The sequence below is a fragment of the Rutidosis leptorrhynchoides genome, chromosome 2, assembly GCF_046630445.1.
Source record: "Rutidosis leptorrhynchoides isolate AG116_Rl617_1_P2 chromosome 2, CSIRO_AGI_Rlap_v1, whole genome shotgun sequence".
NCBI classification, from domain to species: Eukaryota; Viridiplantae; Streptophyta; class Magnoliopsida; order Asterales; family Asteraceae; genus Rutidosis; species Rutidosis leptorrhynchoides.
Genome location: NC_092334.1, coordinates 614,616,637 through 614,688,725, shown reverse-complemented (window position 1 = coordinate 614,688,725; position 72,089 = coordinate 614,616,637). Strand labels below are relative to the sequence as shown.

Below are 72,089 nucleotides of genomic sequence, written 5' to 3'. Positions count from 1 at the left end.
GCCTTGCTTACCCTCTCGTTGTTTATCTTTTTATAGGCTCCGGTGGAGACAAGGGTAAGGGCGTTCGTTTGGACTAGAGATCCCGCTTTGTTTGATAGGGGACGCTTTTGGGATGATAGCTTTTGGAGTTTGACCGAGAATTGGGTAGTTTAACCCCCAAACACCATGCTCATGTTGTCGTTTGGAATTTAAACTAATGTGGTCGAAACTCATGTTTTGTATGAAACTCGTAAAATGGCAGATGTGGGCCCCGTTTTGTAAAACTTGTTTAATGATTGAATCGTGTTATTTTTACATATAAGAACATGTTGTGAAAAGCGTTTCATCTAAATATGTCGGGGAGTGGGTGATCTTTATTTGAAAATTGACCGATTCGGACAGAAGCTGAAAGAGCCTGTAACCCATGGTGCTGCGCGCTGTGCACTATACTGTATAAAAAAAAAATATTTCGCGTATTCAGTAGGATATTGGGTTGGGTTGTTACAAAAAAACAACAAACGATGAAGTATTGATTCATAACTTCATCGGAGAGATATTCTACGGTGATAATGTAATCTCTAAAGTTTTAGAGATTATTTATTCAAATCATAGCCGTAAACCAAGATGAATGAATGGTTAGAAATGATACAGGGAAGAATAGAAACCCTGACAAGGATAGTGCACGAATTACAAGCTAGACTTGTTTACCAGCAGCATCAACAGTACCGTCAACATCACTAACACCGCCAGTACCGCCGGAGTCACCGTCAGTATTCCCAACACCAGAAACACCTGTAACACTACAAGCTCCATCAATTACATAACCACCAACGATATCGACAACACAATCACCAGTAGGTATATCAAAATAACGAGTTATGAAGTATTAACTCATTCCCACTAAAGGATTTATATGTACATCTTTTACATATAAATTTTAAAGCATAATAAATCTTTCTGTACTAAGCTATTATGTGTGAATCTTAACTATTCGGTTAATTTATATTATTAATATGCTATGATTTACATTTTTCTTTAGCGACTTAATCATCGTTAACTACAATATCTGTCTCAATTCAATAAATTCTAATTCATAATAAATCAAGTGTATTAATCAAATATATGTTTGATTTTACACTTTCATCATCAATGTATTCGAAACTTTCAGATAACATTATTCGTACCTTGCGAAGTTCACAAGAATTCTACAAACACCAACATCATGCATCAACAATAACGAAGTATTAATTCATAATTTCAATTTCATTGAATAAATACTCCGTAAAGGTTATGTAATTTCTAAAGTCTTTGGGGATTATTCAATTCTAGTTTCAACCGTAAATCAAATGATTTTAATTTAATATTAACTCATTAATCTATGTTACATCTAAAGGAAATATACACATATATATCTTCATAAAGATTGTAATAAAAATTCTTTTATACAAAATATTAATTGTGAAATTTTTTTTAACGGGTAGGTAATACCCAAGAGATATATAAATTCACAATTAATATGTTACATTCTTCGAATCTGAGTCCGCAATCATCAACTATACTCACTACTTTCACAACAATCTACATCCTTTCATAGAAATCAAAACAACGTTTCTCATCCAAATTTGATTACATATTCTGATTTTGACAAATCAAAATCCAAGTCAAAATTTAACAGAAGACATCACTCTTAGAATTCTATATCTTTCAAAGCTATATTTTGACTTTAAAACTGTGCTAGAACATCATATATATATTAACGACTACAATCGGTGTTCAAACCCTCCAAAATTCCTGAAAACACTTCAAATAATGAACAATCGAGATGATGATCCAACCACATGTTACCCACAGTCATGCACCTGAAAAACTCTCGAAACCAAAGTAAAAGTTTAACATATACCTTTGTCAGACCCTTTGGCATTTATTAGCAAAAAATAACTTTGCGATTCCTTTTCAAATTAGCAGTTTTGTCACAGCTCCAGCAAGTCAACCTCGACTTTTCAGTTGAAACAGTCTTATTATAACCTCGATATATATGTTGCCCTTTCACCATCGCTACCAGGGAGCCGTTTATGTTCCATCACATTAGCAATAAACTTACCAACAACTTCACTGATCCTTGACTTTTCGAAAAATCATTATATTTATCAAAACCCCATCATTTACTCATCTGCATATTGTAACAAGAATTGTCTTGCCAATTACTGTGAATCAGCAATCAGTATTTTGAAATATCGCAGCATGTTTACGCCAACAGATATATGTGTACATATAACGTCTATCTCCTGGACTTACATACTTCGAATGTGAAGTTTCTGAAAAGTACCCTAAACTGCGAACTAGCTCTCGAAATTTTGAAAAATGTTGATGAAGCAGCAAAAACTGAAAATGACCTTAACAGTCAAAAGTTTAATGATAAAGAATAGTGTGTTGGCAAAGCTCAGAAAAATAGAAGGTTTGGAACTGGAAAACGGATTGAGCAAAGTATGAAGGAGGCTGTGGACAAATCACCAAGACTAAATCTGCCTACAAAGAATCTAAATGATTCAGTGTCTGCTGAAGTCTTTAGCGAATACCTTATTCCTTACTCTAAAACTCTTGCGGACAATATTCTTCATCGTCCTCTTATATTAGATATTCTAAGATATCATTATATCTTTCATTATAAATATTTTCGATGTTTCTAAAGATATCTTCATAACTATTGTTATTCGAAATCATTTATCTCTTCGCACTTTCTGTGTTACATCATAAAAGAAACTATTTTAGTTTCTAAATTCTGAAAATTCGAATGTAAAATATGAATGCTATTGAAGTAGTGTTGGGAACTGAATCATGAGGTAGTATAATATAATGTCACTTGATCAACGTGATTATATTACAGTAAGTCATGCTGAGTTTCTGAATGGAACGTGATGATTCACAGATCATAACGTCATCATGTGCCATGTTACACGACTCTGGTATTCTATTTAATCTCTAAAATATCAAGAAAATATTTCTTGATGATTCGGTCTTTTTCAGGATATTCTGGTAATTTGATAAATCAAGATCGTGCCATTACGATTTACTTCTTAGAACATTAACTATGTTCATATCGAAATCCATACCTACGAATTCTGGACCATTATTCGCTTGACTTGAAGTCGGGAAGAAGAGACAAAGGCACGGAACTCTTAAATATAAAAGAAAATATAAAGCTCGACAACAACATATAAATTACAAACCGTGCATATCAATACGTATTGCAACGTAAAGGCACGAGGGAATTAAAAACACTATAACCCCAAGGTAATAATAAAAGTAAATAAAATCCTCCGGTGGTAAATGAAAAAGAAGAATGACAGATATGAAAGTTAGGAGTATATCAAGAATTAGTACTGGATGGAGCATATTGATGAATGCTTTAAGGTATGAGTTGAGGGAGAAAGAATAGAAGATGTGAGTTGTAAGGAAAAGAAGGGGGTGGATTTATAGTAAAATATCCGACAGAGCAATCAAAACAGATGATCGCATTTAAAGCAGACCCTAATTCCCTTGATTATCAAAAATCAAATCTTATTACGAAGATTTTCTCCAATCTCTTGAACTTGGAAATCAATCCTATCTACATCAAAAGATATGACGAATCTACACTTACTCATTTCACTCTCTTGTGAAAACTTCACTCGTACGCTTCACATAAGTTTTATCCATAATACTCAATAATGATAAAATTCTATTTATCAACTCATATTCATCATGAAAACATTTTTATTGTTATCCATGACAACCTCGATCAAATTTCGGGGATGAAATTTCTTTAACGGGTAGGTACTGTGACAACCCAGAAATTTTTGACCAAATTTAAACTTGATCTTTATATGTTTCTGACACGATAAGCAAAGTCTGTAATGTTGAAATCTCAAAAACTTTGAACTATGTTCATGTATTCATTTACCCTGCTACTGCTCTCGATGATTCACGAACAATTATGTGTAAATATATATGTATAAATATATACATATGTGTGTTTATTAAATTGAGAAATATTAATTACACATTTAACGGTTTGGTTGATATGAAAATAAGTTATGAAATTGTAGCGACCCCGACAAATCGTCAAGTGACGGCGTCGGCTACGTGGGTCCCATTACCTGATTATAAGTCTTTAAGATAACGTTTGACCAAAATATGTCGCCTTCATTTCAAAATAAAGATTGTTTCAAAGTTTACAAGGATTGTTCAACCAAAAGTTAAGTTACAACGTTATAAGTACGATTGAAATCTAGGCGACACGGTTTAAAGTAAAGTCAAAAGACGCTCCATGAAATGCATGTATACTCGACATCGGATGCAAGTATCAAATAGTAAGCGGAAGCATGTTTCACATATCGTGCATGACCTGAGAAAAACATAGAAATCTGTCAACGAAAACGTTGGTGAAATCATAGGTTTAAGTAAGTAAGTACAAGTGAACCACAAGATTTGCATCAATGAAATAATAGTAATACATTCCAAAAGTTTGTTTCACGAGCACCCAATTATCAAAGCTTAACATTTCCTTCCATTGTATACCCCATCACTTAGTGCTAGAACAAACACTGATTCTCGAAAATATATTTCATCCGTAGACGGTAGCGAACCGTCAAGGATGAGGGCTGTCAAACCCATATGGCCATATAACATAAGTTCTCGCTTACACCCGGCAAGTGTAACTAATGATAATCGAATTGAGGATTTTGTTCTAAACTCGTATGTAGAATGTTTGTTTTCCCGTTCTTGTGTTCACTTAGTTCAAAAGAATCGTTTATGTTTTCTCATCCCAATATAAGTTCAAAAAGAGTAAAAGTGGGACTATGATCTCACCTTGAGTGCACGAGTAGTAAAGTACTTCAACAAGTAAACGTGTGCAAAGAACAATGCTAGTCTTGACCTAAACAATAGGTTGTATCAATAACGGTAAACACGATAGGTCAAAGATGTTCAATTAGTCCTATGGCTCGTTACGACTCGATTATTTAGCATGTGAAATCAAATTGCCAAGTTTCATGCAAGATACAAGTATATAAATAAGTTAGGAAGGTTGCATAATCATTTGGTTAAGTTTGACAAAAAGTCAAACTTTGGTCGGTCAAAGTCAACGAAAGTCAACACGTTCGGGTCGGGTTCCGAACTATTTTTCTAATCTTAGAAATCATATATGAGCATGTTGGCCAAGTTACATGTTAATCGGAGGTGCGTAGCATGCCAAACATTATTCAAAAATTGACCAAGTTGGACAGAATTCTGGCCAGGCCATTTGGCGCGCCGCGCGGGGTAGGGGCGCGCCGCGCCACCCTCTGTGCAGGGATTTCTGGTCAGTTTTCAAAGTATGCACGAACCAAAACACAAACAATCACATTTTATGATCCGCAAACAATTAGAACATGTATTTTATATCATCGGAAAGCTATTTCGACAAGGAATACAACTAACCACATATCATCAATCAAAAACATCATTTACAATAAACGAAAACTCGTCAATTGATCGAGAAAGGTTTGTTTTCAAGTTTCAAGTTCGTAAAACGTATTTTATGATTCGGGAATCCAATTTACACATACGATATGCCGTTTTGAAGGTAATGAAGCATACATTACTACTAGACACTAACAATTAACATTCCATAGCATTTAAGCTTCCAAAAGTTCATGTCAAGAACTATCAAACCCTAGTCAAACATCACAAAATCATTAATCGGGTTTTTGAAGTTTCCTTAATCAACCTACACATCCAAATGTGGCTAATGATACTAGTAACACAATTAAAACATGCACTTTAACAATCTAACAACATTAACTCATCCAAAATCAAGGATTAAGCATCCACTTTTCATTTTCAAGCTAGTTACACCAAAACATCAAGATCGAGCATACAAATCATATAATCATGCTAGACACGAGCCATAGACATTAACTAACAACATTTCAAGTCAAAAACACGAATTTAAAGAAATCTAGAGTTTTAGAAATGTTACCCAAAATCGGTGTAGTTAGTATCAAATCGTAGAGGATGAAGAGAGGATCACGAAAATGTAATTTGTTTTGTTGTAAGCCTCCTAGATCGAATTTAGATGATGATTTAGTGAAGTTGGGAGAAATGGGGTTCTTGAGCTAGAGAGAAAAGGGAGAGAGATGGAGGGATTGAATGGATGAGAATGGTGGGTTGACTAGTTGACCTAGTCAACTAGTTTGCCCACTTGACAACTTCGGTCCCTCAAGTTTCAAAGCGGGTGCGGGAATTAACCAACGAAATATTTTAAAAACGCTCGAGTAACCGAGTGATGTTATAATTAAATAGCGGAAATATAATGAACGTTACTCACGGAAACTATTACTTTAAATACGAAAGATTATGTTTTTTAAAAAAAAAAGACGGTGTTAAAATTAAATTTAACGGAAAAACGCGGGATGTTACATTATCCACACCTCAAAAGAAATTTCGTCCCGAAATTTAGTTGGAAGTAGTAGTTGTTGAATCTTACTCGAGACCTTGCGTTGTAAATTCTACGAATAAGTGAAGGTACGTCCTTGAGTATTTCCACGAATTTTGACGGTCGGGATCATATGTTGTTTTAAGGTTTGGCTTCCATGATTCATGGTTTCAACCGGTCCTCCTAGGAAGTGAGGGTTATCGTCGATAGTGAGTTCATCAAGGAGATAACAAGTTCTCGTTTCGCAAAACACGTCTTTGAGTTGATACATTGAATGTAGGATAAACGGAGACCCAAAATGAGTCGGAAAAGTCTAAACGGCTAGCTACGGGTCCAAAACACCCCAAGAATTTAAAGGATCAAAATATCGTGGATTTAGCTTCCTACGTCTTCCCGAAACGGATTGCACCCTTCCAAGGTGCGACTCTTAACGTGACGCGGTTTCCCACGTGGAATTTGAAATGTTTACGTCTAACATCGGCGCAGCTCTTGGTGATTACGAGTCGCGTAGGGTTTTGCCTGAATATGAATAAATTTTCTCGGTTGCTCATGAATAACCTCGGCCCCGGTGAATTGATCATCGTTTACTTGGTTCGACAAAGGAGAGTGACGTTTCCGGTCACACGTGGTTTCAAAAGGAGTGACGTTAAAACTCGAATGAAAATCATTGTAGTACGAGGATTCGGTTAAAGGAAAATATTTTTCTCAAGTAAATTTGAAGTTGGTAATACAAATTCGTATTATGGTTTCCAAGGTTTAAATCGCATGTTTGTTCGGTCCGTCGGGTTGTGGATGGTACGCGGTACTCATGTCTAAACGCGGTCCCGAGGCTTCTTGTAAAACTAGAAGTGAAACGAGTATTTCGATACGGGATAATTAACAAAGATACACCGTGTTGGAATAGAATCTCTTAAGATATGTTTGAACGAGTCAGTTAGGGTTCGAAAAAAAAATGTTCGTTAGGACTATTCACCCTCGTGGCGAATACTTATGTAATATGAGGAGTTTCTCTATCCATGGAGAAATGTTACAAGGAGTTTCTTTAAACGGAAATGCGAACGGTAAAGATAGTAGTGAAATGAGGACTTAGAATAGGATGAGTTTACATCTCAAGGTTGCCATAACGTGCCTCTAGTTGTCAAAAGTCGAAGTCTGAAAGAGAAACGAGATCGTACACGTAGTTGTTTAGTTCGGGGTTGAATAATAGTTGGCCGATTATTAGAAACACAATGACATTAAGTCAAAGAAGAGGGAAGTATCATTGGATCGTGTGTTATCTTAAGTTCCAGTAATATCAGACGGTAACGGTGAAATAACAGAGATATGTAGCGTGGTATGTGATGACGAGAAAATTGATCGGATCCACAATTTAGTATTAGAATTCTTCGCGCAAAATAACGAATTTCAGTTACACTGATTTTGAGTCGAGAGAGCATGCCTTCCGGCGTTCATGTAGAAATATTTTCATAATTGAGTTCCATCTGGTGCTATACGATTTTTAACTAGAAATATTGGTGTGAAGTATCACGCTCAAGGTTCGGACATGGGGGGGTTTAAATTTTTCCCTCAGTGAGTTAACGAGGTTAAAAGTCGTGTAACACGAGAAAAGGCAGAAATGAATCTTCGGTAATAACCGGCGAGATCTAAGATTTTACGAATACAAGTCTGAGTCGGGGGAGTTTCCTGATTACATGTGGCTTGATTTCGAGATTGATTGAAATGCCTAGACCATTCACATCATGGTTTAGAAAATTGTACTTCGTTCAACAGAAATTCTCACTCGGAGAATTTGGTATAGAGTTGCTCTTTTCTCAAAAGTTCGAGCGTAAGATGGTGATGTTGTTCGTTTTCCTTCTTTACTTGAATAACTCAAGATGTCATCTATAAATACGATAACCGATTTGTCTAGATAAGTTCGCATACGTGGTTTAGGAGGTTCATGAATACGGACAGAGTCCTAAATAAATCGAATGGTACTAAGAAAGATTTACAACTAACGTTGCGAGTTCGGAAGGTGGCTTAGGAGACATCGTCTCACTTAACCCCCAATTGATGATAACCGGAACGGAGGTCGATTTGGAACATACGGGATTCGTGCAAATAATCATGAGGTCATGGGTGCGAGGGAGAGGGTATCGGTTTCCAACCGAAAATTACTCAGTTCACAATAATCTATACAAGATGATGGGGAAACATTTTTTTTTTTTTTTTTTTTTTTTTTTTTTTTTTTTTTTTTTTTTTTTACGAATAGATTCCGAGCTCCCTAGTTCTATAGGTGTCAAGTCAAAAGTCTTAACGTATTTCCTCCAATAAAATTTATAGGCACACAATATTTTTCCGTCGGTCACTTAAATCGTCTAAGTAGTATCTGGGGGAAAGAGGTGGAATATAAAGAGCATGAGTCAAATCCTTGGTTATAAAACGTCTAGCGGTAATCGAATCGAACAAGTATGAAATATACGGTTTGTTGTGAAGAAACGTACCCGTTACTAGTCCATCGTCGTTCCGGGCATCATTGGTGTCGATGTCGAAGGTTCAACGGCGTGCGTTGGGGTTGATTTTCTTATTTGGGCACACATTCCTAAAATGACCCAGTTGGCCACATTCGAAGCAAGCATCCGTTCTGTGTGCGTTGGGCATCTTTCGAGCGACGGGTCCTTGGCGCCGGTGGCGAAACCTGCCACATCCTTCAAAGTGATGCTTGTGGCATTCGTCACAAAAAGGCAGCTTTCCGGCATAGCCTTTCTTGTCGTTGGAGGTAAAAGGCTTCTTGGCGGGGTTGTTGTTATTGTTGTGGTTGCTTGATTGAGAGGCTTCCCATGTTCTTTTGTTGTTACTCGGGTGGTTCTCGACCATTGGTGCCGGTGCTTCCATTTCATTCACCGTTTCTAAGGCTTGGCGGGCCATTGTTAAAGCCTCTTGTAGGTTAGTGGGTTGAGATGTCATTACCTTGTGTTGAATGCTCTTAGGGAGGCCATCCATGTAAAGTTCGATTCTTAGGGATTCGGGAGTCATGAGAATTGGACACATCGAGACTAGTTCGGTAAACCGTTGATTATAAGCTCCGAGGTCGTTCCCGACCGTTCTTAAATTCCTTAGCCCTTGCTCGAGCCTTCGAGTCTCATCGCGCGGGAAGTATTCGGTGATCATTCTTTCTCTTAATTCGGTCCAAGAGAGTGTAAGGGCTTCATCGATACCCACTGATTGTACATACGTGTTCCACCATGAGAGAGCGATACCGGTGAAAGTGAGGGTGGAAAACTTGACCTTATCTTGGTCTCGACAACCGCTTGTGTTAAAAACGGTCTCCATTTGTTCAAACCATCGGGTGAGAGTAACCGGTCCTCCGGTTCCATCGAAAGTGGGAGGATTGTACTTCATGAAGTTCTTGTAGGAGCAACCTTCGATTGAATTACCGGCTCCATGATTGTTGTTGTTAGAAAAGTGATCGGCCACGGCCGTACCCACGGCGGTGGTTATCATTCGTTGAAGAGCTTGTTCTAGGGTTTCGAGAGGAGTATTGTGTTGACCTTGGTGAGCCATTGTTCCTTCATGAGACAAGAATATCGTTGGTTAGTATTTTCAACAATACTAACCGTGGCATGGAATAAGAATATCGTTGACTCGCCTTAAATTCTCTATGTCATAATGTCGGAACGTCCATGTGAATCACCGTAATATAATCCCGGAAATTATATTACCCTGATTCTCATGTGCATTTAACATTACTTCATAAAGTCAAGGTGGCGCACCAACAAAATTTATCAACGTAAGATCAAGATCGAATACGAGTTAGATATGATAGAAGAGTTCGAGTATAAATGCACAATTAGTCAAATAATTCCTACTTCAGTCTATATGCCGGTTGTAGTCTAGATTCACCTATGTACCCTATGACTCGGGGTGAACACAAATGAACTCTAAATCCCTACAACCAAGGCTCTGATACCAACTGTAGCGACCCCGACAAATCGTCAAGTGACGGCGTCGGCTACGTGGGTCCCATTACCTGATTATAAGTCTTTAAGATAACGTTTGACCAAAATATGTCGCCTTCATTTCAAAATAAAGATTGTTTCAAAGTTTACAAGGATTGTTCAACCAAAAGTTAAGTTACAACGTTATAAGTACGATTGAAATCTAGGCGACACGGTTTAAAGTAAAGTCAAAAGACGCTCCATGAAATGCATGTATACTCGACATCGGATGCAAGTATCAAATAGTAAGCGGAAGCATGTTTCACATATCGTGCATGACCTGAGAAAAACATAGAAATCTGTCAACGAAAACGTTGGTGAAATCATAGGTTTAAGTAAGTAAGTACAAGTGAACCACAAGATTTGCATCAATGAAATAATAGTAATACATTCCAAAAGTTTGTTTCACGAGCACCCAATTATCAAAGCTTAACATTTCCTTCCATTGTATACCCCATCACTTAGTGCTAGAACAAACACTGATTCTCGAAAATATATTTCATCCGTAGACGGTAGCGAACCGTCAAGGATGAGGGCTGTCAAACCCATATGGCCATATAACATAAGTTCTCGCTTACACCCGGCAAGTGTAACTAATGATAATCGAATTGAGGATTTTGTTCTAAACTCGTATGTAGAATGTTTGTTTTCCCGTTCTTGTGTTCACTTAGTTCAAAAGAATCGTTTATGTTTTCTCATCCCAATATAAGTTCAAAAAGAGTAAAAGTGGGACTATGATCTCACCTTGAGTGCACGAGTAGTAAAGTACTTCAACAAGTAAACGTGTGCAAAGAACAATGCTAGTCTTGACCTAAACAATAGGTTGTATCAATAACGGTAAACACGATAGGTCAAAGATGTTCAATTAGTCCTATGGCTCGTTACGACTCGATTATTTAGCATGTGAAATCAAATTGCCAAGTTTCATGCAAGATACAAGTATATAAATAAGTTAGGAAGGTTGCATAATCATTTGGTTAAGTTTGACAAAAAGTCAAACTTTGGTCGGTCAAAGTCAACGAAAGTCAACACGTTCGGGTCGGGTTCCGAACTATTTTTCTAATCTTAGAAATCATATATGAGCATGTTGGCCAAGTTACATGTTAATCGGAGGTGCGTAGCATGCCAAACATTATTCAAAAATTGACCAAGTTGGACAGAATTCTGGCCAGGCCATTTGGCGCGCCGCGCGGGGTAGGGGCGCGCCGCGCCACCCTCTGTGCAGGGATTTCTGGTCAGTTTTCAAAGTATGCACGAACCAAAACACAAACAATCACATTTTATGATCCGCAAACAATTAGAACATGTATTTTATATCATCGGAAAGCTATTTCGACAAGGAATACAACTAATCACATATCATCAATCAAAAACATCATTTACAATAAACGAAAACTCGTCAATTGATCGAGAAAGGTTTGTTTTCAAGTTTCAAGTTCGTAAAACGTATTTTATGATTCGGGAATCCAATTTACACATACGATATGCCGTTTTGAAGGTAATGAAGCATACATTACTACTAGACACTAACAATTAACATTCCATAGCATTTAAGCTTCCAAAAGTTCATGTCAAGAACTATCAAACCCTAGTCAAACATCACAAAATCATTAATCGGGTTTTTGAAGTTTCCTTAATCAACCTACACATCCAAATGTGGCTAATGATACTAGTAACACAATTAAAACATGCACTTTAACAATCTAACAACATTAACTCATCCAAAATCAAGGATTAAGCATCCACTTTTCATTTTCAAGCTAGTTACACCAAAACATCAAGATCGAGCATACAAATCATATAATCATGCTAGACACGAGCCATAGACATTAACTAACAACATTTCAAGTCAAAAACACGAATTTAAAGAAATCTAGAGTTTTAGAAATGTTACCCAAAATCGGTGTAGTTAGTATCAAATCGTAGAGGATGAAGAGAGGATCACGAAAATGTAATTTGTTTTGTTGTAAGCCTCCTAGATCGAATTTAGATGATGATTTAGTGAAGTTGGGAGAAATGGGGTTCTTGAGCTAGAGAGAAAAGGGAGAGAGATGGAGGGATTGAATGGATGAGAATGGTGGGTTGACTAGTTGACCTAGTCAACTAGTTTGCCCACTTGACAACTTCGGTCCCTCAAGTTTCAAAGCGGGTGCGGGAATTAACCAACGAAATATTTTAAAAACGCTCGAGTAACCGAGTGATGTTATAATTAAATAGCGGAAATATAATGAACGTTACTCACGGAAACTATTACTTTAAATACGAAAGATTATGTTTTTTTAAAAAAAAAGACGGTGTTAAAATTAAATTTAACGGAAAAACGCGGGATGTTACAGAAATGACTTGAAAAGGTTAACAAAGTATTTGGTGAATAATACTTTACATAAACGTAATTGTTTCAATATATGTATAATATATTTATCGACAGAATTAAAAGATAATATCAAATGATTGAGTTATCTGTTACATTGTGTTATGGTTACGGGTCTCTGTTGTGAGGTCCACTGTGATTTAAGAGATCATTTCATTTTTAACGGTATTCAAAATAAATGGTAAAGTGATTTACAAGTGAGAACAAAATGCCAATTATCGAGTACTAGACAAATATTAGTGGAGATTCCTGTTTGATTTCCAATGCATGCTATATAATAATTTCCTCTTGGCTTTTGATACGGTAACTATTTGATTTTCATATTATTTAATGTGAAAGTAAGAACGTGGAGTGTAAATAACTTAGATGTTGGGTATCGACAAGTTAAGTAAATCGACGTCTTACATTAAAATGATTTCATATATATAACTATCCATTGGACTTTATCTTACACCTCACTAGCAGACGGTAATTTAAAAACTTGAAAACCTGTTATGAGTTATATATGATTTTACTATTCTAAAACATTTTATGATATAACTATTTCTATTATTTTAACCTTTTAACAAAACGATTCTTAATATATTTAGTTTTGAAAATAGATTATAATATTTATTTAATTTAGTTCAAACGTACTAAAACGTTTTAGTGTAAAAAGAACTTTATTATTAAAACATTTTATAAACTAATTTGTTTATGTATATAAAATCAGGAGAACTTAATTAAAAGCTTTGTACTATAAATTTACAAATATAGTTATATTGGAAAAATGTGATACGAACTGATAATTTCTAAACGATTTTAATGAACTGTGAATTATAATTAGTTTTGGGAAAAATAAATATTATATTATTAAACGAATATTTCAACTATATATAATACGTACAAATTATATTTAAAATATATATATTTTTACAGTGTGATAAGATATTAACTAGATACAAAGACGTTTTGATATTATCCTATTATTAGTAAATAACGAGATGATGATTTATAGAAGCAAATGACCATAACACTCAAATGTCGATGATTAAATCTAATTATTGATAAAGGTACACGTCGTGAAACGTAAAGTACAAGTTTTCTAAGCGTACGAAAAGGCGTTCGAAAAAACGGAACCGGTACGTAAGTTGAGCGTCAACGTACAATTCATCGGTGCAAAAATTACAAATCAACTATGCACGAGAATATAATATAATATTTAATTAATTATAAAGATTAAATATATTATATATATATATATATATATATATATATATGTGTGTGTGTGTGTGTGTGTCGTAATATATAACTATGCGAGTATGAGGGGGTAGGTGGGGGTAGGTGGAGTTCAATTCTATAAATCGAGCGATATCGAATTTGTTCATTCATTCTTCATTCAGTTTGCACTCCGCATAACTACATACATATATATTGATTATTAATTATTATTATTAATATTAAGATTATTATTAGTAATCTTATTATTATTATTAGTGATATTAGTATTATTAGGAAGTGTTATTAGTAGTATTATACATAAAATATTACGACGGAGTGTTGTCCAAATGATTTCAAAAACAGATTTTTCGAGCGGGACAGAGCTAAGAAAATTATGGGTTATAGCTATGGAGGTTATGGGTAATGTTTGGGGGTATGCTCGTGAGGTCAATCTAGTGTTTATCATCTCCGTTGCGTCTACGTACTTTCCTGCAATATTGAATCACAATATTGATACGTGAGCACTCATAACTTAACTTTTATATATTATTAGTGTATCCTTGACTAGTGCTCGAGTATATAGGATTATGCATGCTTGTACGTTTGATATTATTGTTAGATAGGTTATGTTGAATCTTGAATTTGATACATATGCGATTGAGATAAGGTATATGATATGCATATCGTTGAAAAGCTTGCGAAAAACTATAAACTTTTCATTTAGATATCGTATGGTTTTGATGAACGGATTAAAAGATATCGTCAATTGAATTATCTATAATTTTAAAGTATTATTATTAAAATGATTATTGTTATCGATATCGTTATCGTTATCGTCGTTATTATCGTTATTATTATTTTTATTTAATAATCATTATTATTATTATTATTATTATTATTATTATTATTATTATTATTATTATTATTATTATTATTATTATTATTATTATTATTATTACGATTATTATGATTATCATTATTATTATTAATATTATTAAAATAATTAATATTTTTTTTTATCAAAACTATCAATTTATTATTTTTATCGTCATTATTATTATTAAAAGTATCACTAATATTAAAACCATCATTTTTTATATTAAAATTATCATTTTTAATAGAAATATCATTGTTATTATAAAATATCATTATTATTATCATTTTAGTATTATTATTATTTAAAAACTATCATTTTGAATAGAAATATTATTTTTATATAAAATATTATTATTACGGTTAATATTAAAAAGAATTGCTATTATTAAGATCGTCATGATTAGAATTATCATTTTATCATAATTAATGTAATCTTTAGTAAATATAAATAGTGTTATCATTATCAGTAGTAGAATAATAATAATTATTATTACAAGATCATACAACTTTTACTTATTATTGTTATTATTGATATTATTTTATTAAGTAAATATGCGATACAAAGATATTTTTACCACACGTAATATAATTACGTTAATATTACATACTACTATATTTTTATGATATTAAGTGAAATTATTAAATTATATTACTTAAGATATCTAAAAGTATATTTTTATTAATAAATGACTTTTATTAATTACTTTAATAAAATCTGATAAATATATTTAATTATATATAAAACGACTATATTTATGTTATATTATAAACACGTATAAATTTTGGAAATCATTTCTAGTCAGATTGACTTTTGTTGACTTTTGCATGATAATCTCGAGCATTAGGATTGTGATACACTATAACCTGACCTAAATTGTTAGACATTTATTGACCAATCTATGAATATATATATATATATACTTAATATAGGTTCGTGAATCCGAGGCCAACCTTGCACTTGTTCAATGACGTTATATGTATTTTTACTACGGAATACAATATTGTGAGTTTCATTACTCCCTTTTTAAATGCTTTTGCAATATATATTTTTGGGACTGAGAATACATGTGCTGTTTTATAAATGTTTGACGAAATAGACACAAGTACTCGAAAATTACATTCTATGGTTGGATTATCGAATTGAATATCACCCTTTTAGCTTGGTAGCCTAAGAATTGGGGAACAGAAACTCTAATTGACGCGAATCCTAAAGGTAGATCTACGGGCACTAACACCCCCCATACTGGAAAATGGTATGCTTTAGTACTTCGAGTTTATATTATACAGATGGATTTCTGTTTTGGGGATATTCTATATGCATGATGTTAATATCGGTTACCAGGTGTTCAATCCATATGAATGATTTTTAAACACTTGCGAGTGTATGATTATTGAATAAAGGAAATCTTGTAGTCTATTAAAATTATGAAAATGATTGATTACGATAAACTTATGAACTCACCAACCTTTTGGTTGACACTTGAAAACATGTTTATTCTCAGGATTGAAAGAAATCTTCCGTTGTGCATTTATTCATTTTAAAGATATTACTTGAAGTCATTCATTGCATATTTCAAAAGACGTTGCATTCAAGATTGTTGAGTTCAATAAAGATTATTATTAAGTAAATGACATATTAGGTCATTTGTAGTTTGGATATTATGAAATGGTATGTATGCCTGTCAACTTTCGATGAAATGAAAGTTTGTCTTTTAAAACGAATGCAATGTTTGTAAAAATGTATCATATAGAGGTCAAATACCTCGCAATGTAACCATATGTTATTGTATTCGTCCTTATGGATTAGGACGGGTCGCTTCACATAAGGTGTCATTTGCTTTACGCCTTTTGTTGGAAGCCTATTTAATATATAAACTGAGTGACGAACCGCTTCTCCCCATAATTCGTCCGGTACTTCCATTGTCTTCATTATTGATCGGGTTGCCTCCATAATGGTACGGTTTCTTCTCTCAACGACGCCATTTTGTGGTGGTGAATATGGCGCTGTTAGTTGTCTTCTTATACCTTCCTGTTCACAAAAATCAGAAAATAGTTTGGAGGTGAACTCCCCACCTCTGTCAGTACGCAACCCGGTTAGCTTTAAGGACGTTTCCTGTTCAACTTTTCTTTTAAACGACACAAACTTTTCAAAGGCTTCATCTTTAGTTCTCAACATAAATACCCACATATAGCGACTATAATCATCAACAATCAACAGAAAATATCGATTACCTCCAAGTGTCGCTGGTGTGTTCGGCCCACAGAGGTCAGCGTACACTTGTTCAAGTGGTCTTTCGGCTCGCCATCGGGCTTCTTTTGGAAATGGTTTCTTTGGTTGCTTCCCTATCATGCACCCTTCACAAACCTGTGATGGATGTTTCACGTTTGGTACACCCCGCACCAGTACTTTTTGAACCATTGACATGATGACCTGAAAGTTTACGTGACCCAAACGAGCATGCCACAACCAAGCCTCTTCTTCTATATTTTCCATTAAACAAACAGGTTATGTGACTTTAAGGGTAGCCTTGTACAGTCGATTTATTGAACGCTCTACTTTCAAGATCAGTCGATTACTTTCATCATGAACATTTAAGAATTTGTGTAGCATTTCAATTTTGTATCCTAACTCTGTCAACCGACCTAAGCTGATTATATTACTGCGTAGTGCAGGAATATAATACACATCGGCAACAAGTAACTGATCACCATTTTTGCATTGAAACAAAATGGTTCCTTTGCCTTCGATTTGAACATTTGTCCCGTCACCAAACCTCACTTTCCCAGTAATATTTCCATCTAAATCAGAGAATGAATCCTTCCTTCCTGTCATGTGATTACTTGCTACATTATCGAGATACCACACGTCCACCTTTGATTGTTCACTGTTGTCAAATCTGTTCGGAACCACTTTCTCTTCATTTAGCAATACCATTTTTTCAACCTTCTCACCACAAATCGACAACAGTAGTGCAGGTTCATCTTTAGATGTATGGTTCAAATTTTCTTCCTCATTCTTTTCTTTATGGACCTTACATTCAGAAGCACAGTGTCCATAATTTTCACAGTTAAAACACTTAATGTGCTTTTTGTCTTTTGGTCTTTGATAGTTACTCCCACTATCTCTGTCTCGATGTCCATTATAACCGCCACGGTAATTCCTGCCACGACCTCTGCCTCGACTACCACTTCGAACACCCCGATCAAAGTGATTTGAACCACGCCCTCTACCTCCTGAGTTTGAACCACCCCTTGAATTCTTTTGTGATGAAGACGTCTCTCCCTTCACAAAAAATAAACTGTTTTCACTGTTGTTCACGCTGTTTGCACGGAGTTTCAAACGATCTTCGTAGGCTTTTAACCTACCAATTGCTTCTTCAAAGGGCATCTTATCGATGTCCGAATATTGCTCCATGGATGCTACCAACTGGAGGTATTTATCGGGCACGGAATCGAGCAGTTTTCTTACTAGCAAATTGTCTTCAAGAGTGGCTCCTAAACTGTTATGTTTAGACACTATGCCGCTCAGTTTTCCAGCAAATTCATCAATCGATTCGCTGTCCTTCATCTTCAAGCCTTCGAATTCACTCTTTAGTGTGTGCAACCTTGCCTTTTGCACACGCTCAGCACCGAGGTATCGCGTCTTCAATGATTCCCAAACGTCCTTCGCCGTCTTATTCTTTGAGATTTGTAACAGCACATCTTCTGGTACAGCCTGAAATATGAAAGCCCTAGCTGACTTGCTTTTCTTCTCGTCCACATCCACCCCGGCATGTGGTTCTACCGACTCACATAACCCATGAGCGTCGAGAATGGCTTCCATGCGAATTGCCCAGGTTGTATAATTTGTTGATGTTAACATAGGGCATTGAAACGGGACGTTGCCTACATTCGATGCGTATGCTTGTGTTACTATCGACATATCTTTAGTTTTGATGTATTTTGGTATAAACCTTGGCTCTAGATACCAATTGATAGAAGGAAAAACAGAAAACTAAAAATATAATCGATGTATAAGATGAAGATTGGGGCAATTTTCTAGTGTTTATTTCTTGAATGAAAACGTTACAATACTTGAATAATGGAAACTACAAAGTACAACTATTTATAGCTAAATAAGATAACAACTAAATCCTAAAAACTTATTATTCCATGCTTCCACGTTTCCTTCACACGTTCAATTTACTTGGTCATATCCTTTATTTTCGGTCAACTCCACAACGTCACAATTTGATCCAACAGCTCATAGGTTTTGTTTAGTTTTGAAGGCTCGGATGTAGGCTTGTAGGTGTGTGTTGATTGGTGGTGGATCCATGTCATGTAGTTGTCGTGTTATTTTGTTTGCTCGCATATCTTATGTTGTCTTCGTGTAGTGTGTTGCTTCTTGCTAATGTTTTATATATAAATATACTTGCCTTTCAACACAAAATAAAAAAACAAAAACATTCTTAACTTTTAACATTGTGTCATACACATACAACACTATCTCTCTCTCTCTCTAAAATGGCGAGTCTATGGCGAGCAGTTATGGGCGAAACACCACCAAACGCCGACGATTACGACGGCGTAGAGTACTGGTCAAATCCCGAACGAACCGGTTGGCTAACAAAACAAGGCGAATACATCAAAACATGGCGCCGCCGTTGGTTCATATTAAAACAAGGCAAACTCTTCTGGTTTAAAGAATCAATCGTTACTCGTGGATCACGTCCACGTGGTGTCATACCAGTTGCCACGTGTCTCACCGTTAAAGGAGCTGAAGACGTCATCAATAAACAGTTCGCGTTTGAGCTGTCTACTAGATCGGAAACCATGTATTTCATCGCCGATTCAGAAAAGGAGAAAGAAGATTGGATCAATTCGATTGGAAGATCAATTGTTCAGCATTCGAGGTCTGTTACTGATAACGAAATCGTTGATTATGATAGCAAAAGATGATTTGTTATTTCAGTTCTGATTTTTAATTTTTAATTTACCTGTAAAATTAGGGTTTATTACTGTTTTGTGTTTGTTTCAGTATGATACGGATATATTGTTTCACTGGCTTAATGATTACAACTTTTAATTATTAATGGTTTTGTTTACATGATTTAGATCTTTATCTTTCTGATTGCAATAGGAATTGAAATCAATTATATTTTTTTTTTTTATAATTTTTGGAAGTTAGGTATGTTTAGGTTTTGAATCTGTTTTGTGTTTTATGCTAGCTAATTAAATACAGTATATATTTTTTTAAAATATATTAATACATTAAAAAATTAGGTTTGATGCTTCTGTGTGAATGTGTTGTATCTTAGGTTTGATAATTTGAAGTTTGTCTTGGCAATTTAAGTAGTGAGTTTGGGCCTTTGGGGTTTAATTTTTTCTTGATTGAGTATGAATAAAAAAATGTTGATTTTAATCGAAAAATCTCTTATTGAAGATATTAAAAAAAGCAGCTGTAGGTGATTTTACTCATTTGTGATAATTCAAAGTGTACCTTTAAAATTAGGTTTGATGCTCTTTCATGTGTTTGAGTGGAAACAAAAACCATCGGAATCCAGCTGCGTAGTTATAAATTTAATATTTTCAAATCTTAAAGATCGTTGTGACTGCGAATTTTGCTTGATTTCGTGTTGGTAAAGGTAGACTTTAGATTCCATTGCTTCAATATGATCCTAAGCATGTGGTAATTGTTCTATTGCTCTATATGCATTATATAAACTGCAATTGGTAAGGTGTTTTCTGTCACTTGTTTTTGTCTGAATATTGCATGTTTGACAATTTTTTGCCACATTAAAGATTTTGCAAACAATAGTCGAGAATTGCAAACAATAGTTTCTAAGAAAATAAGTTCACCTTGTTATGATGAAAGTTCAACCCAATGCGGACACTTTATAGTCGTTGCAGAGTTTTTTATGTCATTTGTTTTTGGCTACGTACTGCAACTTGGACAATTTTCTGCCAACTCAAGAGGGTTTGCACTCTTGCAAGAATGTCATTTTTCTAAATAACAGAAGGTATGAAATGGTTTGAGATGCTAACTAGGTTGTTGGTTTCTTGCAATTTGATCGGTTTTGACTTGTTCTGCTATTGAAGTTAACAAAATTGCAATGCTTGCATTTTGTCATGATCATATTTTAACCCAAGTCAGACACTTAATAGAAAGTCTAATACTCTTTAAGTACATCAAGAACCTTGAGGAGTTCACGCGATCCCTTAACAGCTTTGTTGTGGCTTATTTTGGTTTCGTTTTTCACCTATCTCAATCATTAGTTAGAGGTGAATTATTTCATGAAGCTCTTTCATGAAGCTCTAGATCACCTATCTCAATCATTAGTTGTGGCTGATTGAATGTGTTATAAAGTCCAGGGACAGGGTCCTCCATTTAAATTGCAAATTTATAATCTGATAATGAAGAATGCGACTCTGTAATATAAGATGTTTTCCTACTTTAAGCTTGTGCTTTCCATGTTATGCCATTAATATTAATATTTAAATTATTTAACTACTTATTGCAAATTTTGTGCAATCATGTTTTAATAATTGCTTTTGCATCTTATCCTATATGAATTATTGTGATTCTTTAAGCCCTTTTCATTCATAGATCTATCTTTATATTTTAAATATATTAATATATAAATATATTAGTCTTATTTGTTTGTAATTGTAATATATAGAAGATTGTATTATATTATATTAGTTTTATTTTAATATCTTTAAATAATATAAATATACACAGTTATTTTGTATCAAGACTTTTTTATAGTGAAACTGATGGGTAATCTTTGGGTATCACAAAAATCGTAGTGATGTAAAAAAAAAAAAAAATTAGAAGTGTATCAATTTTTTTTCTTAAAAAAAACCCGTGTACATTTGAACTTTGAGTAAATGGTTAAAATTTTACTTTACGTTGTAACTAAGCATTCATTATATATTTTTTTTATAAGGCCAAGTATATTAAAATAAATTGGTTTGAAATACAAACTCATGTGGTAGTGGTTGCCCCTTTATAGTGAAACTGATGGGTAATCTTCGAGTTTGACTCCCGGGATGCAACATTGCACACAATGTTTCCCCTTTACCCTTGAATTCCACTCAAGGGTGCCTTCCGCACATCGCGTTGCGGGGGCATTGGGGGAAGGGAGTTTTACTGTTCATGCCCTCAGATTGGGCCGGGTTTAAAAAAAACGACAGGAGAAAGCGAATGAAGACAAAATCCTTATTAAACCAAATATAAAAGCCAACACAGACAAAAATCCATATTAAACCAAACATAAAAGCCAACACACACACACAAAAAAAAAAAAAAAAAAAAAAAAAAAAAAACTATATATTTTTTACTTCAGTTTGTATTTGTTACATGCCATGGCAGTTTCTTCACAACTACTATATAAACCAATCCCTCCTGATTCTGATCTGTTGTTTTAAACCTGATAAATTCCTTAAAAAATAGTGTTGTCATCTGCAAAAAGCAGACTCAGCCAGATCAATAGCACGAGCCAGTCCAGCTGCTTTGTTTTGACACTCCTGCTGCTCGTCTTCTGGAACACTATCAGCCACAATACCTGCACCCGCTTGAATGTAAGCCACCCATTGCTTTAGCTGATTGTCTTCCTTGTGCAAGTGCATTGTGTCAAAACGACCCCCATTTAGGAACACCATGGTCCTGAGAGAAAGAGCGATGTCCATTTCCCCAGAAAACGATATCCACCCGAACCCTCCACTGTAGGGCCCACGTCTTGTGACTTCCAGTTTATCGATTAGTTCCATCGCCTTCACCTGTTACCGATTCATATTGGAATTTTGATGATCGGTTCATACATTGCAAAATTCACAAGATAAACCAGTTAGGCCGCGGACATCTGAATAAAAATACTCCCCTTCCCGAGGTGGGAGTGGCGGAAACAAGAATATTTTTAACCGAGGGCGAAATTTTTTAGAAGTGTAGCAATTTTTTTTTGGGCAAAATATGGAGGTTTTGGGACAAAATATTGAGGTTTTTGGGCAAAATGCGGAGGCTTTTGGGGCAAAATATGAAGACTTTTGGGTAAAAAAAATCCACTAGGGCCAAAATCGAAAAATCCAAAATTTTTGCACTGAAAATTACAAATCCACTGGGGCGGGAGCCCCACCCTGCCCCCACATATTTCCGCCCCTGCGAGGTGGTAAAAACCTTATCCGTTTACTCGTTTAAGTGAATGGTGCGAAAACTTATAAGAGAGAAAAAAACCAAACCTTTGGAGCACCACTAACTGTTCCAACAGGAAGTGCAGCACGAAGGGCGTCCCAACAAGTGAGATGATCGAGCAACTCACCAGTCACCTTTACTCGCCAAAATAAAGGAATAATGATTTAAGCTTATCGATAAAATATTTTGTACTGAAGAGTTGGTCGGTTTGGGTTATGTTTTATGTTTAATGCTTCTGAAAGTCTTACTTTGGAACTGATATGCATCACATGGGAGTATCGTTCAACAGTCATAAGCTTTTCCACCTTAACCGAACCAGATTTTGTGACCTACGTCCACATTTTAAGTCGGTAATGGGCATTAAAAAAAAGTCAACGTTCACTTGAAACAAAATAATATCAAAATAACCTTTCCGACGTCATTTCTCGCCAAGTCAACCAGCATGATGTGTTCTGCACATTGCTTTTCGTCATTTAGTAGCTTTTCCTCCAACTGTTCATCCTCTTCAAGAGTCTTTCCTCTTCTTACAGTCCCAGCTAGAGGTCGATTGAAAACCTTATTCTGTTAACAGATGTATATTGTCATTATTTTTTGCTGTATTTTATGGGAATAAAATACTTACGAAATAATTCGAAAGTAAAATAAGAGAATTTACAGATTTCACACGAGTAAGAATTTCTGGGCTTGAACCAACTAAGATACACCCTCGAGCCTGAAACATCACAAGGCGTTAAGTGAAATAACGTGTATGAGAAAACCAACTGGAAGAATATTTATTTAAGGATAATGCACCTGCAAATAAGTCATGTATGGACTTGGATTCACAACTCTTAATGCTCTGTAGATCTCAAATGGATCTGCAAATGTCCGGCGTTCAAAACGTTGGCTTAAAACAATCTGAAAAATATCACCTGCAAGAATGTGTTCTTTTGCCTGCAGCACCATCGCCTGGTATTCTTTACTGGTCATGTTAGAGTTGTTGAGCGGAGTCCCGAATTGTTGGGTGCTTAATTTCACAGAACCTGGAAGTAACTTTGGGCTAATGATTAAAAATAAGTTAGAAAGTTGATGTGAATAAATTGATTGTAGATCTAGAGTTTGGCAATTTCAACTCATTTACTTTCAGTTGTTGCGGAACTCAAAATTACTCGGCGAGTTTCGGCGTTTGCAACTCGGGGAGTATTCCGCTAGTACTCGGTCAAACTCAGTCAAACATAGTGAAACTCGGTCAAAAATCAGTCAAACTCAGGATTACTAAGAAAATCGGTCAAAACTCGGCCCACATTGGGATTACTCGGAAAATCAGTCAAAATTGGTCAAAACTCGATGAAGTCAAAGTTGGTCAAAGTACTCCAAGAGTTGCCGAGGACTCCTTAAAAAGTCCAGACCGATTACTATCCAAGTAGCGATTTTTGCAACCTTAATTACATATAAATGTTATGATGAGTTATTTGAATCAAAAACGAGTCATGCAAAATTCGCTTAATGTTAAACATGTCAAACGGATTGAAAAGGTTAAAGGCTGTCACTTACGGATCAACATCATGTACTTTAGACAACAATATATGCAAGCGTTTGATTCCGTCCGTATAAGCTTCTTCAGTGGATGAATACTGATCAAGCCTCACCCAGTGAATTACATATGCTCTCTGAGTATAAGTATATTTACGAAAAATAACCATAATCAGGATAAAAACTCGCAGCAAAAAAGTATGTAGTTGTGCTATGAGTACCTTCTGCACGTGATCAAACACAACCACATCTTCATACAATCCAAGATGAATGTCTGCTAGATTTCTATCATCTTCTTGTGCATCTATGAACAAGAGCTTCTTCTTTTCTACGTAACGAACTGTGTCATATGAAAAATAACCAACCCATCCACCTGTTACAATGATAAACAAATTGTAAGTAAAGGCCTACTGTAAAGATCTTTATTTGGAGAAAAAACGTAGTAACATATAACGGTCTGAAGATCAACAAATACAACTGATACAATAAGAAATGCAAACCTAGACAAAGAAGCTACTAAACATCGAAACCTAAGTAAACGGCCCCACCAACAGCTGTAAAGATGCTTTGAAAGGACTTATATCAATTAAGAAGCAATGGTTCATTATGCATTACATGTTTTCAACAATCGCACCACGCGAAGATTCATACATACCCTCCCTTGATTACATGAAGAGCAACGACAGTTAAGAGCTACAGTAACTGTTTTCCATTCAATTCTCTGGTGGCCCTGATGTCTATCTTACTGATGGTTGTTGGCAATATTTAATAATGACACGCGCCATAAACACGAATGATGGGTCAATAAACAATAATTTATTTTCATAAATACCAGATTCATTATTCATACCAATAAATGTATCAGGAAGGCCATCAAGAAGCTGAGGTTTCCATCCATCGGAAAGATTTTTTGGAATTTCCAAAGGATCTTCGACGATTTTATGAGTCGAACTTCCTTTCTCATGATCCACAATGGTCACATTCTTTTCTTTCGCAATAACTTCAATTGTTGGATCACACCCAACCACACTGTATCGACCCTAATAAATTCGCAATCATATCAGATGCTTCTAGTTCTTTCCTAAATCTTTAAAATATCATGATAGAACAATATTTAACCATGTTAAGTCCTTATTACTCAAATGCAGAAAATGATAGTAATGGAAATAAATTGAGCCAAAATGATCTTACAACTTGTGAAGTCCGAAAACCAGGTTCCACCGACTCGAAAAGAAAACTAGGAATGTCTCGATCGTCTTCATTAACTAGACAACGGTAAGCGAGCACTGGTGTTAAGTGATCAGCGAATATGCATCGGTGAAGAGGCACCAGATTCCCTTTCTTTGATGCCTCAACAAACTCAGCTTCTTCACCAACTATTCATATATCATCATTTCAATTTCAATATCAAATTTAAAAAATCAAAAATGGAAAAAATTAAACACTATCTTATAATCTAGGCACTTCAGCCAACTTCAACTTGCATATATTTACAGAAATCGCTTATCAAAAAGAAAAAAATATATATTTACAGAAATCACAATATCAGTTAAATTCTCAATCAATCAAATAATAATGCAATGCTAGTCTCAATCATATAAAAATAAACGACATAATTTCCATTGAAATCAGTTAAACAACGACATTGAAGTCCTTAAATCAACTACAACTACTACTGTTTAACAAAATCACAATGTGATTGATTTGATCAAATGCGAGGTTACCTAAAGACGGAGACTGGAGAACAGAGCGAATAGGACTCCGAATGCGAAACGAAATGGAAGAACTAATTGGAACGGAAATTGCGGAGTGTTGAACGTGAAACGGCGGACAACGGCGGTGAAACGACGGTGATGATCGTAGAGAAACAGCTAGTGATTGCATTATTCACCGATTCTAGAACGCACGTGAAATGAGAAAGTGAATGTTGAATACTAGATAGATAATACGTTACATAATAGCGTGTATACATAACTAGTGCTTTAAATGCAGGTTCTGTAGAGGAGAGAACTGGCTGTTTGGTTGCTTCTAATCTCGTTGCTTACTAGTAGTATTTTAAAAAAAAAAAAGTAATTATGTTTGTCTAAATACATGGATGACGACAATTTTATGATTTCTTTTTAAAGTACAGCCAAAGAGTAGCAATGACAATGCATCCGATATCAATATGGATCCGATGATGTATACATGTCTACATCAGGATGAAAACAGTTGTATACGATTAATTAGGTAAACATGGCAAATTCAGGATGAAAACATAATGGGGTCATATTTTTTTTTTTTTTCAAAAATAATTATATTTGAAATGTACTTTAGTAGTTATTTAACTTCTAAAAAAACCATAAATTTCAAAAAAATATACGGGTCATATAGTTAAATTGAATGTTATCTCATATAATTTGAATAATACATTGTAAATTTTTTTTACAAAGTAGTGGAGTCGAAGAAACCACCCTCATGTTATTAGAATCACCCCTGATTAAGGGGTGGAGATTTTAGGTCGATATCTATCTATATGTATATTGAAGAAAAAAGGTTAGTGTATACATTTAGAGACATAGATATAGGTGTAAATGAGCCGAGCCGAGCCCGAGATTGATAGAGGTGTATACATTTACAGTTGGAGAACTCCACCAATCATCGAAATAGACGTCGGAAAATTCAAAAGAAAGAGAACCGACGAGAAGCTTGGTAACCAAACCACTTTCATAAAGCCACACACGAGAACGGTGTTGGAGAAGCAAAAATGGTCAATGAACGCCCCGACTTGCCAGAAAGAAAGAGGAAAGGAGGAGAGGTGGGAAACACGAAAAACTGGATTACCGGCGTCTATGGTCGAAGAAAAAGTACTCACCAGAGAATTACAAAACAGAGGAGGAAGCTTGAACATGGGTGTTTAAGTGCTACAAAAAAATAAAGTAGTGTTGGTGTTTAAGTGCTACAAATTAATCAAGTAGTGTAAGTTTGTAACTAGTATCTTTGGTCAACGAAATACTAGTAGAAAATTGAAACATCTTCAAAAGCCTTAATTAATTAATGGATTTTTCTAAGCATAGCTCGATAGCCCTAAGGGTTATACTTAAACTTTTAGAACATGCATTAAATAGTTATACTTAATTGAAAACTACCTCACTAACCTTCTAATAACCACCTTTCTAACATTTTTGTACTATCAATCATTTACATAAAATTTTCTCAAGCATAGCCCTTAGGGCTATGTTTATTAATATTTTTTTCTGGCAAAAAAACGATAACATTTAACGGATCCGAAGATCAACAAGTACACCCGATACAAAGGAAATCCACAATCTAGCCAAAACAAGCGGCTGTCAATACTATCCTAATCAAATTCCAGCCAACAGGGCTGAACATAAAAGACTGTGAAAGTATGAACAAGCCTAACAAACTAACAACGGAAAAACCTATGAATCAGTTGCACTACACAACATAAACTAAAGTGATGAAATAAACAACGACGACGATCGGGAGAACGCCGACCGTCACCCGCAACAAAAAAAGAAAAGAAAAAAACACCAGCATCCGACATCTCCCCGAGCCGTATAAAGATGAGTCCAATATGCAAAACACCGCATCCTCCCTCGAGTTTGAAACCAGATCTCCAACTGGGAGATCGTCGCCTGGTCCAAATTCGAAGGTACCCCGGAAAGAAATAGACTCGCACGCAAACCCACGACAACAAACCAGCCAACCCACCACGGTCCATAGCGCTACCACCGTCCCCCTGAACCCCGAAAGATAGCTATTTCGAGCAACCAAGACCCACCACAAACCGCCGACATCACCGCCGCCACATCTCGCAGCCACCACCAACTGGGTGGTAAACCACTAGATCCAACGACAGCACCACAGCACCACCAACTACTAGAGGCAAACAACCACCACCAACTGGGTGGTAAACCACTAGATCCAACGACAGCACCATAGCACCACCAACTACTAGAGGCAAACAGCCACCACCACTGCCGGTGTAGTTCAGGAGAAATCAGCCACCAAAATAACATCGAGAACCAGCAAATTCAGAGGTCCGTAAACATCATCACCCCTACCACGAGAACGATGTTAGATAACGATAACACCCGCCAATAACCACCCAAACCCGCTGAAAAAGGAGAAAAAGGTGGGACGTCAAAACAGATGGGAAGGACAGAAGAGAGAGAGCAAGAAGGAAGAGACGACGAAAAAGGCTGGAAAAGAGGCCAACCGGACCTCCAGCGAGGTGCCGGAGACCGGCGGCTGCGGAGCTTAAATATAAGGTTTACAAAACGTTAGCAGAGTGGATGTGTAAAAGAAGGAGATAGCACCTTTTTTAGAAGTTTAAAAAGGTTTTTCACAACCAAAATTAAAGATAAGAAATCAAAGAAGTGAGGAATAGAGGTGTCGGAGAGATAAACAAAGCCGGAAGAGAAAAGTTGTTCAAAAAAGTAGGGTTGGTGGCACAGCCTTCAAGTCAAAGCAAAAGTTTGAATTTTTTTGAAATGAAGAGTAGATTTTTGAAAAATCCTATGTTTATTAATGATAATTGATATTTTCAACATGAAAATTACTTGTTCCACCTAAAATTTTTATTATACCCTTAATGAAAGGTTTACACAAAATTTTTAAATTTTTTTATTCTAATTTATTAAAGGATATTTTGGGAAAAAAGCTTGAAATTATAGTGGAACAAGTAATATTGATGTTGGAATTATCATCTCCTTTTATTAATTGACGGTTATTGTTTTCTCGCCATAATTGTACTGTTTACTAGTGGGTTAGAGGAACCATGTTATTGGATGGTAGACTAAACATTTTGGGGTAAGCCCATTGGGGCTTTTATTATACTGTCGTTTCTTTTTGTTTAAAGATAATATTACCGCATCCATGCGTTTAAAAGTCAATATAAAAGAAAAAACAGTAAAATTAAAGGTCTTGAAGGCCTCGTATCGAAATCTTTTTGGGACAAATTGCATACGACTGTTTGCCAATGGATAGATATCGAAAATATATACAATTTCATTAAAAAAAATGGTGTCTAAATCGGAGCTACGAGTCAAAAATTCAAAGTTCTTCCACAACAAAGCACCATGAACCATGCACCAAGCGTGGTGCGTTTTCACGAAGAAAAATGTCTGTCTCGGTCATTATCTCGTAAACACACACGACTCACCAAATTACACACATCATGCGTGGTGCGTGGCTAGAAGACATTATTACAATTTCAAATTTTTGAAGACATATTGTTAAATATTTTCAAAAATGAAGGTATTTTGACCAATTTCCCAAAATAATATTAACTCATCCGTGATTGTTAATCGTTATTCCTTATTATTTTGTTATAGTAGTAGTTTGCAGCATACACTAAAAAATTGTACTATTGTACGTTATATGACCTTTTCGATATTCATGTCAAATTGCCCCTCTGTTTTTTTAGCAGAAAGCATATAATCCAACGTTAAAATTGTTATCCTGCCAAACGCACAGATGATGACTTAACACCCATCTTACCCGTTTACCTTTTGAATCAAACAAGTAGAGATATATAAAAAGTGAATAAACTCTCACTAAAACTAAAAGGATCCACATTGGGATTTATTATTAAGTTGTAACATTGTAGATTTGTAGATACAACAAAAATGGAATAAATTTCATAAACACTAATTACAACATTACATTATAACTCACAAAATAATGTTCTGTTACTTCTGTTGCAAATTCTTATCGGTCTATATGGTTGGCTAGCAACAAGGCATAGCTCAATAAATAACACAAACACACCATTTGTAATATAAGTGAAGTAACTACAAGTTCTAACAAGATGATATATATTAAGCCAGAAAGAATAGAAAAATGACTAGAAAAACTATCAAAATAGCAAATATCTTAATCAACAGCCACCTGTTTGACGATATCCGGTTTAGATGCTTCAATAGAGCTCCACGAGCACCTTCAACATTTGACAACGTTTCTTCCATATTGTCATCAATCCTGATTTAGCACAAACTTATTACAACATGAAAAATTATATCAAGTTAATTAACACCACTACTCTCTTTTGTCACTTTAAAAAATTTCTAATTATCTAGAATAACTTTCTTATGACATAGTGAATGAAATTTTTAGCTGATGATTACCTGTAAATATTTAAAATTCAACTAACCTGATAGCAAGCTCTCCCTGGTGGGCAACCATTGTAGCCAAATTTGTAAAAATCCCACTCAGTTCGGTAATTGTAGACTCAACACTCTGTAGTGCAACTGCACGGTTTTGAGAATAATTCTCTTGTTGTGGGACCACCTGCTGCAACATTGACGTTTCCATTTGCAGAGATGGAGAACTATCAGCACCTAATCTCCGTCTGCATCAACAGAATAAATAAATGATGTTATCAGCATGCAAGAATATAGCTTTACATGTTTATAATAACAGAAATCCACATTTGCTCATGTCTTGAACTTAACAGTAATAACTAATGCAAAGTAAGCTAAGAAAAGGGAAGAAGCTTTAGATGTTAATAATTAAGTTGTTTAATTTCAAAAAATATTGGGAGACATTCATATCCTAATTAAAGATCAGATTCACCTAGTCTAAAGTTTGATTGCAAAAGTTTCTATCCTCAAGCTAGCTTTGTAGAAGTGTATAACACAACAGTTCTTATTAAGCTTAGCTGGGCCAGTGTTGTAAATCTCCTTATTTCTTCTCAAGATCTCGTTTTTGGAAGGCAGCCGAGACGAGATGTCCATCTCGCGAGATTTCTCGGTCAACGGAGTCAAACTTGGTCAAAGCCACGATTTCTCGTATTTACTCGCTCATTTCTAGGATTTCCTCGCACATTTCTCGGATTTTCTTGTAAAATCTCGTAATAAGTATATAAATATACATACATTTATTTATATACATAAATTTATGTTAAAAAAAAAACTAAAAAGTCAACGTCCCAGATTTCTCCAAAAATGTCCAAAAGAGATCTCCCGAGATCCGAGTTCTCGGGCCTTGGCTGGGGCTACATATGTTGTACAATAAGGAATTATTCGACAACACTAGGACCTTAAGTGGTTATTATACTTGGTAGAAATAAGTAAAGAATTTGGTCAACTGAACCAGATAAGAAGGCGCAAAGTAACAACTAGGAAGGACATATTCAGACTATATACCTTAGTTGGTTTCCAACTTGGACTCCAGTTCCTGTGGATCTGCGAAAAAGAAACAGATAAAAAAAAAACATAAGAGGAATCACTATTTATCATTCACGTCACATGAGATACAGTACTAAATATTGTATACACTTTTACACAATAATAACAGGCTCACTCAGGTGGTAGTAGATTTCCAGATGATTTAGACGGACTTGACCAAGGAGGTGGCTCCATAACATTCTTAGTTTGCTGCCTCAATGGATTCTCTCTTGTCATATTCGTCGAAAATATTTGTCTCCTATTTTCATGGGCCTTGATGTTCTACCATAAGAACAATGATTAAATTACTAAAGCACAACGAAGATGAGACACAATTATTGCATTAGTAACAAAACGAATAAGGTTTTTCCTATTCAGGCTAAGGGGATTACGTTTACTCAGATGTAGGCAGCATAACTGGGTTATCCCGTAACTGTTTTCCCACATTTTTCCCTGCCACCCCAACATATCTTGCTAGTGAGGTTTGAACCCAAGACCTGTTGCAAGGAAAACATGACCCAACTACTAGGCTATATTGTGATGATTCGGGTGAGTTTTACATGTTCAGGTTGCTTGGAAAGGTAATTTTACTCGGGGTGCGTTTGATTACCTCTTAATGGAATGGTTCAACGTTGAATGCTAAATCATTCAGCATTCAACGCGTTTGTTTCTGATCTCTGAATGACATGTCATGCTGAATAGTGCTGAACCATTCAGAGCTAAAATACTCTCTTAACCATAAAATATCTAAATTTTATGTAATATCCTTCTTTAAATTATATCAGAATTACTAATTAAACAACTATATTGTTTTCTTGTCAATGCAAAATATGAATAAAGTAATTTTACGTCATTCACATACTTCATTCAAAATGATTATCAAACATGTTATTGTTATTCAGAACCTTTGAATCATTCAGATTATGAACTATTCAGCATTTAATCATTCAGTTTTATCAAACACACCCTCAAATCTACACGGCCTAACCCAGTCCCGTGAACGTTTCTGAAACATAAAGTGAAAATAAAGTAACACATTACACCATGAATACAAACCTCAGTCCTAGCTGTTAGTACATCCTGAAACTTCTTTGTAGCTCCCATGAGTTTGTTCTTCAAATCATCACAAACCGTAGTGTTATGAACAACTCTATCTTGTGAATAATTACCATCCGCAATTTCAATGTTTTGAAGAGTTTGCAAATCAGAAATATCTACATTCAGGGCTGTTATATCATTCTTTATTAAGGATGTTAATTCTTGAATCTCCTTTAAGGGATCATCAAATATAGATGACTTTTTAGCTACTGCATGTCCAACCAATCAAATCAAAAGTTAAGATATCTATATTGCCCTATTGGCAAAGCCTTTTATTTAACTCATAATAAACCAATACAATATCATATTTTACTCAAAATATTCACTCAGAAGCTGAAACAGCTAACAACCAATAAAATTAATATCAAATAGTCCAATTACTACTACATATCAACAGTGGCGGAACCACTAAGTGACAGAGGGGGTAGTCGTCGAGTGGTTTTGCAATTTTCAGTATAAAAATTTTGAGTTTTTCGATTTTGACCCGGTTAAAACTTTTTTTTTTTTTGCCACAAAGCCTCCATATTTTGCCAAAAACCTTCATATTTTGCCCAAAAAACTTCAAATTTTGACAAAAACCTTCATATATTGCACAAAAACCTCCATATTTTGCCAAAAAAAATTGCTACGTTTTTAAAAAAAAAATCGGCCTGGCGAAAAAAATTTCTATTTTCGCCACTCAGCATCTAAACTATTAAAACTTTCAATTCAAAAGCAATGAAATGATACAGTGAATTACAAACCCTAGGTTTAAAAATGGAATGTATAAAGTAACAATTGCTTACAATTAGCGAGTCTAGAGATCTTTTCGGAGGTTTCATTGATACGTAGCAAAATACGAGAAGACCTATATTTGAAATCAGATCGAACTGAAGAAGGTGATGATGAAGGTGATGATGCCAGTGATTTATAAGATGAAGATGGATCGTTTTGGTGATTTGAATTATTATTAGCATCCGTTAGTATCCGGCTGGATCTGATGAATGTGTCTGATATAGATCGGAATTCAGAAGACCGATCACGGAAAGTGGAAGTTGCGGCGGGCGCCATTGATATCGGTAAGTTTTTGGTTGCCGGAGATTTGCCGGAATAAAAGGAGCAAATTTAAGGTTTGTGATTGAGACACTCCGCTACTTCGAGTCTGACATCATATGAACGTCGTGAATTATATTTGGTGCCAATAACTTCCCTAACTTGATACTCCGTAACTTTGTAAGTTTTATATTTTGAAATTGCGTTATAATAAAAACAACTACAAGTTTTTTTTTTTTTTTTTTTTTTTTTTAAAGTAAAAATAAATCAAAACTAAACATTACGAGGACTCAAAAGTCAAAACCAACTCGACAAAACTAAACAATTAACACGGACAAAGACCAAGACTAACATGGTAAAGACGAAACAAATGAAGGAAAAAAAAAAGAATAGAAAACATACAACCCCTATCAAACCACCAAATTAGCTAACGAAAAATACAAATAACTATCATCCAACCGGTGGTAGAATTAGCAATTTTTTTCACTTGAAGTGGATTTTCTTTTAAAACGTTCACACTCACGGCAACTTTTTTAGATAGAATGTGAAGGCTTTTGGACAAAATATAAAGACTTTTAAGTAAAATATGGAGGCTTTAAGGGCAAATTATGAAAATTTTGAGAGTAAAATATGGAGGCTTTTAGAACAAAATATAAAAATTCAAAATTATAGGTCTGGAAATTTCAAATCAACTAGGACGAGGGCCTCACCCGCCGCATTCTGTTTCCACCCCGGTATGCAACAAGAATCCGATAAGCAAACAACTTGTCCATACTTTTGCAGAATTTTACCTTGAAGCGCTAACATTCATATTCTTTGAAATGGTTTGATGAGTTTGCCTTCCAAATTAACGAATCTAATTATTTCACCTAAACAAAAAGAGAAAACAAATTCCAAATCATGTAAAAACCTCAATCGAACCATCATCGGAAGTAGCGCCTTGAACGTTAGCGAGAACTGTTCAATTCCTTTTCAACTTCGAACAACTCTTATGAAATGTCCCGTTCTTATTGATTAAAAACGTTCCATATTAATTGATTTCGTTGCGAGGTTTTGACCTCTATATGAGACGTTTTTTAAAGACTGCATTCATTTTTAAAACAAACCATAACCTTTATTTCATAAATAAAGGTTTAAAAAGCTTTACGTAGATTATCAAATAATGATAATCTAAAATATCCTGTTTACACACGACCATTACATAATGGTTTACAATACAAATATGTTACATCGAAATCAGTTTCTTGAATGTAGTTTTTACACAATATCATACAAACATGGACTCCAAATCTTGTCCTTATTTTAGTATGCAACAGCGGAAGCTCTTAATATTCACCTGAGAATAAACATGCTTTAAACGTCAACAAAAATGTTGGTGAGTTATAGGTTTAACCTATATATATATCAAATCGTAACAATAGACCACAAGATTTCATATTTCAATACACATCCCATACATAGAGATAAAAATCATTCATATGGTGAACACCTGGTAACCGACAATAACAAGATGCATATATAAGAATATCCCCATCATTCCGGGACACCCTTCGGATATGATATAAATTTCGAAGTACTAAAGCATCCGGTACTTTGGATGGGGTTTGTTAGGCCCAATAGATCTATCTTTAGGATTCGCGTCAATTAGGGTGTCTGTTCCCTAATTCTTAGATTACCAGACTTAATAAAAAGGGGCATATTCGATTTCGATAATTCAACCATAGAATGTAGTTTCACGTACTTGTGTCTATTTTGTAAATCATTTATAAAACCTGCATGTATTCTCATCCCAAAAATATTAGATTTTAAAAGTGGGACTATAACTCACTTTCACAGATTTTTACTTCGTCGGGAAGTAAGACTTGGCCACTGTTGATTCACGAACCTATAACAATATATACATATATATTAAAGTATGTTCAAAATATATTTACAACACTTTTAATATATTTTGATGTTTTAAGTTTATTAAGTCAGCTGTCCTCGTTAGTAACCTATAACTAGTTGTCCACAGTTAGATGTACAGAAATAAATCGATAAATATTATCTTGAATCAATCCACGACCCAGTGTATACGTATCTCAGTATTGATCACAACTCAAACTATATATATTTTGGAATCTACCTCAACCCTGTATAGCTAACTCCAACATTCACATATAGAGTGTCTATGGTTGTTCCGAAATATATATAGATGTGTCGACATGATAGGTCGAAACATTGTATACATGTCTATGGTATCTCAAGATTACATAACATACAATACAAGTTGATTAAGTTATGGTTGGAATAGATTTGTTACCAATTTTCACGTAGCTAAAATGAGAAAAATTATCCAATCTTGTTTTACCCATAACTTCTTCATTTTAAATCCGTTTTGAGTGAATCAAATTGCTATGGTTTCATATTGAACTCTATTTTATGAATCTAAACAGAAAAAGTATAGGTTTATAGTCGGAAAAATAAGTTACAAGTCGTTTTTGTAAAGGTAGTCATTTCAGTCGAAAGAACGACGTATAGATGACCATTTTAGAAAACATACTTCCACTTTGAGTTTAACCATAATTTTTGGATATAGTTTCATGTTCATAATAAAAATCATTTTCTCAGAATAACAACTTTTAAATCAAAGTTTATCATAGTTTTTAATTAACTAACCCAAAACAGCCCGCGGTGTTACTACGACGGCGTAAATCCGGTTTTACGGTGTTTTTCGTGTTTCCAGGTTTTAAATCATTAAGTTAGCATATCATATAGATATAGAACATGTGTTTAGTTGATTTTAAAAGTCAAGTTAGAAGGATTAACTTTTGTTTGCGAACAAGTTTAGAATTAACTAAACTATGTTCTAATGATTACAAGTTTAAACCTTCGAATAAAATAGCTTTATATGTATGAATCGAATGATGTTATGAACATCATTACTACCTTAATTTCCTTGGATAAACCTACTGGAAAAGAGAAAAATGGATCTAGCTTCAATGGATCCTTGGATGGCTCGAAGTTCTTGAAGCAGAATCATGACACGAAAACAAGTTCAAGTAAGATCATCACTTGAAATAAGATTGTTATAGTTATAGAAATTGAACCAAAGTTTGAATATGATTATTACCTTGTATTAGAATGATAACCTACTGTAAGAAACAAAGATTTCTTGAGGTTGGATGATCACCTTACAAGATTGGAAGTGAGCTAGCAAACTTGAAAGTATTCTTGATTTTATGAAACTAGAACTTTTGGAATTTATGAAGAACACTTAGAACTTGAAGATAGAACTTGAGAGAGATCAATTAGATGAAGAAAATTGAAGAATGAAAGTGTTTGTAGGTGTTTTTGGTCGTTGGTGTATGGATTAGATATAAAGGATATGTAATTTTGTTTTCATGTAAATAAGTCATGAATGATTACTCATATTTTTGTAATTTTATGAGATATTTCATGCTAGTTGCCAAATGATGGTTCCCACATGTGTTAGGTGACTCACATGGGCTGCTAAGAGCTGATCATTGGAGTGTATATACCAATAGTACATACATCTAAAAGCTGTGTATTGTACGAGTACGAATACGGGTGCATACGAGTAGAATTGTTGATGAAACTGAACGAGGATGTAATTGTAAGCATTTTTGTTAAGTAGAAGTATTTTGATAAGTGTATTGAAGTATTTCAAAAGTGTATAAATACATATTAAAACACTACATGTATATACATTTTAACTGAGTCGTTAAGTCATCGTTAGTCGTTACATGTAAGTGTTGTTTTGAAACGTTTAGGTTAACGATCTTGTTAAATGTTGTTAACCCAATGTTTATAATATCAAATGAGATTTTAAATTATTATATTATCATGATATTATCATGTATGAATATCTCTTAATATGATATATATACATTAAATGTCTTTACAACGATAATCGTTACATATATGTCTCGTTTAAAAATCATTAAGTTAGTAGTCTTGTTTTTACATATGTAGTTCATTGTTAATATACTTTATGATATGTTTTCTTATCATAGTATCATGTTAACTATATATATATATCCATATATATGTCATCATATAGTTTTTACAAGTTTTAACGTTCGTGAATCACCGATCAACTTGGGTGGTCAATTGTCTATATGAAACATATTTCAATTAATCAAGTCTTAACAAGTTTGATTGCTTAACATGTTGGAAACATTTAATCATGTAAATATCAATCTCAATTAATATATATAAACATAGAAAAGTTCGGGTCACTACAGTACCTACCCGTTATATAAATTTCGTCCCGAAATTTTAAGCTGTTGAAGGTGTTGACGAATCTTCTGGAAATAGATGCGGGTATTTCTTCTTCATCTGATCTTCACGCTCCCAGGTGAACTCGGGTCCTCTACGAGCATTCCATCGAACCTTAACAATTGGTATCTTGTTTTGCTTAAGTCTTTTAACCTCACGATCCATTATTTCGACGGGTTCTTCGATGAATTGAAGTTTTTCGTTGATTTGGATTTCATCTAACGGAATAGTGAGATCTTCTTTAGCAAAACATTTCTTTAAATTCGAGACGTGGAAAGTGTTATGTACAGCCGCGAGTTGTTGAGGTAACTCTAGTCGGTAAGCTACTGGTCCGACACGATCAATAATCTTGAATGGTCCAATATACCTTGGATTTAATTTCCCTCGTTTACCAAATCGAACAACGCCTTTCCAAGGTGCAACTTTAAGCATGACCATCTCTCCAATTTCAAATTCTATATCTTTTCTTTTAATGTCAGCGTAGCTCTTTTGTCGACTTTGGGCGGTTTTCAACCGTTGTTGAATTTGGATGATCTTCTCGGTAGTTTCTTGTATAATCTCCGGACCCATAATCTGTCTATCCCCCACTTCACTCCAACAAATCGGAGACCTGCACTTTCTACCATAAAGTGCTTCAAACGGCGCCATCTCAATGCTTGAATGGTAGCTGTTGTTGTAGGAAAATTCTGCTAATGGTAGATGTCGATCCCAACTGTTTCCGAAATCAATAACACATGCTCGTAGCATGTCTTCAAGTGTTTGTATCGTCCTTTCGCTCTGCCCATCAGTTTGTGGATGATAGGCAGTACTCATGTCTAGACGAGTTCCTAATGCTTGCTGTAATGTCTGCCAGAATCTTGAAATAAATCTGCCATCCCTATCAGAGATAATAGAGATTGGTATTCCATGTCTGGAGACGACTTCCTTCAAATACAGTCGTGCTAACTTCTCCATCTTGTCATCTTCTCTTATTGGTAGGAAGTGTGCTGATTTGGTGAGACGATCAACTATTACCCAAATAGTATCAAAACCACTTGCCGTCCTTGGCAATTTAGTGATGAAATCCATGGTAATGTTTTCCCATTTCCATTCCGGGATTTCGGGTTGTTGAAGTAGACCTGATGGTTTCTGATGCTCAGCTTTGACCTTAGAACACGTCAAACATTCTCCTACGTATTTAGCAACATCGGCTTTCATACCCGGCCACCAAAAATGTTTCTTGAGATCCTTGTACATCTTCCCCGTTCCAGGATGTATTGAGTATCTGGTTTTATGAGCTTCTCTAAGTACCATTTCTCTCATATCTCCAAATTTTGGTACCCAAATCCTTTCAGCCCTATACCGGGTTCCGTCTTCCCGAATATTAAGATGCTTCTCCGATCCTTTGGGTATTTCATCCTTTAAATTTCCCTCTTTTAAAAATCCTTGTTGCGCCTCCTTTATTTGAGTAGTAATGTTATTATGAATCATTATATTCATAGATTTTACTCGAATGGGTTCTCTGTCCTTCCTGCTCAAGGCATCGGCTACCACATTTGCCTTCCCCGGGTGGTAACGAATCTCAAAGTCGTAATCATTCAATAATTCAATCCACCTACGCTGCCTCATATTCAGTTGTTTCTGATTAAATATGTGTTGAAGACTTTTGTGGTCGGTATATATAATACTTTTGACCCCATATAAGTAGTGCCTCCAAGTCTTTAATGCAAAAACAACCGCGCCTAATTCCAAATCATGCGTCGTATAATTTTGTTCGTGAATCTTCAATTGTCTAGACGCATAAGCAATCACCTTCGTTCGTTGCATTAATACACAACCGAGACCTTGCTTTGATGCATCACAATAAATCACAAAATCATCATTCCCTTCAGGCAATGACAATATAGGTGCCGTAGTTAGCTTTTTCTTCAATAACTGAAACGCTTTCTCTTGTTCATCATTCCATTCAAATTTCTTCCCTTTATGCGTTAATGCAGTCAAGGGTTTTGCTATTCTGGAAAAGTCTTGGATGAACCTTCTGTAGTAACCAGCTAGTCCTAAAAATTGGCGTATGTGTTTCGGAGTTTTCGGGGTTTCCCACTTTTCAACAGTTTCTATCTTTGCCGGATCCACCTTAATACCTTCTTTGTTCACTATGTGACCGAGGAATTGAACTTCTTCCAACCAAAATGCACACTTTGAAAACTTAGCGTACAATTCTTCCTTCCTCAATATTTCTAACACCTTTCTCAAATGTTCACCGTGTTCTTGGTCATTCTTTGAGTAAATAAGTATGTCATCAATGAAAACAATGACAAACTTGTCAAGGTATGGTCCACACACTCGGTTCATAAGGTCCATGAACACAGCTGGTGCATTAGTTAAACCAAACGGCATGACCATAAACTCGTAATGACCGTAACGTGTTCTGAAAGCAGTCTTTGGAATATCATCTTCTTTCACCCGCATTTGATGATACCCGGAACGTAAGTCAATCTTTGAATAAACAGACGAGCCTTGTAGTTGATCAAATAAGTCGTCGATTCTCGGTAGTGGGTAGCGGTTCTTGATGGTAAGTTTGTTCAACTCTCGGTAGTCGATACACAACCTGAATGTACCATCTTTCTTCTTGACAAACAAAACAGGAGCTCCCCACGGTGATGTGCTTGGTCGAATGAAACCACGCTCTAAAAGTTCTTGTAATTGGCTTTGCAGTTCTTTCATCTCGCTGGGTGCGAGTCTGTAAGGAGCACGAGCTATTGGTGCAGCTCCTGGTACAAGATCTATTTGAAATTCAACGGATCGATGTGGGGGTAATCCCGGTAATTCTTTCGGAAATACATCGGGAAATTCTTTTGCAATGGGAACATCATTGATGCTCTTTTCTTCAGTTTGTACTTTCTCGACGTGTGCTAGAACAGCATAGCAACCTTTTCTTATTAGTTTTTGTGCCTTCAAATTACTAATAAGATGTAGCTTCGTGTTGCCCTTTTCTCCGTACACCATTAAGGGTTTTCCTTTTTCTCGTATAATGCGAATTGCATTTTTGTAACAAACGATCTCCGCTTTCACTTCTTTCAACCAGTCCATACCGATTATCACATCAAAACTCCCTAACTCTACTGGTATCAAATCAATCTTAAATGTTTCGCTAACCAGTTTAATTTCTCGATTCCGACATATATTATCTGCTGAAATTAATTTACCATTTGCTAATTCGAGTAAAAATTTACTATCCAAAGGCGTCAATGGACAACTTAATTTAGCACAAAAATCTCTACTCATATAGCTTCTATCCGCACCCGAATCAAATAAAACGTAAGCAGATTTATTGTCAATAAGAAACGTACCCGTAACAAGCTCCGGGTCTTCCTGTGCCTCTACCGCATTAATATTGAAAACTCTTCCACGGCCTTGTCCATTCGTGTTCTCCTGGTTCGGGCAATTTCTAATAATGTGGCCTGGTTTTCCACATTTATAACAAACTACATTGGCATAACTTGCTCCGACACTACTTGCTCCGCCATTACTCGTTCCGACACCATTTGTTCCTTTCGTTCTATTAACCCCTGGTCCGTAGACCTCACACTTCGCCGCGCTATGACCATTTCTTTTACACTTGTTGCAAAATTTGGTGCAGAACCCCGAGTGATTCTTTTCACACCTTTGGCATAGCTGCTTCTGATTGTTGTTGTTGTTGCGGTTATTATTGTTGTTGGGATGATTGTTGTAGTTGCTGTTGTTGTTGTTGTTGTTGTTGGGCCGTTTGTTGTAGTTGCGATTGATGTTGCGATTGTTGGGATAATTGTTGCGATTATTGTTGTAATTGCTGTTATTGTTGTATTGGTGATTCTTATCACCGTTTTCCTCCCACTTTCTTTTGACTTGCTTCACATTGGCCTCTTCAGCAGTCTGTTCTTTAATTCTTTCTTCAATCTGGTTCACTAGTTTGTGAGCCATTCTACATGCCTGTTGTATGGAGGCGGGCTCGTGTGAACTTATATCTTCTTGGATTCTTTCCGGTAATCCTTTCACAAACGCGTCGATCTTCTCTTCCTCATCTTCGAATGCTCCCGGACACAATAGGCACAATTCTGTGAATCGTCTTTCGTACGTGGTAATATCAAATCCTTGGGTTCGTAACCCTCTAAGTTCTGTCTTGAGCTTATTGACCTCGGTTCTGGGACGGTACTTCTCGTTCATCAAGTGCTTGAATGCTGACCACGGTAGTGCGTACGCATCATCTTGTCCCACTTGCTCTAGATAGGTATTCCACCATGTTAACGCAGAACCTGTGAAGGTATGCGTAGCGTACTTCACTTTGTCCTCTTCAGTACACTTACTTATGGCAAACACCGATTCAACCTTCTCGGTCCACCGTTTCAATCCGATCGGTCCTTCGGTTCCATCAAATTCCAAAGGTTTGCAGGCAGTGAATTCTTTGTAGGTGCATCCTACACGATTTCCTGTACTGCTAGATCCAAGGTTATTGTTGGTATGTAGCGCAGCCTGTACTGCGGCTATGTTTGAAGCTAGAAAAGTACGGAATTCCTCTTCATTCATATTCACGGTGTGTCGAGTAGTCGGTGCCATTTCCTTCAAAATAGTTAAATGGAACTAGTTAATCATACAGAATATTAAGAGTAGTTAATAGTATTTCGTAGCATAATATGAACTCATTTATAAAAGCTTTTTCTTCATATTAGCGTTTTATAAGTTTAAATTCGGGTAGTACCTACCCGTTAAGTTCATACTTAGTAGCTAATATACAATTCAACTACTACAATTCTATATGAAAAACTGATTATAATAATATTTCGCGTTCAAACTTTTATACAATATTTTACAAACTTACAATACCGCTTATTTTACATAAAGCATGAAATATAGCACACAATAACTTTGATACAAGATAGTTGTGAAGACAATTCTAGCTAGTACACAAGTCGTTCAGCAAAGGCAATAAAGACACGTAATTCATACGTCCAGAAACAAGTCATGCATTCTGGTTTTACTAGGACTACTTCCCATCCTTGGTCTTGTGCAACATAACCGTTATGGCCGTTGATAAGACAGCGTGTTGTAACGTCATCAAAGGGACGAGGGTTACGTAATGTCCAACAGTCCCGTAATAATCTAAAAACCTCATTTCTTACCCCAATTACCGACTCCGTCACTTGTGGAAACGTTTTGTTTAATAGTTGTAGCCCGATGTTCTTGTTCTCACTTTGGTGAGAAGCGAACATTACTAATCCGTAAGCATAACATGCTTCTTTATGTTGCATGTTAGCCGCTTTTTCTAAATCACGAAGTCCAATATTCGGATATATTGAGTCAAAATAATTTCTTAACCCGTTGCGTAAAATAGCATTTGGGTTCCCCGCAATATATGCGTCAAAGTAAACACATCGTAACTTATGGGTTTCCCAATGTGATATCCCCCATCTTTCAAACGAAAGTATCTTATAAACCAAGACATTCTTGGAACGTTCTTCGAATGTCTTACAAACTGATCTCGCCTTAAATAGTTGTGCCGAAGAATTCTGGCCGACTCTAGACAAGATTTCATCAATCATGTCTCCAGGTAGGTCTCTTAAAATATTGGGTTGTCTATCCATTTTGTGTTTTTAAACTGTAAAATAGACAAGAGTTAGATTCATAAAAAAATACTTATTAATACAATCAATTTTTACATATATCATAAAGCATAAGAACACTATATTACATATATTACACCACACGAATACAACTATCTTATTCCGACTCGCTCGTTTCTTCTTCTTCGGTTTTGGTTCGTTTTTCCAAGTTTCTAGGGATATATGATGTTCCCCTAATACGAGCCGTCGTTGTCCACATTGGTTTAGAAAAACCTGGTGGTTTAGAGGTTCCCGGGTCATTGTTACAACTTAAGGACTTCGGGGGTTGACGATACATATAAAGTTCATCGGGGTTGGAATTAGATTTCTCTATTTTTATGCCCTTTCCCTTATTATTTTCTTTTGCCTTTTTAAATTCAGTTGGGGTAATTTCTATAACATCATCGGAATTCTCGTCGGAATCCGATTCATCGGAGAATTGGTAATCCTCCCAATATTTTGCTTCCTTGGCGGAAACACCATTGACCATAATTAACTTTGGTCGGTTGGTTGAGGATTTTCTTTTACTTAACCGTTTTATTATTTCCCCCACCGGTTCTATTTCTTCATCCGGTTCCGATTCTTCTTCCGGTTCCGATTCTTCTTCCGGTTCCGACTCTTCTTCCGGTTCCTCTTCGGGAACTTGTGAATCAGTCCACGAATCATTCCAATTTACATTTGACTCTTCATTATTATTAGGTGAGTCAATGGGACTTGTTCTAGAGGTAGACATCTATCACATAATATCAAACGCGTTAAGAGATTAATATATCACATAATATTCACATGTTAAAAATATATAGTTTCCAACAAAATTTGTTAAGCAATCATTTTTCAAGTAAACACGGTCGAAGTCCAGACTCACTAATGCATCCTAACAAACTCGATAAGACACACTAATACAAAATTCTGGTTCTCTAAGACCAACGCTCGGATACCAACTGAAATGTCCCGTTCTTATTGATTAAAAACGTTCCATATTAATTGATTTCGTTGCGAGGTTTTGACCTCTATATGAGACGTTTTTTAAAGACTGCATTCATTTTTAAAACAAACCATAACCTTTATTTCATAAATAAAGGTTTAAAAAGCTTTACGTAGATTATCAAATAATGATAATCTAAAATATCCTGTTTACACACGACCATTACATAATGGTTTACAATACAAATATGTTACATCGAAATCAGTTTCTTGAATGCAGTTTTTACACAATATCATACAAACATGGACTCCAAATCTTGTCCTTATTTTAGTATGCAACAGCGGAAGCTCTTAATATTCACCTGAGAATAAACATGCTTTAAACGTCAACAAAAATGTTGGTGAGTTATAGGTTTAACCTATATATATATCAAATCGTAACAATAGACCACAAGATTTCATATTTCAATACACATCCCATACATAGAGATAAAAATCATTCATATGGTGAACACCTGGTAACCGACAATAACAAGATGCATATATAAGAATATCCCCATCATTCCGGGACACCCTTCGGATATGATATAAATTTCGAAGTACTAAAGCATCCGGTACTTTGGATGGGGTTTGTTAGGCCCAATAGATCTATCTTTAGGATTCGCGTCAATTAGGGTGTCTGTTCCCTAATTCTTAGATTACCAGACTTAATAAAAAGGGGCATATTCGATTTCGATAATTCAACCATAGAATGTAGTTTCACGTACTTGTGTCTATTTTGTAAATCATTTATAAAACCTGCATGTATTCTCATCCCAAAAATATTAGATTTTAAAAGTGGGACTATAACTCACTTTCACAGATTTTTACTTCGTCGGGAAGTAAGACTTGGCCACTGTTGATTCACGAACCTATAACAATATATACATATATATTAAAGTATGTTCAAAATATATTTACAACACTTTTAATATATTTTGATGTTTTAAGTTTATTAAGTCAGCTGTCCTCGTTAGTAACCTATAACTAGTTGTCCACAGTTAGATGTACAGAAATAAATCGATAAATATTATCTTGAATCAATCCACGACCCAGTGTATACGTATCTCAGTATTGATCACAACTCAAACTATATATATTTTGGAATCTACCTCAACCCTGTATAGCTAACTCCAACATTCACATATAGAGTGTCTATGGTTGTTCCGAAATATATATAGATGTGTCGACATGATAGGTCGAAACATTGTATACATGTCTATGGTATCTCAAGATTACATAACATACAATACAAGTTGATTAAGTTATGGTTGGAATAGATTTGTTACCAATTTTCACGTAGCTAAAATGAGAAAAATTATCCAATCTTGTTTTACCCATAACTTCTTCATTTTAAATCCGTTTTGAGTGAATCAAATTGCTATGGTTTCATATTGAACTCTATTTTATGAATCTAAACAGAAAAAGTATAGGTTTATAGTCGGAAAAATAAGTTACAAGTCGTTTTTGTAAAGGTAGTCATTTCAGTCGAAAGAACGACGTATAGATGACCATTTTAGAAAACATACTTCCACTTTGAGTTTAACCATAATTTTTGGATATAGTTTCATGTTCATAATAAAAATCATTTTCTCAGAATAACAACTTTTAAATCAAAGTTTATCATAGTTTTTAATTAACTAACCCAAAACAGCCCGCGGTGTTACTACGACGGCGTAAATCCGGTTTTACGGTGTTTTTCGTGTTTCCAGGTTTTAAATCATTAAGTTAGCATATCATATAGATATAGAACATGTGTTTAGTTGATTTTAAAAGTCAAGTTAGAAGGATTAACTTTTGTTTGCGAACAAGTTTAGAATTAACTAAACTATGTTCTAGTGATTACAAGTTTAAACCTTCGAATAAAATAGCTTTATATGTATGAATCGAATGATGTTATGAACATCATTACTACCTTAATTTCCTTGGATAAACCTACTGGAAAAGAGAAAAATGGATCTAGCTTCAATGGATCCTTGGATGGCTCGAAGTTCTTGAAGCAGAATCATGACACGAAAACAAGTTCAAGTAAGATCATCACTTGAAATAAGATTGTTATAGTTATAGAAATTGAACCAAAGTTTGAATATGATTATTACCTTGTATTAGAATGATAACCTACTGTAAGAAACAAAGATTTCTTGAGGTTGGATGATCACCTTACAAGATTGGAAGTGAGCTAGCAAACTTGAAAGTATTCTTGATTTTATGAAACTAGAACTTTTGGAATTTATGAAGAACACTTAGAACTTGAAGATAGAACTTGAGAGAGATCAATTAGATGAAGAAAATTGAAGAATTAAAGTGTTTGTAGGTGTTTTTGGTCGTTGGTGTATGGATTAGATATAAAGGATATGTAATTTTGTTTTCATGTAAATAAGTCATGAATGATTACTCATATTTTTGTAATTTTATGAGATATTTCATGCTAGTTGCCAAATGATGGTTCCCACATGTGTTAGGTGACTCACATGGGCTGCTAAGAGCTGATCATTGGAGTGTATATACCAATAGTACATACATCTAAAAGCTGTGTATTGTACGAGTACGAATACGGGTGCATACGAGTAGAATTGTTGATGAAACTGAACGAGGATGTAATTGTAAGCATTTTTGTTAAGTAGAAGTATTTTGATAAGTGTATTGAAGTATTTCAAAAGTGTATAAATACATATTAAAACACTACATGTATATACATTTTAACTGAGTCGTTAAGTCATCGTTAGTCGTTACATGTAAGTGTTGTTTTGAAACCTTTAGGTTAACGATCTTGTTAAATGTTGTTAACCCAATGTTTATAATATCAAATAAGATTTTAAATTATTATATTATCATGATATTATCATGTATGAATATCTCTTAATATGATATATATACATTAAATGTCTTTACAACGATAATCGTTACATATATGTCTCGTTTAAAAATCATTAAGTTAGTAGTCTTGTTTTTACATATGTAGTTCATTGTTAATATACTTTATGATATGTTTTCTTATCATAGTATCATGTTAACTATATATATATATCCATATATATGTCATCATATAGTTTTTACAAGTTTTAACGTTCGTGAATCACCGATCAACTTGGGTGGTCAATTGTCTATATGAAACATATTTCAATTAATCAAGTCTTAACAAGTTTGATTGCTTAACATGTTGGAAACATTTAATCATGTAAATATCAATCTCAATTAATATATATAAACATGGAAAAGTTCGGGTCACTACATCTTAGGGGCACCTCCGCCCGAAGCATCAGAAACCTTCAGCCATTTATCATTAACCAATAACCACCTAATGTCAAACCAATGTGTGTATGCCATTGTCAATTGTATTCACCAAAACGTCGACAACAGGTACAATAATAGTATCTTTCACTTTTGGTTACACATTATTTTGTTGCTTTATCAATAAAAAACTTTTGAATATATGGAACAATCAAATTTGATTAGTCATTTTTTGTTATTTATATTCAAATTATCAATTTTAGCCAAATCTTCAATATATACAATCAATCAATCTTCAATCTGTATATCTGTCTATATATCTAATTTCATCTAATATATAAAATAATATTGTTTCCAAACCAATTTGATATTACTTATCTATATTCGTATTAATGACACGCATAAAATACGCTAACATTATGCGCGCGTCACTTGTAATAACTGCGCATTTAAAAGCGCTAATATACTAAGTAAGCCAATGGCGCATAACGTATATAACGGTATAACTGACATCGCGCGCATTGATACTGCGTAACCAGAGAGGTACGTGAAATAAAAACAAGCATGAGCTGAATAAGACAAAGAACAATACACAAAAAAAGAACGAAATCTCCATAAACATACGAATAGCAGAAGATGGCAGGATAACACGATACGGCGGGGACCACGTACGAACACAGCTTTATTCAACAAGATAGTACGACGTTGTGCTGATATGTCCGTTTTTGTCTCCTGACGTGGCAATTGAAGGACAACTACTCCCATCTATAAATAGTCGCACTGCAGTCCAAATTCATCATGGTGAACACAACATATTTCTTTAGAGGAGAATTACATAACTCAAAATCGATTTTCACTTGTGCGTCTAGAGCTTACAACCCACGGTTTTCAGGTAACGTTTTTTAAACATAAATCCTAACACCGTCCCTGAGACATCGATTCCGGCAACCCCGAATGATAGTGGGTTACGTTTAACCACCCCTTATGAGATCATCATCTCGTATTGGGGTTATTCACGGTGATGCATACCAGAGAGTTAAACTCAAAGAATCCTTAAATCCTATTTATTTGTTGATCAAGTATAGATCGAACTCCTTAAACTATTTTATGCTTGATCACATACCCGTAGATATAGTGGGTTATGACAAATCTGATGGATATAAAAGGATTGTCAAAATTGTGGTTTCATAACATAACTTTTTATGATATATGATTTAAATAAAAATATAACAGAAATGACAAAAATAAGTTTATATATATCTTTACATCAAAATGTTATCCAGAAGTTGAGTACGATAGACGACATTTTAGTTGTTACGAGGATAGGGTGGGCTCGCTTCGCTTGGCAAAACACAAACTCGCAGGAAAGAAAGAAGAAAACGTCGTATAAGAAAAAATTATAAAAATTATACATTTCCACTGATGAACGGTAGCATTCAAGGCATAAAACGACATTTCTTGTGTAGAGAACGATTATATCAACAACTAAATCAATGGCTATTAGTATTATTGGTAATTTTACAAATATTTATTATGGTGTATTTTGTTGAAATTAACTGGAGCTGAAGTTTGTAGCTAAAATTTATAGTTGGAGCTAAAACTAGGGGTGTTCATTTTCGGATATCCGAAATTCGGATATCCGAATTTTCGGATATCCGAAAATTCGGATAGTGAAAAACCTCATCCGAAATCCGAATCCGAAATTTCGGATATTCGATTTTCGGATATCCGAAATTTCGGATTCGGATATCGGATTATCCGATATTTTTAAGAACTTCCAATATTTTCGGATAATTTGGATATTTTTCGGATATTTCGGATATTTTTTCGGATATTTCGGATATTTCGGATAGTTTTCGAATATTTCGGATAATTTTCAAATAATTTTCGGATTTTTTCGGATTCTTTTCGAAATTTCGGATATTCGGATATCCGAATATCCGAAAATTTTGAAAACTCCATCCGATATCCGAATCCGAAAAATCGGATATCCGATTTTCGGATATCCGAATTTTCGGATATCCGATTTTTCGAATATTTTCGGATTCGGATTTCGGATAATTCGGATTCGAAATTCGGATTCGGATATTTTGAACACCCCTAGCTAAAACTTATTGTTATTTATAAGTGTTTGATAAAGTAGTTAGAGCTGGAGTTTATACTTGTGAATGATTTAAAAGAACTTATATATGTAAAATATAAACTAATATGATAAAGGGTATATTAGTAAATTTTTTCTCATAAGTTTTCTTTTTTTTTTTAGGAAGCTAGTTTCAATAACTTATTTTTTGGAGCTTCTTTTTTAGAAGCTCTACTATTTAATTGTATGTCAATCAAAGCCTATAACTTGTAATTTATTAAAATGATAAGTTCAAAAGATTTTACAAGATTTCACAAGGGTTTATCACCAAAATGCCCAAATAATTTTCCCCCTTGCACCAGAACCCAAAAAAAAAAAAAAAATTGACAAAATGCCCTCGCAAGGCGCAAGGTACCTTGCGTACCAACCGGCGCAAGCACGCAAGTAACCTTGCGTCCTTGCGTCCTTTTCTTATCACGATAAGATTTTCAAGATAAGATTTCATTAGATTTTCTAGATTTTTATGGATAAAATTTCGATGCTATATAAAGAATGTCCCTGGAACTTGTAATTTATCATTTTCTAACAACGCATTCCAAAAGAATTTCAGTGATTATTGGCTACACAAGGTACATTTTAAGCATTTTTGCACTACTTAAGTATTTATGAATTGTGTTAATGAAGATAAATTTGTTGTTCATATATGTTGTGGGGGTTCTTTTGAGTATATTAACAACATTCTCATGTATTTACCCCTAGATTGTTTTAGAATTCAGCTAAAACTACCTGTTTCAATGAATCAGAGAATATTATTAAAACCAATGAATCAGAGAGTATTATTAAAAAATGTTCTTAAAAAATACAAATGTCACCCAATTCACCTGTTTCAATGAGATATGATGTCAAAGCTAAGGTATACGAAATAGTTTATATTTTTGCAGGAAATACTATTAAATACGATACAATTTTACACAAGATATTTATTTATTTAGAGAATGGATATACTTAAACCTTGCTACAACACTTATAGGCAGTGTACCTAATCGTACAGTAGTGTAGTTTTTAGTAAGTCCGGTTCGTTCCACAGGGAAATCTTTAAACAAAGCTTAACGCTATATTAGTTTACTTTTATAAAAATACAAATATATATATAAGTAATATTATTATTATAAAGGGGGGTTTTTACCGTTTAATGACCGGTTTGTCGATTTTAAAACTTTAGTCGCAGTTAAAACCTAATGTAAAATATTAAATAAATAAAAGACTTAATTTAAAGCGTAAAATAAATAACGATAATGAAATTGCAATAAAAGTGCGATAAAATAGAATTGCGATAATTAAAAAGTACGATAATTAAAAGTGCGATTAAATAATAATAAATAAAAGTGCGATAATTAGAAGTGCAATTAAATATAAAATAAAGGAAATTAAATATGAAATAAAAGAATTATGCTTATTTAAACTTCCGTAATCATGATGTTTGACGTGTTGATTTTAGTTTTATGCCCATGGGTTAATTGTCCTTTGTCCTGGATTATTTAATATGTCTGTCTGGTTTTTGTCCATAACAGTCCATCAGTCATAAATATAAAGTGCGAGTGTCCTCGTCAAATTATCCTTATACCCGAAGTTAAATATTCCAACTAATTGGGGATTCGAATTGTAACAAGGTTTTAATACTTTGTTTAATGAATACACCAGGTTATCGACTGCGTGTAAACCAAGGTTTTACTACTTTGTTAACAATTACACCAATTACCCTTGAATGTAATTTCACCCCTGTTTTAATTATTCTAGTGGCTATTAATCCATTCCCGTGTCCGGTTAAATGAACGATTATTCGTACATATAAATACCCCGCCCATCGTGTCCGATCGAGTGTATATGGTAATTTATAGGGACGCCCAATTGTAAATCTTTATATTAACATTAACAAACTATCATTTAGTTAAACAAATATAAAGCCCATTAATAGCTCATAGTCTAATTTCCACAAGTGTCGTTCTTTTGTCCAAACCCCAATTGTGGTACAAAGCCCAATTACCCAATTTTAGTAATTAGCCCAACATCATGATTACTTCGTTTTAAATAAGCATAATAATAACTTAGCTACGAGACATTAATGTAAAAAGGTTGAACATAACTTACAATGATTAAAAATAGCGTAGCGTTACACGGACAGAATTTCGACTTACACCCTTACAACATTTGCTAACATACCCTTATTATTAGAATTATAATTAAAATTAAAATTAAAATATAAATATATATATATATATATATATATATATATATATATATATATATATATATATATATATATATATATATATATATATATATATATATATATATATATATATCGTATGAATGAGGAGAAAAAAGATGGATATTTGCGATCAGAATTCGGTTGGCTTTATAGGCAGTTTTTCATTTTGGGGCTCCGCGACTCGCGGCATTTTTGCCTTCAAACTCCGCGAGTCGCGGAGGTTACTTTTACAGCTCAGAGGAGTTTGGCTCTTTGTTTACCGACGGTTTATAATATATATATAATTAATATAATTAATTATATATTATATTATATTTATATACATAGTTAACTTGTAATTTTTAGTCCGTTGCGTCGAGCGTTAAGAGTTGACTCTGGTCCCAGTTCTGGATTTTCGAACGTCCTTGCGTACAATTTTATATTTTGTACTTTGCGTTTTGAATCTTGTACTCTTGTAATTTCGAGACGTTTCTTATCAATAATTGGAACCTTTTTTATTGTCTTTTGTACTTTTGAGCTTTTTGGTCGTTTGCGTCTTCAATTCGTCGAATCTGTCTTTTGTCTTCACCTTTTATTATTTAAACGAATATCACTTGTAAATAGAACAATTGCAACTAAAAGCTTGTCTTTCTTGAGGAATAATGCTATGAAATATATGTTCGTTTTTAGCATTATCAAATATTCCCACACTTGAACGTTGCTTGTCCTCAAGCAATATTGTCTTGAAATACTAGAATCACTTCTTTATTCTTCACACTTTGTACATCAGTGATTTCTATACGGCGGTATAAACAATGGTAGTAACGATATGGTTTACAGTCCCATATGACTATAAAAATTTAGATCCATTAAGGAAATTGGATCTTTATGAAAACATTTGATCTTTTGAAATTTAAATCTAGTTTTTACCCTAGATAAGTTTTCCGGAATAACCTTTTACCGGTGTTTGCAAAATATTTTTGTGGGTTTGGTGGGTTTCAGATTTGAAAATTTTAGCTCAAAACTTGCGGTTTTGTGTCACCCATTTGCTAACCTTGTATTTGGAAAGCAACACGTCCAGTTTACTTGTCCCGTATATTACCTTTCGGTAAACTACCGTCCGGTTGAAAGGAAAGCGTTGAACAAGCAACTGTTAAGGCAATGTCCCCTGACATGCTTTTAATTATGGTCTATAACGTGTCGGACGCAATTACTATCCTTGGTAGGAGCAATAGTAAAGCTCACCCTTATAATTTTTCGGTATGGCACAAGGTCCTGTCTTTGACCACTATGCAACCACCGTTCTTACGGTTGACACTCGATTTAGTTCAGGTGACCTAATGAATTCCAGGTGAATTCCTAGGATTTTATGTTCAATGGTAATGAACGCATTGAAAATAGGGTTTTCAGAAAACAAATCGGTTTGTAATTTTGATCAAAATATTTTCTCGTTCAAGCTCGAGTTTAGATATCATTGAATTCCATGAGTTTGAATTCTCAATCTTTAAGGTCAATCTCTAGGATTGAATAATATCAGTCTTAAAAGCTGATTTTTAATCTTTAAGGAGATTATCCTTTCTGGGGATCTGATTCATTAGTCTTATCAAGCTAATTTGCACGGTGCCTCCCCATTGTACGAGATAAATCCTTCTCATGGTTAGGATAAATCTGACCACTTGGCGACCCTGTTTTATGCTGAGGTCCGTGGATTTCCTGCTGATTTTAGTGATGACTTTTCTAGATTTTTCGTCAACCTACAGCTGGTCTGGACGACAACTTCATGACCTAAATCAAGAAGCGTGTTTCTTTTTCGGAAGACTTTACTTCCTTTTAATGATGGAATTGATTCATCGTGTAGATCCATCTCTTCTTTTCTTTCATCAGGTAAAACAGTTTAGTTTAGTCCAAAGCAAAAGTATTTTATTTGTTACAGATATATGTGACATATGTTTAAGATAACTTGGTAAATTTTCCCACACTTGGCTTTTATTTTCCTTTTTATCGTCCTCTATTCCATTTTAAATGAATTTTAACATTTTGGTTTGTTTCTCAATTTATGTCCTTTCCGAGATAACAATAATTTCGGTGTTAAAACCTAGTTTTATCGTTCATAAATATGTATAAACATGATTTTGAGTTCATTTAATTGAAAATTTTTAAAAATTTTACTAGAATTGGGTAGTCAGTATATAAGACTAGGGCTGTTCTTTATTATCAGAGAGCACTAGATTCTAATACAACAACTGCTTTACTAGTATTTTTAATGGTAACCAAGTGTATAAAGTAAAAAATTTTAAAATCCGAAAGAATTTAACCCCTTCCCACACTTAAGATCTTGCAATGCCCTCATTTGCAAGAAATCAGGAATAATTTAAATTATTGAGGGTGATTTGTGTGAAAATGATTAAATTTTTACCAAAGTTTCCAAATATATTGGCGTTTGTTTGCTGAATGATAAATGGTGCACATCATTTGTTCATTCCGTCTTGTTGTTATTTCACATATATTTTGCATCTTGTCGTCAAAATTAGTTGCTTTTGCTGAACTTAATGCCAGTCTTTGAAAATGCGTTGTTTTACCCTGTTGTGTACATAAGATAAACTGCAAACATATATACATATTTTTGAAGTTTGGTATATTACCCCACATTCAAAAATTATTAAAATCTAAGAATAAAAGTTAGACAATTATAGAAATGATTACAATATTAACAAAAGTATTAAACGTATCAATAATTACAAATTACAAAATAAAAAAAATAATAAGTAAACTAAGGATGATATTGGTACCAATAGGGGTTCCAGGCATAACCATAGGTGCTATAGAATGCTTCGGCAGGGTCATACGTAGGATATGGTGGCTGCATCTCTATAGACCAGGGAGGGAAGATGGGTTTCGGTGTAGGAATATAGTTTCTACCTATATGTTGGCAATGAGCTATGATTTGGTTCTGATGAACTTGCCAATCTTCAAATGCTCTCTGTCTAGCATTTTCGTATTCCTGAGAAGCTATAAACCTTTGCATTTCTTGCATCTCATTCCCCCCTCCTACATTACCTTGCTGTTGGTTTCTCTCCACCTGTGGATGTCTACCATGGTATCGTACTGCGGCGTTATTTCGCCTCTTCAAAACTTTCGCACCATGGTATACATTTAAACCTAAAGTATCGCGGGGTTCTGGTTCTTCTACTAATAATCCCCCCCCGACTTATATCCACACCGAGATATTCACCAATCAAAGTAATAAAAATACCACCTCCTATTATGCTATGCGGTCTCATCCCCCGAACCATAGCTGATAAATAATAACCCACACAATATGGTATACTTACAGCGCTTTGTGGGTCTCGAATACACATATAATAAAACAAATCCTGTTCATTTACTTTTTCCTTGTTCTTACCCCTTTGTGTAATCGAATTGGCTAAAAACCTATGAATTACTCTTAATTCGGCTCTATCTATATCCAAATAAGAGTAATTACCCCCTTTGAAACGGTGATGGCTTGTCATTTGACTCCACACACCTTGTGTATCAAAATTTTCATCTATCCTTCTACCGTTTAGTATCAACCCTCTACAATCGGCAGATGCTAACTCCTCAGGCGTATATATACGTAAAGCCTGAGCCATGTCCAGTAAAGACATGTGGCGCATCGAACCGCCTAACAAAAATCTAATAAAAGAACGATCGATTAAACTAGCTACCCGATCATTCAACTCTATACTACATAACAATTCTTCACACCATACTTTATATACAGGTCTACTCATGGTGAATAAACGTACCCAGTCATTAAAAGAAGAATTACCATACCTCTGTACAAGTAATTCCCTAATTGGCCCGGCCAATTCTACAGCTTCTAAGGGTGCCCATTCTATGACCCTCGGTACCTCAACAACCTTAGAATGAAGAGTATGCAAACCCCTTTGATATTTTGGATAATCTATCCAAAGTCTGTCAAATCTCAGGTTCGGGTGCAACTCTTCCAAGTGCATATCAGAAAAGGTCATGACTGGATGAGGTATATCCTGCTTGTAGTAGTTATCCACCTCATGTTGTTCCAAATTCTCAGCAGGAGCATTGCGGGCTTGGGATGAAGATTCACCCCTTTCATTCTGCAAAACACATCAAACACAATTTTTGTGCATCCAAATATGCATTAGTGTCAGCAAAATCATCAATCAAAATAATTACAATGACATTATCAATTTATATCAAACTTAAGCTTATTTTCATATTTTCATCAAATCTACACTTTTTCAAATAAGCATATACGAAAATGTTCGCCAAGTTTATAAGCATTCAACTCAAATAACATGTCAAAATAATCATTACTAGCAATTAAACAAGTCTCAAATGGCATTATCTTTCAAAAATCAAGTTCATGAATTTTAGACTTGAAAAAGTCCACTTTAATTCTCAAAATCATGTTTAGGCTCAAAGTTTGGATCATTTAACTACCTAGACATGTTACACTACTTAATTTAGCAACAATTCATGACAAAAATCGACCATAACCTGTTTATATCAAAAAGCCCCAAATTTGCTCAAGAACACAAACCCTAGATTATTCAAAATTTGAAGTTTAAGACTTCTAATCATGTTAAACAGCATCAATCTAGGTTATACAAGCATAATACATAAACAATTTAAGCCTGATTACACTAAAAAGCATCAAAATCAAATTGGGAAAAAAATGACTCAAGAACACCAAATTTCGGATTAAATGGTGTTTAGGTGTAGAAATTTACCGTTTTTCTTGAGTAATTCTTAGATAGCATCCTTCTCAACATGATTTTAGCAAAAGATTTGGTGATTAACGGTTAAAAATTGTGATTTTGGGGTGTATTTTTCGGGTTTTTTCGTGGGTATTTCGCTGTGTTTTTTGAGTTTTGGGTTGTGTGGACTGAAACTGATCGTTCAGCTCTTTTTATTTTTTTTCTGATTTTCGGTCCCTCCGCGACTCGCGGTTAATAACTCTTCAAACTCCGCGAGTCGCGGAGTTTGATATATTTTTTTTTTATATAATCAATAACTTATAAAACAATTAAGTACTTAATTTTAAAATTTTGTTTCCCTTGTTATTTAGGACGAGGTCGTTTCGGATCGATGTCCTAGTCCGTCCCTCGATAAAATTTTAAAATTTGTCTTTTTGTAGCGATTGTTTTAAAAGCTAAGATTTTTGGGTTTTTTAATGTTTTTGGCATACTTTAATTCAATGAGATTAAAAATAATGATAATAAAAGTTCTCGTCCCTCCCTCGGGTAAAGCAATTTCGGTTCAAAGACCTAGTCTTCAACTTACGACGAATTTTAAAAATCATATTTTTAACTTAATGAGATAAAGTAAATTTTTATTTTTAAATTCACACAACTTAAATATGAAATTCAAAATTAATATTAAAAATTCACACCAAACTTAAAATTTGAAATGCATAAAATTAAAAATTCATATTTTAAAAATTAAAAATTCACACCAAACTTAATTTAAAAATTTATAAATTCATACCAAACTTATATTAATTTTTCAAATATTTACAATTTTAAATATATAATTTTTTTTTTTTTTACAAAGTTTACAATATTAATTTAAGATTTAAATATTAATTTTAAAAACATGGTAAAAATAAAATTAAAAATCTTTTTGTCTTTTTATCCCACTTTAATCAATCAAATATTATCAAAAATATGCGCCCCTCTTTTCGGTAAAGTAATTTCGGTTCCAAGACCTAATTTAACTCATGACGAATTTTTGAAATATTTTGGGTTGATTGATTAAAGATATTTATACCTTAAGAATAAACGTTAAATTTCGCAGTGATGTAATAAATTTTTGAATGATATCAATAATTTCGGTCGCCAAACCTAATTTTATTCAATACCAATTTAATACTTTTTAGCGAACAAATTAGCGTTTATTATCAAAAGGTTAAAAATAAAAATAAAAATAAAAACTGTACAGACATACCTGTGAAATAGATTTCTTAGTTATATGATCTATCCCATTCATAAGATAGTCGGTTTAATTGGTTTTCCATGGCTACATAGGCGTAACCTCGAGCATTCAGTGTCTTTTCTTCTAAACATATGAACGGTCCGTCTCTGCATAAAGTAACAAATTCGGTATTTGAATAGGTTTGATTATTTGAACATTTACCTCCATGTGACCATTTTCCGCATTTGTGACATCTTTCTAGGTGTCGTGCTCTTCTTTTTGCTGCGGATTTTGATTTTCCTTTACCAAATTGTAACTTATTATCTTCGCATCTGGATTCTTTTCTAACTCCGTCCATTCTTTCTCTGATTACTGATACTAATTCACTCGGTAGTATGTCATTATTTCTTTTAGTGATCAAAGCGTGTAGCATTAGACCATGGTTTAGTTCACAGGCAGTCTTCATTTTGTAAAAACCTAAAAAAATAAAAATTCAGAATGGGGGGAGAAGACTAGTTCTTTAGGGTCTGCTAGGGAAAGACCATTCGGGTTCTATTTTCGAGAACTACACGAAAACAGACAATCTAACTCTAACAGAAATACATATTATCCTTTAAAGACTTGATTCTCCCCACACTTAGTTAGCTGTGGTGTCGAAATTGTGATTAACTTCGTTGTCGACTTCCATCGGACCATGTATGTAATGTTTAACTCTGTGACCATTAACTTTAAATTCAATTCCATTTGAATTTATTAATTCTATCGTTCCGTATGGGAAAACTCTTTTGACTATGAATGGTCCAGACCATCTTGATTTCAATTTTCCAGGAAATAGCTTGAATCGTGAATTGAAAAGAAGAACTCTGTCTCCTTCTTTAAATTCTTTTGAACTTCTGATTCTTTTATCATGCCATTTCTTCGTTCTTTCTTTATAGATTAACGAATTTTCGTATGCTTCATGTCTTAATTCTTCTAATTCGTTTAGTTGACTTAATCGTAGACGTCCGGCTTCATGTAAATCAAGATTACATGTCTTCAAAGCCCAAAATGCTTTGTGTTCAATTTCTACTAGAAGATGACATGCTTTTCCATAAACAAGTCTAAAAGGTGTGGTTCCAATTGGAGTTTTGTAGGCTGTTCTAAAAGCCCAGAGTGCATCCTCCAATTTAATGGACCATTCCTTCGGATTTGATCCTACGGTTTTCTCTAGAATACGTTTTAAAGCTCGGTTGGTATTTTCAACTTGTCCACTTGTTTGTGGATGATATGCGGTGGAGATTTTATGAGTTACTCCATATCTTTTAAGAACTTTCTCAAGTTGATTATTACAGAAATGAGTACCCCGATCACTTATTAAAGCTTTCGGTGTTCCAAACCTTGCAAAAAGACGTTTTAAAAAGTTGACTACAACTCGTGCATCGTTAGTTGGGAGAGCTTGTGCTTCCGCCCATTTAGATACATAATCAATGGCTACGAGTATATATAGATTATTATGAGATTTTGGAAATGGACCCATAAAGTCAATACCCCAAATGTCAAATACTTCACATACTTGGATGACATTTTGTGGCATTTCATCACGTTGACTTATTTTTCCGGCCCTTTGACATGCATCACAGGATTTGCAAATAAGGTGTGCGTCTTTGTAAATTGTTGGCCAATAGAATCCAGCTTCATAAACTTTTCTTGCTGTTAGTTGAGGCCCATAATGCCCTCCTGTTGGTCATGTGTGACAATGGTTTAATATTTTACTAGCTTCATCTCCAAATACACATCGGCGTATTATTCCATCGGGACAACTTTTAAACAGATGTGGATCTTCCCAGAAATAGTGTTTTATATCACTGAAGAATTTCTTTCGTCTTTGGTACGATAATCCTTTTTCAAGGAATCCACAAACTAAGTAGTTTGCATAGTCTGCAAACCATGGGATTTCATTATAATCTATCTTCAATAGATATTCATCAGGAAAGTTGTCTTGTATGGCCGATTCATTTAGAACTTCTAATTCGGGATTTTCAAGACGAGAAAGATGATCAGCGGCGAGATTTTCTGCTCCTCTTTTATCTCGGATTTCAATATCAAATTCTTGTAAGAGTAAGATCCAACGGATTAATCTTGGTTTAGCATCTTGTTTTGAAAATAGGTATCTAAGAGCCGAATGGTCGGTATAGACCACCGTTTTTGCTAGAACGAGATATGATCGAAATTTGTCAAAAGCAAAGACAATAGCAAGGAGTTCTTTTTCAGTAGTTGTATAGTTTGTTTGTGCTCCTTGTAACGTCTTACTAGCATAATATATAGGTTGAAATCGTTTTTCAATCCTTTGTCCTAAAACGGCTCCCATTGCAAAATCACTTGCATCGCACATTAGTTCAAATGGTAGATTCCAATTTGGTGTTATCATGATCGGCGCATTAGTGAGTTTCTCTTTAAGAATATTAAAAGATTTGATACACTCATCTGAAAAGATGAATGGAGCATCCTTTTCTAGGAGTTTATTCATAGGAGTGGCAATTTTAGAAAAATCTTTTATGAAACGTCGGTAAAAACCGGCATGCCCTAGAAAACTCCTAACTCCTCTAACATTGGTGGGATGTGGAAGTTTAGCAATTACATCTACTTTAGCTCTATCCACTTCAATTCCTTCTTTTGAAATTTTATGTCCAAGAACGATGCCTTCTTTAACCATGAAATGGCATTTCTCCCAATTAAGTACTAGATTTGATTTTTCGCATCTAATTAGCATTCGTTCCAGATTAACTAGACATGATTTAAATGTATCACCGAAGACTGAAAAGTCATCCATGAATACTTCCATGCATTCTTCTATCATGTCGTGAAAAATCGCCATCATACACCTTTGAAAGGTTGCAGGGGCGTTACAAAGTCCAAATGGCATGCGTTTGTAAGCAAAAGTACCATAAGGGCACGTAAATGTGGTTTTCTCTTGATCTTCGGGTGCTATTGGAATTTGAAAATATCCAGAAAATCCATCTAGAAAACAATAGTAACTATTTCCGGCTAATCTTTTCAACATTTGATCTATGAAAGGTAAGGGAAAGTGATCTTTTCTGGTGGCGTCATTTAATTTTCTATAATCAATACATACACGCCATCCTGTTACAGTCCTAGTAGGAATAAGCTCATTTTTCTCATTTGTAATGACAGTCATGCCACCCTTCTTAGGCACGCATTGAACTGGGCTTACCCATGGACTATCAGAGATTGGATAAATTAAACCTGCATCTAGTAGTTTAATAATCTCTTTCTTAACTACATCTTGCATATTAGGATTTAGTCTTCGTTGGCGTTGCACATACGTTTTATGATCTTCTTCATAAGGGTTTTATGTGTGCAATACGAAGGACTTATTCCTTTAATATCATGAATCTTCCATGCAATGACTGGTTTATGAGCTTTCAACACAGAAATGAGTTGTGATTTCTCATTTTCAGTAAGAGAAGACGATATTATTACAGGTAATTCAGATTCACCATGTAAATAAGCGTATTCCAAATGGTTTGGAAGTGGCTTTAACTCTAATTTCGGAGGTTCTTCTATCGATGATTTGTATCGATATCTGTCTTCTTCTTTTAGCATTTGAATTTCTTCTGTTGTTGGTTCATATCCATTAGCTATAAGTGTAGCTAACATTTCAGCTTCATCAATTGGTTCATTACCTTCTCCTAAAGAGCATTCTCCTGTTCCTTGTAATTCTGAAAATTCTTCTAATAATTCTGCATGTGCATCTATAGTTTGAATATAATAACATGTATCATCTGCAGATTGTGGTTGTTGCATTGCTCTATCAACTAAAAAGGTAACACTCTCATCCTCTATACTTAGGGTCAGTTTCTTACCGAACACGTCTATCATTGCTTTAGCCGTGTTTAAGAATGGTCTTCCTAATATGAGAGGAACTTGAGAATCTTCTTCCATGTCCAGAACAACAAAATCTACTGGAAATACTAAAGTACCAACTTTAACTAGCATGTTCTCCATTATCCCTCTAGGATATTTTATTGATCTATCGGCTAGTTGTATGCTTATTATGGTTGGTTTCAATTCTCCAAGGTCTAGTTTAGTGTATAGTGAATACGGCATTAGATTTATACTAGCACCTAAGTCTGCCAATGCTTCTATTGAACTAAGACTACCCAGAAAACATGGAATTGTGAAACTTCCTGGATCAGATAGTTTTTCTGGTATCTTATTCAACAGCACTGCTGAACAATTAGCATTCATAGTAACAGCCGAGAGTTCTTCCATTTTCTTTCTATTTGAGATTAGATCTTTCAAGAATTTAGCATATCTAGGCATTCCTGAAATCACATCAATGAAAGGAAGATTTACATTTATCTGTTTAAACATATCCAAGAATTTGGATTGCTCGGCTTCAAGTTTTTCTTTCTTCATTTTACTCGGGTAAGGAAGTGGTGGTTGGTATGGTTTAACATAAGGTTTATCCTTAACTGTGTTATCTTCATTAACCTTTTCAACTACCGGTTCTTTTTCCTTATCTTGATCAGGTTGTGGTTCTTGTGGAGTAGGAATGGCTTCATCAGAAGTTACAGGTATTTCAGGTGGTTTAAGTGTTGTACCACTTCTTGTGGTAATGGCTTTAGCTGTTTCATTCCGGGGGTTAGCGTTTGTATCACTAGGTAGACTTCCCGGTTTTCTTTCACCTATTAACCTTGCTAGGTTACTTAATTCTTGTTCCAGATTTTGAATAGAAGCTTGTTGATTTCTAAATGCTTGAGCATTTTGTTCATTGGTTTGTTTCTGAGAGGTGAAAAACTGCGTTTGAGTTTCAACTAGCTTCATCATCATATCTTCTAAATTCGGCTTTTTATCATCGGTTTGTTGTGGTGGTTTGTTTTGAAAATTTGGTCTTTGCTGATTGTAATTATTATTGGATACTTGTTGATTGCTAGGACCTTGTTGGTTGTTGTATGGAATATTTCGGTTATAATTCTGGTTTTGATTGTAAATCGGTCTTGGCGGTTGATAATTATTCTGATAATTATTTCCAGGCCTTTGGTTTATGTATGAAATATTCTCTCTTTGTTCCATTGTTAATTCAATACTGAGACAATCTTTTGTCAAATGTGGTCCTCCACACTGCTCACAACTAATTTGTATTGAGTGAATATCTTTAGTTATCTTTTCCATTCGTCTCTCCACAGCATCTATCTTTGCGGAAATGGAATCTAAGTCATGGCTAGAATCGGCTCTAGCTGCTTTAGATGATCTAATGATGTCTTTTTCTTGGTGCCACTCATGTGAGTGGGAAGCAGTGTTATCAATAATTTTGTAAGCATCAGTTTCGGTTTTCTTCATAATAGAACCACCAGCTGCTATATCTATGTCTTTTCTTGTAGTGATGTCGCATCCTTGGTAGAATATTTGTACTATTTGACAGGTGTCTAAACCATGTTGCGGACATCCTCTTAATTACTTTCCATATCTTGTCCACGCCTCATATAGAGTTTCATTTGGCTTCTGTGTAAACGTAACAATTTCTGCTTGAAGTCTTACGGCTTTAGATGCAGGAAAGAATTGTTTAAGAAATTTGTCAACTAAAACATCCCATGTATCAATCGCCCCTTCAGGTAACGATTCCAACCAATCTTTGGCTTCTCCCTTTAAAGTCCAGGGAAATAACATGAGATATATCTGTTCATCCTCCACTTCTCGGATTTTAAATAGTGTGCAGATCCTATTAAAGGTACGTAGATGTTCATTTGGATCTTCCTTAGGCGCACCACTAAATTGGCATTGATTAGTCACCATGTGTAGAATTTGTCCTTTGATTTCATAATCTGGCGCATTAATGTCTGGATGAGTAATTGCGTGACCTTGGCCAGTGCGTTTAGCTCTCATTCGGTCTTCCATACTTAAAGGTTCCAGATTCTCCATAATTGAATTTGTTGAATCGGTATCACTAGATGATTCTGATTTAATGGTTCGTTCCTCAACAATCTCTGTTTGAATGATTGGTGGCTCCGGAGGAAAGTTTAATGGTTCAGGATCTACGAACCGTTCCTGAATATTTTCCGGATTCTCAATTGTGAGGTCGGGTTCAAAAAATGGATTATCGGAAATTTGAACTGAAGTACTTGGTCGACTGGATGACGATTCTAAAGAAAAATCAACGGCGGTTATATTTGCTAAATGTCTTGATCTAGTTACAGGTGGTGAACGTACAAAAGGTGATGAACGTCTTGCTCGGTGCATTCACTGAATATCCTATTAGTTTTTAAAAAGGAAAGAAAAATTATATAAGTTATCCAATCAATAGACTTTTCTGATTTTGCCCACGTTTCGAATAGCCAAAAGATGCAGCAGAGGGGCAGGATTCGTTTGGTCTCAATATAATTGAGGACTGTTTGGCTCCAATAACCCGGTCCACATACAAATCCAACTATTACTACGAACCAGAAAATTTTGATGTCTATCAATTTAACCACTTAAAATAAATTTTCGTAATTTTAAGAAAATTTAGATAAGAAGTAGAAAAAATTCTAAGTCCTAAAAACTAGAATGGCGAGAAATAAGAGAAAAAAAAAGAGTTCGTCGCAAAAGGTCGAAAAAGAAAAATGGTTGAAAAATAAAAGGTGACGAAAAAAAATAAAAGAAACTTATAAAACTTAAAAATACTTGACTAACCTAATCTTATTACTACAACTAACTTAAAATTATAATCGCAAATTGAAATTACTAATTGGAATGATAATTGATACATAGTAAAAGGTGTCTAAAAATATTAAAGCTTACAGGAAAAACTAAATCCCAAATGGAAATAACTTAAAAAGAAACTAAAACTTAAAAAGGCGTCGCAAAATTCTAAAGTACCTAAATCTTAGTCTAAAGAAAAAGCACTTAAGGAATTCTACGGCAAAGCCTAAAAATCTAGGAGTAAAAATGACTATGGCAAAAACTAAGTTTAAAATTAAATATGAGCTAAAAATACAAAAGTTATGCTACAACGATTAAAAAGAGACAAAATATAAAAATATACAAAAAGTTGTAAAAAGTACAATTTTTATAAAAATATTATTTTTATATTATTTATTTAATAAAACTACTAATTTTACAATTTAATAAAACTAATTAATACTAAATACATAAATTAAATAAAAAGTAAAAGTTAAAATAAAATTAATTATAATAATAATAATAATTAGGGTTAATAATAATAATAATTATTAAATAACCCGTAATTAATGCTGATTTAGGGTTCTGTCGCGTGTCAGAGTCACTCCGCGAGTCGCGGTAATTAATGCAGAAAACCCCGCGAGTCGCGGGGTTCAGAAATTCAGATGACAGCTTATTAAATTCGACGCGTTTTTCTTTATTTATTTATTTATTTTTTTTATTTTCTGTTTTCTGTTTTTATATAAATAAAAGATATTTAAATAAAACTTATATTTTTATAAACTAAAATAAAAATAAAGAAACTTATAAAACTTAAATATTTAACAAAATCTTAAAAATACTTATATTTTTGTTTTTCTTTTTATATTTTTGAATAATTAAAACGTATTTTTACAAAAACGAATTTTAATAAAAGTTAACTAAAAATCTTTTTTTTTTTATATTAGCGTTGCGCTTCCGGCTTTTAAGAGTGTCCCCGGCAGCGGCGCCAAAAATACTTGATGTCAAAGCTAAGGTATACGAAATAGTTTATATTTTTGCAGGAAATACTATTAAATACGATACAATTTTACACAAGATATTTATTTATTTAGAGAATGGATATACTTAAACCTTGCTACAACACTTATAGGCAGTGTACCTAATCGTACAGTAGTGTAGTTTTTAGTAAGTCCGGTTCGTTCCACAGGGAAATCTTTAAACAAAGCTTAACGCTATATTAGTTTACTTTTATAAAAATACAAATATATATATAAGTAATATTATTATTATAAAGGGGGGTTTTTACCGTTTAATGACCGGTTTGTCGATTTTAAAACTTTAGTCGCAGTTAAAACCTAATGTAAAATATTAAATAAATAAAAGACTTAATTTAAAGCGTAAAATAAATAACGATAATGAAATTGCAATAAAAGTGCGATAAAATAGAATTGCGATAATTAAAAAGTACGATAATTAAAAGTGCGATTAAATCATAATAAATAAAAGTGCGATAATTAGAAGTGCAATTAAATATAAAATAAAGGAAATTAAATATGAAATAAAAGAATTATGCTTATTTAAACTTCCGTAATCATGATGTTTGACGTGTTGATTTTAGTTTTATGCCCATGGGTTAATTGTCCTTTGTCCTGGATTATTTAATATGTCTGTCTGGTTTTTGTCCATAACAGTCCATCAGTCATAAATATAAAGTACGAGTGTCCTCGTCAAATTATCCTTATACCCGAAGTTAAATATTCCAACTAATTGGGGATTCGAATTGTAACAAGGTTTTAATACTTTGTTTAATGAATACACCAGGTTATCGACTGCGTGTAAACCAAGGTTTTACTACTTTGTTAACAATTACACCAATTACCCTTGAATGTAATTTCACCCCTGTTTTAATTATTCTAGTGGCTATTAATCCATTCCCGTGTCCGGTTAAATGAACGATTATTCGTACATATAAATACCCCGTCCATCGTGTCCGATCGAGTGTATATGGTAATTTATAGGGACGCCCAATTGTAAATCTTTATATTAACATTAACAAACTATCATTTAGTTAAACAAATATAAAGCCCATTAATAGCTCATAGTCTAATTTCCACAAGTGTCGTTCTTTTGTCCAAACCCCAATTGTGGTACAAAGCCCAATTACCCAATTTTAGTAATTAGCCCAACATCATGATTACTTCGTTTTAAATAAGCATAATAATAACTTAGCTACGAGACATTAATGTAAAAAGGTTGAACATAACTTACAATGATTAAAAATAGCGTAGCGTTACACGGACAGAATTTCGACTTACACCCTTACAACATTTGCTAACATACCCTTATTATTAGAATTATAATTAAAATTAAAATTAAAATATAAATTATATATATATATATATATATATATATATATATATATATATATATATATATCGTATGAATGAGGAGAAAAAAGATGGATATTTGCGATCAGAATTCGGTTGGCTTTATAGGCAGTTTTTCATTTTGGGGCTCCGCGACTCGCGGCATTTTTGCCTTCAAACTCCGCGAGTCACGGAGGTTACTTTTACAGCTCAGAGGAGTTTGGCTCTTTGTTTACCGACGGTTTATAATATATATATAATATATATATAATTAATATAATTAATTATATATTATATTATATTTATATACATAGTTAACTTGTAATTTTTAGTCCGTTGCGTCGAGCGTTATGAGTTGACTCTGGTCCCGGTTCCGGATTTTCGAACGTCCTTGCGTACAATTTTATATTTTGTACTTTGCGTTTTGAATCTTGTACTCTTGTAATTTCGAGACGTTTCTTATCAATAATTGGAACCTTTTTGATTGTCTTTTGTACTTTTGAGCTTTTTGGTCGTTTGCGTCTTCAATTCGTCGAATCTATCTTTTGTCTTCACCTTTTATTATTTAAACGAATATCACTTGTAAATAGAACAATTGCAACTAAAAGCTTGTCTTTCTTGAGGAATAATGCTATGAAATATATGTTCGTTTTTAGCATTATCAAGATACATATATAATAACCATGTTTTTGATATTACGGATGATTATGAAGACTTTCAAGAGTTTTTACAATATACAATTGTAAATGCTCCGATTGATATTTATGTTGTTGAGAAAGTACGAATGAATCTACCACAACGAAACCCAGAAACACACGTACCACAACGAAACCAAGAAACACACCAACCACAACGAAACCCAGAAACACTCCAACCACAACCAAACCCAGAAACACACCCAACACAAGTCACTGAACCAAACCTTCATAATTTAGAAGCGGAAGATGTGACGACCCGGAAATTTTCGACTAAATTTAAACTTAATCTTTATATGATTTCGATACGATTAGCAAAGTATGTAACGTTGAGTTTAGAAAATTTTGGAAACAATGTTCATATATTCAATTAACCTTCGACTACTCTCGACGATTCACGAACAATTAATTGTAAATAGATATGTATGTATGTATATATAAATAATAATTCAAAATATAACTTGAAGTATTATATGTTGTTGAAATTAAAAATTAATAAAATAAAAATAGGATATTATAATAATTATTATTTAAAATATATCTATATATATAAATAAAGTATAATAAAAATAAATATTAGATGATTGTAATACTCGTTTAATGTTTCGATTTATATTAATCAAGTTAAAAACGAGCTTATATAATTTTAAAATAAAAGGTGATCCGAAAATGAGTTATATAAGTTATAGGCTTATTAAAAGTATATTTAGTATCTAATTAGTTAATTTTAACACTTTTTATTATTATACCCATAAATGAGAGGGACAGTTGATGTAATATTATTTAATAAATTAATGATCGAATTTTATACCATAATGACCAAAATAAATAAATATAGTTAATTTTAAAATATGTAATTTTTCTGAAGACTTTTATCCGGCACTGATTAACAAAGAAGCACGATATAGTCCCCGCGATAAAACTGTTGGCACAATGATATGGCTGCTAAGATTATATGAAACGTTTTTTTTTTAAATTATATTAAAATTATTATTATATTAATATTATTAATCATTAGTGTCACTTTACAGCAATATATATATATATATATATATATATATATATATATATATATTATGTAAATAATTATGAATATGGAATATGGAATAATTTTATTTCAATCACTATCAACCTGCTGCTAAACTAATTGCAATTGAAATTGTTTTACTGTTTTCAATCAATCACTCAACCACTTGTGTTCCTTCACTTTACATATTATACTTAGAGATAGGGATAGATATCAAGTGATATTAAAAAGCCAATTACATATTATTGAACGAATATCCAACTCAACACCACCCACTACATATGTTTCGGTTTCTTTTTCTTTTGTTCAACTATTATCACTTTACCATTATTATTATTATGATTATGATAATAATGATAATGATAATTGTGTAAATCTACTTATAGATATAAACACCCATCAACCAATTAAGAAACCATCTATCAATATATATTTCTGTTGAATACCCGAAAACAACACTCGATCAACATGAACGTCTGTTTCATTTCCTGTTTAGGCTAATGAGCAAACACCCACTTCCACCCTCTTATTCTTTTCGTGAACCGTCATCAGCTACCATGCACAACTACAACCACCTTCCATCACAAACACCATGATCACATCACATTCGAACCACCTTTCGTTTCGGTTTATAAGCGAACAAGACCACCACTTAACACCCATTTAAACAACCCACCATCACCTTAATTCAATCACTATCACCACCCCCATTCGCCACCTTTAATCACCCAAAAACACCACCCTACACCATCATTAATGCAACTATACCGTTACAGTTTCTGTCGCCACCCAAGACCACGCAAACCCACTGTAAACAGCAGCCATGGCTGTCACTATTGCTGCTACATTTCTGTCCGGTCAACCACGAAAAACAAAAAAAAAATGAAACCCGTCTTGTGTTATGCTGCTGTTTGAAGGGTAACTGAAAGGACCCGTCCTAATCCATCTGGACGAAGTCCATATCGATTACAAACGATTCACAATAGTTGATTACATCACGAGGTACTTGACCTCTATATGATACATTTTACAAACATTGCATTCGTTTTTAAAAGACAAACTTTCATTTCATCTACAGTTGACGATATGCATATCATTTCATAAAATATCTAACTATAATTGACTTAATAATAATCTTGATGAACGCCACTACTCGAATGCAACGTCTTTTAAAATATGTCATGAATGACTCCAAGTAATTTCTCTAATATGAGCAAATGCACAGCGGAAGATTTCTTTCATACCTGAGAATAAACATGCTTTCAAGTGTCAACCAAAAGGTTGGTGAGTTCATTAGTTTAACATAAATAATCATTTCCATCATTTTAATAGACCACAAGATTTTCATTTTCAGTTTTCATAAATAAACGTCCCATGCATAGAGACAAAAATATCATTCATATAGATTGAACACCTGGTAACCGACATTCACAATATGCATATAAGAATATCCCATCATTCCGGGATCCTCCTTCGGACATGATATAAATTTTGAAGTACTAAAAATCCGGTACTTTGGATGGGGCTTGTTGGGCCCGATAGATCTATCTTTAGAGTTCGCGTCAATTAGGGTGTCTGTTCCCTAATTCTTAGATTACCAGACTTAATAAAAAGGGGCATATTCGATTTCGATCATTCAACCATATAATGTAGTTTCAATTACTTGTGTCCATTTCGTAAAACAGTTATAAAAACAGCGCATGTATTCTCAGTCCCAAAAATATATATTGCGAAAGCATTTAAAAAGGGAATAATGAAACTCACACATATAAATATTGTAAAACAGTTAATAAAGCATTTGCATGTATTCTCAGCCCAAAAATGAAATGAGTAAAAAGGGAGCAAATGAAACTCACGCATATAAATATTGTAAAACGGTCTTTAAAACAGTGCATGTATTCTCAGCCCAAAAATATAAAGAGTAAAAGGGAGCAAATGAAACTCACCATACTGTATTTTGTAGTAAAAATACATATAACGACATTGAACAACTGAACAAATGCAGGGTTGACCTCGGATTCACGAACCTATATCATTCATTTATATATTAAAACATATTCGTATTTGAATAAGTTTATATATATTATTATTAATAATCATACTTGTTAAATTATGTATTATATAGATAAATTTAATATATTTAATTTTTATATTTTATATCACTATTATTTATTATAACATATTAATAATACCAATTTATGTTAAGGTTTATAAAAGAAAATATATATATATATATATTTATATTTTAATTGATATATTTTTCATATAATTTGGTTAATATCATTTAATAGTAAAAATATAGTGATATGTAATATTAATATTATTGTAATGTATAAAAGTATCTATTCATATTAATGCCAATATGATAAGAATGATAATACTAATGATAGTAATATTAATAACAATAATAGTGTTAGTAATAATAAATTTTATAATAAACCTCGTGTTAAATTGGTAACCTATATCTATAGTTCTATAACTTATAGTTATAACAAATTTCATATCAATAATAATAATTATTATGTGTGTAATTATAATTATAATAAAAAGTAGTAAATGATAATCTTTCCCATGTTACTTATATTAATAGTAATAATATTAATGATACTAAAAATAATAACAATATTAATAACAATAATAATGGTAATAATAATACAAATTTAATGATAATTATACTATTACCTAATAATAATACTAATAATATTAATAACATATCTAATATTAGAAATAATAACTTTAATGATCATGTTATAATAATAATATTAATATTAATAATTAGTAATACAATAACACAAGTGGGTAAAAAATAAATAAATAAATACATAGCAATAATAATAATGATAATAATAAATAAGGAAAGATAACAACTTTTGAAGAAACATGTTCCCAAAAAAATAAGCCGCCGCCGGGGGTTGAACCCGAGACCTCTCGGTTAAATACCCATGCCCTTACCATTGATCTGTTTCCAATTTTCTCAAATATGTCGCACCCCAAATATATTTATTTATATCTTAACTGTTTCCCCTTTATTTCTTCTTCTTCTCAGACTTTCGCAGAAAAAAATAAACCAAATTCAATTTGTGAATTAAATGACTGACTATGAGTTTGAGAATATAACAACCTTAATACGTTCGTTCAATAGACCACAATCAAAATCAAAAAA

General features: G+C 33.9%; 3 protein-coding genes across 3 annotated transcripts; 1 reads left to right on the top strand and 2 right to left on the bottom strand.

Moving 5' to 3' along the window:
- The first annotated feature begins 19,303 nt into the window (after positions 1–19,303).
- LOC139893510 (pleckstrin homology domain-containing protein 1-like) lies at positions 19,304–19,943 on the top strand. Its single transcript, XM_071876675.1, has one exon. It carries the CDS (start codon positions 19,361–19,363, stop codon positions 19,793–19,795), a length of 435 nt encoding a protein of 144 aa, XP_071732776.1. The 5' UTR covers positions 19,304–19,360; the 3' UTR covers positions 19,796–19,943.
- A 2,354-nt stretch (positions 19,944–22,297) lies between these two features.
- LOC139893509 (anthranilate synthase alpha subunit 1, chloroplastic-like) lies at positions 22,298–26,423 on the bottom strand. The gene is made up of 11 exons (XM_071876674.1): positions 26,264–26,423; positions 25,731–25,915; positions 25,390–25,579; positions 24,761–24,912; positions 24,561–24,676; positions 23,820–24,066; positions 23,683–23,739; positions 23,436–23,588; positions 23,276–23,356; positions 23,075–23,161; positions 22,298–22,618 (listed from the first exon to the last, which is right to left on the bottom strand). The coding sequence occupies exons 1-11, from the start codon at positions 26,421–26,423 to the stop codon at positions 22,298–22,300; spliced, it is 1,749 nt and encodes a 582-aa protein (XP_071732775.1).
- A 3,757-nt stretch (positions 26,424–30,180) lies between these two features.
- LOC139893508 (syntaxin-31) lies at positions 30,181–34,041 on the bottom strand. Its single transcript, XM_071876673.1, has 6 exons — positions 33,595–34,041; positions 32,768–33,018; positions 31,848–31,993; positions 31,691–31,729; positions 30,697–30,894; positions 30,181–30,524 (listed from the first exon to the last, which is right to left on the bottom strand). The coding sequence occupies exons 1-6, from the start codon at positions 33,857–33,859 to the stop codon at positions 30,365–30,367; spliced, it is 1,059 nt and encodes a 352-aa protein (XP_071732774.1). The 5' UTR covers positions 33,860–34,041; the 3' UTR covers positions 30,181–30,364.
- Positions 34,042–72,089: the final 38,048 nt, after the last annotated feature.

Bases quoted from the DNA above. Each gene is read 5' to 3' on its own strand.
- LOC139893510 (XM_071876675.1), top strand. From the start codon at position 19,361: ATGGCGAGTCTATGGCGAGCAGTTATGGGCGAAACACCACCAAACGCC.
- LOC139893509 (XM_071876674.1), bottom strand. From the start codon at position 26,423: ATGCAATCACTAGCTGTTTCTCTACGATCATCACCGTCGTTTCACCGC. The intron at 24,913-25,389 runs GTATGAATAATG...TCATTGTAACAG, and splicing joins CCTTCCTGATACATTTATTG to GTGGATGGGTTGGTTATTTT. The intron at 23,357-23,435 runs GTTATTTTGATA...ATGTGGACGTAG, and splicing joins CGAGAAATGACGTCGGAAAG to GTCACAAAATCTGGTTCGGT.
- LOC139893508 (XM_071876673.1), bottom strand. From the start codon at position 33,859: ATGGCGCCCGCCGCAACTTCCACTTTCCGTGATCGGTCTTCTGAATTC. The intron at 33,019-33,594 runs GTAAGCAATTGT...TTGGACATGCAG, and splicing joins GATCTCTAGACTCGCTAATT to TAGCTAAAAAGTCATCTATA. The intron at 31,730-31,847 runs GTGAGCCTGTTA...TCTTTTTCGCAG, and splicing joins GGAAATCTACTACCACCTGA to ATCCACAGGAACTGGAGTCC.